Raw genomic sequence first — 72,089 nt, forward strand, 5'->3', positions numbered from 1 at the left:
GTAATGCTACGCTATTTAAACCCATGAACAGATATGTTAATGTCTATAAATAACTTTACAAATATACATGTTAAGGTACAATTTTTAAAACAAAACTGTGAAGATATAAAACAAACAAACAAACAAACAATCTCTTCTTTTGCCCAGATCAGTATATCCTAGATTGCAATGCTCGTATTTTGAGACTCTCTCTCAGTACTGCTTTATGTTGCATTAGTATTATACATTCTTTTTTTTTTAATATATTTATTTATATATATACAGGATATATTTATAGATATATACACAGATTCTCTGGAATAAACCTTTTTGATATAAGTTAAAGGCTCTTGCCTACAGGTACCCGTAACTTCTTTCTCCGAGTCACTGCACGTAGATGGAGCCAAACCGCTGGCGTCGAGGGCTGGACGGAGGAGCTGCTCCCCCGCACTCGCCCTTGGCAAGCAAAACTATGCAAACCCCAAAAAGCGATTTTTTTTTTTCCTTTTCCCCCAAAACGGCTGTTCCCAAAGGTCGGGATGTGGCTTGAGACAGCGTGTGGGCACCCAGGAGCTAGGTCCCCCACCGCTCCCGGGTGGGTGATGCTCTCCTCCCCAGGGACCCCCACGGCCGCTGCCGGGTCTCTGCCCATCCCTGGGGTCTGCTCCCGCCTCGGCACAGCCCCATGGCTCCCAGCCCAGTGCAAGGGCCGGCAGCCGCCGAGCCTGCCCGAAGCGCCGCCATTTCAGATGACTTGACTGTCTCTTTTTATCATTTTTTTTTTTCCTTTCTCCATGACGATTTGCATTTTACTTATTTTTTTCTTCTTCCAAAAAGGATTCCTTCTATGTAGCTGGGTAATACGATCATGAAGCTATAAAAACGACGACAACAAAAATATAGATATTTTTATAAATATATGAATCCCTGCAGGCAACGTGGCTTTTCAGCTCCACCAAAAAGGTTCATGTACAGATTGCATAAGCAAAGAATTTCTACATTCTTTACACTTTTTTTTTTGTTTGTGTTTTTTTTTTTAAAAAAAAAGGAAGATTTTTTTTTCTCTTCTTCGTATTGCAGGCACAGAACGGCTACTCTGGCACTCAAAATGCAAGCATGGAGGCTGGGAGGTCAGCGCCCCCCAGGTTCAACATTCTGCTTAGAAAAAAAAAAAACAAAAAACCCAAACAAAAAACGGAAAATAAACAAAAAAAAAAATCATATATGATAGGTCATCTTGGCAATAGATTAGTTCCTTCAGGCCAAACAGTGCTTCTTGACTTTTTATACAGCAAATGGGAAAAAAAAAAAAAAACAACAAAAAAAGTTTTTCTTTTTTTTTTACCCTGAACAGCTCGACACCACCACAAATTTCCGGGCACCACCACGCAGTTCCACTGGAAGATCCTTCACTACGGTTTCATCCTTGGCGCCCCACCCTCGCGCCTCTGTGGGCATGCTGCCCGCCTGTCCATCCGTCCGTCCGTCCGCCCGGGGTGTCCTCACGTCCGGATGACACCGTTGCAGGAGGGGTGCTTGGGCAAGCAGGGCTCGTCGGGCATCAGGTCATGTGCAAAGACCGAGTCGTCCCCCGAGGAGCAGGTGCTGTGGGTGTCCTGGCCAGCCGGCGAGTACTGCTCGAAGGGCACCGAGAGGTCCAGGTACTCCTGCCAGGGTGACAGACCCATCAATGGTGGGTGCCCCACACTGGGGACCGAGCGACCCTCCCCGCACCCCCCCACACTCACATCAGTGGACGTCACGGTGAGGACCCTGTCCAGGTCTTCCACCAGCTGCTTGAAGGTGGGCCGCTGCGAGGGGACGGCGTGCCAGCACTCCCGCATGATCATGTACCTGTGTGAGATGGGAGAGGGGACTGTCACCCATGGTGGGGCTAAGAGGCACCCATCTGCCTGCCCACCCACCCCCAAATTGCCTGAGGGAACAGCTATGGCCAACACAACCTCAGCCATGGTGGCCTTGGCGCGTGGCCAGCTTGGGGGAGGAGGAGGGTTTTGAGGAGCCACACTCCTCATTATTGATCTCCTCAAGCGTGTCCGTGCTCTTAAAGCAGGAGGAGGAACCGTCCTAAAGATGACACACCAGAGCTGCACCCCCAACCGCCGCCCACCAAATGAGTCATGAGCTGAGCCAAAATGTGTCGGGGTGGGTAAACCTACCCGCTGCCAGCTCCACAATCTCACAGTGGGGATGTCCCACCAGCCTGAACCATGGCCTGGGGTGGCATTTGGCCGCAGAGGGAAGGGGGAGTGGGGCAAGGAGGTCATCACCACACACTCACAAATCATGGGTGCAGTTTGCAGGTTTGTCCATCCGATGGCCTTCCTTCAAGAGTTTGAAGAGTTCCTCAACAGGAATTCCCGGGTATGGAGACCCTCCCAAAGTGAAGATCTCCCATAGTAGCACTCCAAAAGACCAGCTGGAAACCAAAGAAAGATCTTTAAAATTCAATGAGGTTTTTTTCAAGCCCCCTCCTATATCCCCTCCCCCCCGCTCAGCTTTATTTCTGTGCAGCCATGCATAGCTAACAAAGTCATCAATAGCATGACTAATTGCCTAGGCCATTTTTACTAGTTACTTGGAGATCTCTGCTGATCCAACTCAATAGCAAAGAAATCCCAGGCACCAAGTCTGAAATTGAAATGAGCATTTAATCAGATAGGTGACAGCCCATCTATTACCCCCAGCTCTTTGTTAGGTCTTCCACCAGCTCCACTGAATGGAACAAATCAAATTATTCATGCACAGCTTCACTGAATTGCAGGCTTGGAACCACAGGCCACTAATTGTGCAAGCTGATACCAAAACTTGCTTGTTACAACACTCATTTCACTGGCCAAGCTGGGAGAAAAATACCCCAACAAAAATCAGCAGAGCACTAATGTTACACACTCCACTCCTGCAGCTGCGCTCTGGTTAAAAGTCCTCTTTTTGAAAAATATCTTTTGCCTTCTTCATTTTCTTTTTAGAAACAGGGATTATCTGTCTCTGTTTCGCTTCCACGCACGCTCGCTTTCCCGTTCTCTAGCTTTGATTTATCTGTCATGCCTGCTGCAGCATTACCTAAGCATGGAAACTATGATTTAAGATCAATAAAAGCCAAAGTATGTGAAAAAAACAGAAACAGAAACATTCATTTGTTCAATTGCAAGCGGCGAGCCTTGAGGAACAGGCAGGCTGGCTGCTGAATTACTGTAAAAATACCGTTATTGACCAGATATTGAAATAAAAAACCCAGTGTGCATGCTGAGCTACTTCAGTCCTTGCAAAGTTCAGATGTGATACAGATTTACATGTTAAGGCAGGCTCTGCTGTTTGCTTACCGTGCAGAGGCACCAAAAAAGACAAGGCAGGATTAAGATGAATAAACGCAAATACATGAAGCGGCAAAATTAATCCGAGAATATATTTGTTGAATATTCTCTGATCGACTCTACTAACGGCAGACAGAATATTTTAAGCTCATCCCACGTACTCAGCTGAAGTGTAACTGCCTGGGGCAAAGCTGAGGGTAATTTTTTTTACATGGAGGTTTTCTTGCATGGATTTGACTGCAGGATGAATCTCCTTATCTATAAACTGGACAAGAAATACCTGCCTGCCTTCCAATAATTTTTCAGCAGCTCACTAGACATCCTTGGATGAAAGCAACTGGATAATGGTAAAATAAAACCACGTGTGCTAAGCTGCAGCTTGGAATCCATTCATTTGCTTTTGCACCCCCAGGCGCCCCAGCAGTGAACAAGCCCTGCTCGTGCTTAGCAGTATGTTTGTCTTTAAGATACTATAGGTGTCGATTTCCCTGACATTTTATTCTTTTTTAAAAGTGCGAGTATGCTTACACATCGCTCTGGTGAGTATAGACCCGGTCAAACAAGGCTTCTGGAGCCATCCATTTCACAGGCAGCCGACCCTGTAATTAGGAAGACAATGGGAACATCCCATCAGCATATTCCCCCAGCCACAGCGGCACCATCTGAATCTTCTTTTCTAATCCAGTTTGAAACATTTTCATTAACAACCACATCTGCCTTCCCGGTCACTGGGCAAAGCAGTAGTGGCCACATATAAACAGATTAGAGCATTTGATCCCTGGATCTTCGCTGACAATCTTTGCAGTAAATGCTCTCTGTAAGAGGACTGTATTTCACTGCCAAGGCAGGTTTAACATATCAGAGCATCTAAATCTTTGCATGGGAACAGCATCCATTGCTCAGAAATGCAGCAAGCTCTGCAGCAGAGTATGGGACAACACTTTCCGTCTCTTTGGTTGGAAGAAGCGGTTTGACTCCAAGTCCAAACCCTGCTTAGGCTGAACTTGAAGGGAAACTTCCAAGAGTGAAGGCAAGGGCCAGATCCTCTAACAATCATATCCTGATCCCACTGGAGAATAAAGGAGGAGGCCTGATCCCAAGTTTCCAGGGGAACATCCCACGTCGGGGTCATAAACATGGGCTGTCACATGTGAGAAATAAAGACTAGATTAATCATAATTCTTTTGGGCTTTGCTTGGCCCCTGGAGGGAGTCAGAAACGACTGTTTCATGTCTGAGGCATAATTTGACTATGGGAGGGCTTTGTCCTCTTCTGACCCACTGTCTCACTGAGGGAGGCAACTATAGATGGGACATAGGCAGGATGCACAAACGGGATTATTCTCTCAGCTGTCCAACACAGCTCAAACAGGGAAAATCCACTTGATCTACTATTAAAATTCCCAATAATTTTTATTGATTTATGATTAAGAAATCCTGGCAATTAAGATACTGGAAAGGATCTGTATGGGCATGGTGGGCTTCATAGGACTGCCTGGACATTTAGACCCCTTGCAGTGGCAAGACCCTGAGGTTCTGCAATACGCTCAACCTCTTCCACTGCCATCTCTGCACTCCGTTGCAGTTGCGGCTTTTGCTTAGAGCTCAACATCTGCTGCAGGGCTCTGAACCAAGACACAGATCTTCTCTCCAGCCCTTCATTTGTAAATTCATCTCTACAGAAAATCTAAATGACTCTGGGACTCAGCCCTTGTCTGGGACCATCTCCTCACCCTTGGTAGTGGAGCCAAGCTGCTCAGTTGTAGAAAAGAGAGAGAAATGCATGAAAGCCGGTAGCTCCAGGTATACAAAAAATGTCATTCCTCTGTCAAGGGCTCTGGTGGGACAGAAGTTGGCTCCTTGGGACTTTTAGGGACAGTAGTGGAGCAGACTGGAAAGGGCTCCATTTCCCTTTGGTAAAAACCTTGGTTTCTCTTAGGCTAGAGCCTCCTGGTCAGAGCCAAGACCTCTCAACTGGCTGCTAGCACCAGCAGTATCTGTCCGGAAGAAAACGGATGGTGGGTGGACTCCTGGGGCCATCCTATCTACAGCCCCTTGCAGGATGAGGCCACCGGCAGATTTCCTCCTCCTAAGCCTCTCTAGAAAGGGAGATGTGCGACAAGGGCCACTTACTGCAGGGACGGCCGAATTCCCTGCCAGAAGGAGAACTGCACGTGCTTGGCAGCTCTGTACTTACGTTGGTGGTTTTCTTGTAATAGTCGATGTTGTGAACGTCTCTAGCGAGGCCAAAATCAGCTATTTTCATCACATTGTCTTCAGTGACTAACACGTTCCTGGCTGCCAAGTCGCGATGAATGCACTGTGAAAGGTGAGCAAGTCAATAAATAAGGGCTTGTTAGCTGCCTGCGCCTGGAACCAACAGCACCGTCTGGTTTATAAGCTGCCGTTTCATTGACTCCCAAGCTCATAAAGCTGCGGGCACTGCTTAACTCCTCGCTTTCTGTGTCACTGCCCCATCATGCATGCTCGGTGGGAGCCACCTCTTAGCAACACCTAATCGGCAGCCTCAGCGCTGACACAGCCGTGTGTCTTTTCTCTCCGAAGGGGATGCACAGATGAGAAAGCCAACCCTCCTCTTCTGTGGGTGCCTACTGGGACGTGAAGCTGTCTTTCTGCCCTGCTCTTCTGCCCAGAAGAGGAGTGCAGGCTGATGCTTGAAGGAAAAAAAATCCCCAAATTAACATATCCCCAATACATCCAAAATACATAGAATCATAGAATGGTTTGGGTCGGAAGGGACCTTTAAAGGTCATCTAGTCCAACCCCCAACATCATAGCTGTTAGCTGAGAAAGAAGCTAAATTAGCCTGCACTCTGCAGAAAGGGAGTTTAAAGCCACCACGAACCATCCGCCCTGAGCTGCAGTCACAGGACGAACACATCTGACATCTGAAGCTGACCTTGCTCTTGCCGTAGTGCTCCCTGCCTGCAAAAAGAGGTCACGCCGGCTGGTGCACAGCTTCCTGAACCCAAAGCCTGATTCTCCACTTGCTGATGTCAGGGTAAATCAGGACTAATCCCAGGGTATGATGTAAGCAAACGCAGCAGCCGGCTCAACGCCAGCGAAGTGCTCCCCAGGGAGCAGCCTGGGCACAGCCATGCATCGAGCCAAATCCACCGCGAGCTCTGCTCCTCACCGAGCTGGTGACAGCCGCAAACACGTGAGCTACACCCAGGATCTCAGCTTCCTCGTAGGTGCTCTGCATCTTTAGCGATCTCAGAAGGCAGATGAGGGGGACAGGAGTGCATGCAGCTCCTGACTGTTGTCTAAAGTCACGTCTCCCATGGTGGAAGCTCACAACTTGGTGTGACGCTCACCCTGACCACTGCTGCCCGAGCCTCAGGATCGCACATCTGAAAGCCAGCGTTGTGGTTTAACCCCAGTCGACAACTAAATCCAAAAAACAGCGCTATACCAGCTACGAGGAAGAAAATTAACTCTACACCAGACGAAACCAGGAAAGCCAGTTACCTCTCCGAGTAGTAGAGGTTGAATTGCTGAGGAACTGCATCAAGGTCTGGGTTGCTTATGCTTTTGTATGCGTTTTGGGGATGCTAAAGGCCTGCAGGTGACAGCGAGGGCTGTGCAGCTGCGTGGCTCATGGATGCAGCTGGCATATGGCAACTTCTGCATACAGCTGAAGCCTTCTGCAAAAACTCAGTACTTTATACTGAAAAATCTGGTCTGTAAAGGGAGAAGCCTGCAACGCTTTGCCCAAGTTGTCCTATGCACACACAGAGCACTGCATGCCTTTGAACACACAGGTCTGACTGACGCTTCTACCAAATGAGGTTTCTCAACTCACTTTCTGAGATGCCAAGTACTCCATGCCACGGGCCACCTGGTAAGCGCAGGAAACCAGGTCTTTAAATGTCAACTGCTCCTCCGGCAGCTTGCAGGTGTCGAAGGAATAGTCCATGCCAGGTGGGCGACGTGCCCTGAGGTATTCCCGCAAGTTCCCCTTCGACGCATATTCCACCAACACGTAGAGCGGTCCTGCAAGCAAGGGCACATCAGCATCCAGTGGAGGAACAGCTGACCACCGAAATCTCCTCTGGGACATTCTGGGCAGCCAGTGAGTAGTTACACAGAAGGGACAGTCAAACCTGAGCCTCCCACGGCCCTGCAAGCACCGGGCTGCTTTGCTACGTACCATCCTGTGTGCAGGCACCGAGGAGGTTAATAATGTTTTTGTGCTTCCCAATCATTTTCATCATTTCCATCTCAGAGACCAGATCGGAAAGGTCCTTGTCTGTGGCATCATCTGGAGAAAGCAAGAGAGGAAAGCAAAAAAATGTCAGGAAGAAAATAAGTGTTAACAGAACTGCTGCATAGCCATGCGGGGCTTTGATAGGGAAACAGTACTCAAAATATGGCAGTGCTTGTTTTTATTCTACTTTGGAAAGAAGAATCAAAATAAAAACAAACAATACTATCTCAAAAAAAGAGAATATTTGTTCAAGAAGAAAAAACAAATAGACGGAGAGAAATGTCATATGGAAATCAATAAAACCTTTCCTCTTCTGTGTCATCCTGATAAGTATTAAAGAAAAAAAGTCAGTTTTGGTACCTGGCACCATTTTCCATTTCTGATTGTCTCCCTCCCTCATCTCCAGAGGCAAAGAGTTAAGGATGGGAAAAAATCAGAGCTGGGAGAAGGACTAGAAGAAGGAACGAATTTTTTGCAAGGAAAGGTCTAGTTTTTCTACAAAAGTGTAAGTAGAAAGATGGGGGAAAAACTCCCCAAACGAATGCTTTGGTTTGGAAAGATGGAAATGTTCCTGCTTCCAAAAACAACTTCAGAATAGACTGAAGGAAATGTAAATTAAAAGAATCCTTTTCTGATCAAAAGTATTATTTTTTTAAAGATGTCACCCCGTGTAACCTCAAACCCCCGCTGCTCACTGTGGAGCACCCGCCCTGCTTGCTCCAGCTGAACTCCTCAGGGCGATTCTGTCTGTGGTTACTGTGCACGGTGGAAGGATGGGAAACAGAGACTCAGCCGAAGGCACCCAACGACTCCCCCATTTTTGGCCTCTCTTTAACCTCTCAGGAGTTTGGGATCAAGTTTCTTCAATGAAGAAACTCCTCAAGAAGGAGTTTGTCAACCAAATTACTGCAAACTCCACCTGAGCTTGTTGCATAAGCTTTTGCTAGAACAGGCAGCGCTGGTTACAGGAGGAGTAAGGAGCGGGCTGATTCACAGAGCTGGCTGGAAGTGAAGGGGGTTCCCCTTCTTCTCAGGGATGCTATTACTCCTTGGCAGAGAACTGGGTTAATTCCCATTCCCTTTTCCTGATGGGATTTGCACTTTTACTTGCTCTCCAAGGAGACAGCCCTCACCCCCAGGCTATGTGGGTGAAGGGGAAGAAAGGCTGTTCTTGTTTTCTTCTATTGTATCTGTTTGTATAAAAGACTTAAAAGAGAGGGAATGAGAGGAAATCCCAGCGCAATGTGCTGTTCTGCCCTCCGTGGACTCCCCATACCTTTTAACATCTTGACAGCAACTGTGATGGCCTTGTTTGGCTTGTCCTTATCAATCCCAATTGCTTCTGCCATCACCACTTGGCCAAAACACCCCTCGCCAAGTGGCTTTCCCAAGGTCAGGCTGGAGGGAGGAAGAAGCAGGCGCGTTAGTGGGTACCGGGGTGCTGACACTCCCGGGAGGCAAGGGGACCCTGACCCGTGGGTTGACTGACCGAGAGCGTGCCAATTCCCACTTGGGATCAGGAGGCAGTTCCAGCTCAGAGACGTTGGCCAGCATCGGCCCGTCGCTGGAGGAGAGACGTGTGATCCGGACCAGGGGCGTGTTGGAATTCATGGAAGAGTTGGACTCCAACGACACCTGCTTGGGTAGAGCAAATGAAGTGTTATTGCCAACTGTATTCCCAGGGAAGGCAGTGCCTGAGATCGATCACTGAGGGGGTTTGAGCCACCTTTGCTCACTGACACCTTGCTGGTAATTTCTAAATGGGAAATCCCCTCCCTGCTCCACCTCTCCCCCCATCCTTGCAGAAATGCACTGATGTAGGCACCTGTGGTCAGGTTTTTAGCTGGTGGAAAGGCGGGACAGGTCAGCCAGTGCCCTCCAGCAGGCAGGAGGTGTAATCTGTTCAGTTGCTCTGTGTGCATCCCCAGAGCATGTGCAGGCTATAGAGTGACTTCTGTTCTGGCCCTGTAAATGCCCACCACGAGCTTGCAGCCAAAGGAGTGACATCTGTATCCTTCACTATGTGGTTTTACATGGTGCCTTTTGCTCCTGCCCCTCTGCAATTACGCAGCAGAGCATCTCTAACTGCATGGAGAAAGAGGACCCTCTCCCACCTCCATGAGAACTGGTTCAAGTCACCAGTGACCTCTGTGAAAGCAGGACCGAGCACAATTAAACATGCTCTTGCTCCCCAAACCCCCGCTCCACCAGGGAGCCTGGACTAAACTGTTCCCCTGCAAGACGTGCTTTCTGTGGCATCCATGGCTGCACTGCCAGCCCCTCTTGGACAAGGGCGACAGAAATGCGGTGGCTTGGGAGCTGCTCATGAACCAGAGTCAGCTGCCACCAGCTACTGCTCCACTGGAACAGACACAAATGAATAAAAGGGTTAAACTCCTGACTGCAGCCAGCTTATGACCCTCTTGGGTAATGTTTTTCTGGTAGACCTTCTCACCTAGAGAGAAAATTTCAAGGAGGGGGAAAAAAAAAGAGGGATGACCATAGGGGGGAATAGGAATCTTGTATCTACTTTCTGTTACCTGTCTCTTGAGTGGAAATTTGGAGACTTTCTGTACAGTGGGGGTGTTCATGGCTTTTTTGTTTGGCATTTTCATCCTGCAGATAATCACAATGACCAGCACGAGGATGAAGAGAACAAAGCCAGTGCCGTAACTGAGAATGCCAGCGTACACTGACCCCGAATCATCCATTTCCATGAGCTCCTCTGCTGCAGGGTGACAAGAGATGGCAGTCAGGACAGGGTGGGCAGCTGCCTGCATGCAACTACACACATGCAGCACAAGGAATTTGGGGAGGACTTGCTCATCTACATCAGTTTTCTGAGTGACTTCAGTGAGGGGACTCTCCTAGGCCAGTGGTTTTCCATCTGCAGCTGTAGCTGAAACATCAGTTCAGTTTGCCTTTTTTGGGGTAATTTTACTGCCCTTTGATGCAACCCTGGGGTTTCTAAGAGCCTTCAGCCCACAGGTTGAAAACCACTGCTCTAGGCTGAAGGCGTCTTCACATGTCTGTGCTGTCCCTCTGCCCCAGATCTTGCTTTCCCCGCACATCCACACCATGTAGCTGGTTGCCTTGGATGTGCAAAGGCTGCAGGACTGGGGTTTGCTGCACTTTGCTGATTTGGCTTCTCCAGCAAAGATTTCCACTGGACCAGTGCCTGCCCTGAGGGACCAAGGGGCTCGAAGGGCACCCAGGGGTAAGGCATCACACAGGGAAAAAGCCTCACAAGAGCAATCTGCGTAATTATTTAATGAAAATTTAGTTCTGCTGGGAAGAGGCTGGAAGGTCTGGCCCAGAGAGGTGGCTGAGCCAGGAGGGTGATGGCATGAGCCCATCAGCAGTGGCTACCTGCTAGCAAGACTTTTTTGGGACCAGCAAAGCTCAGCTGTGTTTCTCTCCTTGTTCCTTTCAGGACAGGCACATAGACCAGAGGAAGGAGCCACGGTGGGACTGGTTTTCTGTCCCCCAAAGGCATGCTGGCGTCAGAGGAACAGTCAGCAGCGGGAAACTTTATAATGAAGTCATGCTGGTGTGGTTAGCTCGCTAACGGCTTGTTACATCAGTACATCACTGCTGTCCCAAAGCAGTGCCTTCGGCAAGCAGCGGGAGGTTTGTCCCTGGCAGCAGCAGGCTCCGAATCAGGTCTTCAGTGGCTGTGTCTGGTGGGAGACGGAGAAAGGGCTGTTGGTGACACTGGGGGCTGCACCAGCCTGTGTGTCGGCGGTGCAGGGCCTGATCCTGCCAAGCAGCCATCTCCTCCGGCGGGGAAGGGTTACCAGATCTCCCGGGATCAGGCACTAAGGTCGGTGCCGCAGCTCTGCTGCCTTGGCTCACACCGTCTTGCCCTTTGCTCCGTGTCTCTCCTCCCTTAGCGTGGACAGGGGTTTACAAGCAGAGGTTCCCCAGATGGGCTGTATCCTGCACCTTCTCTGTGGGTAGTGCTTCAGGGCCTGCTGCTGCACGGATGGCTGCCCTTCACTGCGCCTGACTTCAATATAAAGTTCCACTTCAGTTTTTTTGGTGGGTTTTCTCCTGTTTATTCTTTGCTTAAATAAGAGGAGTGAATTCATACATTGTAAAAACAGCGTAACAGTTGGATGAGACAGTATCAGGAGATTCTCAAAATAACAGAGACATTAGTCTTCTAACCAAAGGAAATGATTTCTCATCCAGCGGATGGCAGAAGCAGAAACAGGATCAGATGAGCTATTTTAGAGCTGGCAAATAAACAGAGAAAAGACCAGCAGATCCCACCGGCAGCAGGGTTGGGCATGGAGGAAACCCTCTTGAGCCCCAGTAAAAGTGACTACATCGAAATCACCCGCACAGATAAAGTCAGGATTAGAAATGCCAAAGTTTCCAGTTCCTAACATGTCCTGAGATGGATGTGTTGCAAGATGGACCCAAATGGGGTCTATGACTGGGTGAGCCAAAAAGTGGAGCGTATAGGATTTTTGGTACCCTTTCAGTAAGGGTCAACTGAACATACTCCAGGTCTGTTCTTGCACCATCTGCAAGGCACAGCACCTATGAGATACAATATGAATATTGCTGGTGCTTTCCTGGACTGTGCTCATGCCTCCCCAGAGGCAGATTTTGCAGGTGAAGGGACAGCACAGCCTTGTCCCCCTCTTTGGGAGAGCAGACCCCTCTGTTGCATATTCTGTGCTGGCTTCATTGTCAATGAGAGCTTTGCACATGAAAGGACCACAAAATTGAGGTCACTCTGGCCTCGGGTTTCAAGCCCACTGCAGCTTTCATTGATCCCAGCTGGAGCAGGCAGCCTGCAATGCCCCTGGGAGCCAGGGCTCCTGGGCTCTCTCTACAGATGACTCTCCTCGACCTTCTGTTAGAGATCACTATCTTGGCCTGTTCATCCGTGAAGCGGAAATAATGCTACAGGCAGCGAAGGGTGTACTCACACCAACCACTTATGCATCTAATTTTAGGTTAAGATGTGAGGTTAGACAGAAAGGTTCCTTCATAAGATGATCCACAGTCCGTGTCCAATTTAGGTGCCCTGGATCACCTCATGGGGAGGTTTCCTTCTCCCACTAGCAGTGTAAGAAAACAAAGCTCCTAATTTTGACACTTAACATGTTGTCTCCTGTTGGTCTCCTCCTCCTAACAAAGAGGCTGTGAACACCTCCTTGTTATCTAGATCAAAAAAAGATACTGGGCATTTTGCACCATTACTGCAAAAATAATTTAGATCTCGAGATGCAATGCAAAAAGTGTCAGCTGTGAATATGCAACAGAGGTCTTCTGCTGTGCGGATTCACCACCCGCACAGCAAATCCCAGAGGAGAGCCCTCCCTGGATAACGCACCCTCTTCCAAACAAGGGGCGGTCTGCAGGAACTTGGCATTTCTAAAGCAAAACGTCAAGGCACCCTGGAGAGGGAAAGAGAGGCCAGCACAGAAGGAAATACCTGGTAGCACCGTCAGCCAAGCAGAGTGATGTGAGAACCCAATAGAATTCCCTGCGAGACAAGTATATTCCCCAGCATCCTCAAAAGTAACATTTCGCAAGTACAGAATCTCTAGCTCCTTATCCGTTGTGTTAACACCTGCCGTCTACGGGGAAAAAAAACACACACATATAGAAAGAGGGAAAACAGAGAATAAGCCACATTCCCAGCAAGTGTGAGGACACCACAGGCAAATTTCAAAAGCAGATTAAGGTGGGTTGTTTTTTTTTTTTTGCAGTGGCCCATCTTCCACATTTATTTATTCATTCCCCTCTGCAACCTGTAGTCAAAAGCAAAAAAAAGTTCCCTTCACCAGGTTCTTACTCTGTCCCACTAAAGAAGCATGCAAGCAAAAGCATCCAAATGAAAAATTGCCCCCACAATATGACTGACTTTGGGTTAGTAGGGTGAGTACGGGGCAGGGAAAAAAGATGGTAAAAGAGGAGAGGAAAGACAGAAAGAAAGGAGAACGGAGGGCAGATGTAGTGGGGAAAGACTCAAGTGCTGATCAGAGGAACATACAAACATTTTGATTCATTGGTTCATCGAAAAATATAGAATTTTAGAATTTTTTTTCAGAGTGGGCATCTCAAAGCCATATATTCATTACACAGCCCTCGATGCTGTAATATAACTCAGGTCGATTACAAGAAGGTACCTGTAAGGAACTTCCCTGCAGTGGCACTGAGCAACACAGCAGCCAAACCCTCCAGGCTGGAGTCAAACCCCAGAGCCCAGGAGACTGCTGCTGCTCTCTATTTAACTTGTTTGCTTTCATGAGCCAATGTTCGTATTTATTTCTCCATTACCTCTCCAAGGGGCAGAAATCTGTGTACTGATTATATCAGTTTTACGGGTGAAAATCTTGAAACAGCTTGGTTTTCCAGAGCTTTGAACGTCACAGGTCATTAACATGCAATTCTGTTATCAGCACTCAATTGTAAGGAAGGGAAAGGAATAAAAGCATGAAGAGTTGATAGCAAAATTTGACAGTCATTTTATTGTGGGAATTTTTCCATGGCAATTGCTGTATAGGCGTTACATTCTTGTAAAAAAAAAAATTAGCAAGAAAATAAGATAAAGCCATTCAGCGTCAGTTGACAGGGTATAATACAAAATGAATAGTAATTTTAATCACTAGCTTCTTAAAAATGTTATAGCTCATTCTTGCAGTTGCCAGGGCCTTGGGACAGAGTCTGTGGTTTTACCTGGTTTTGGTTTGCGAATGTGGAGCCAAAATGGTTTTTCGGCTATGCCTACGAAATTGTTGGCTCTACACAGATATTCTCCTTCATCTTGTTCTGTCACATTGAACAGATTTAGGTTAGCATCGGCTTCAGCGTTTTTACTGATCCAAGACTGCAGGAATAGACAGAAACCTGAACTTCAGTAAACCAAACAATACCTCCATCGCACCTACATTAGCTAGGATTGACTGGTCACGGCTATTTTCTTTTTGGCTGTGGCAACCTCCCCAGCTCACCCTGCGGTGAGAGACCTAACCCAGGACCTGGGAGAAGAAGAGAAGTTGCATTTGGCCCCCAAACCACGTGCAAGTGATCTCCCTGCCCTTCACTAGCGGCACACATGCGATTTCTTTTTTAAAACAGGCCAATTTCCCACTTCTCCATCTGACGGCAGTCAAAGGCCCTATGGTTTCTTAATAACTCTGCAGACAGGAGCACCAGAGAAAGGGCTTAAGCAGAGATTTGTGTTTGCAACCCGGCTCAGCAAATACTGTTTCAATTATCAGATTCCAAAATAGAATTTGGAAACAAAATATAAGCAGTGGCGGTCTGAAACTCGCTGCTGACTTTGCCTTTCAGAAATTAGCTGTAATTTTTTCCACTGCTTATAGGAGCCTCTTCTTTACTAAATAAAGTGGTGCATATAAATCAAACTTCAGACTCTTAAGCAAGGTTTTATTTCTCTTCTTCCACGCTGCCACAACAGCACATCATTTTTTTCCCTAAACAGTTGTTTTTATTTTGGTTGAAAATGCACAACTGTTTTGGGTGGCCTCAGAAGTAGCCTAGGGAAAGTACTGAAAATATATCAGCTTCAGTTCTGGAAATGAAAATAAAACAATTGGTCTTCTCATTTTTGGTCTTACGCTCTCCAGCTCAGTCTCAGTGCCTTCGATTTCAAGGCCTGATCCTGCTAACATGACTTGCAGCCCATAAAAATCAACAGGGCTGCCAGATCTGATAGGTTATTAGGAACTGAACCCAGAGGTGGCATTGGAGAGGAGCCGCAATGTCCTGTGTCTGATGACAAAACACCACCGGTTTTGACCTGATCTCATCTCTAAGGCTCACATGCTGGCAAGTTTGTCTGTCCTGACTAGTGGGGAAACGTGCCTGCCTGCTGTTGCTGCCTTGTTTATAATTAAACCGGGCCATGTTTCAATGCAGAACATACAATTTAGCCTTCGACAAAGCTTGGGCACAGTGTTGCCAGCCCCCCCTCCGTAACTGGAATGCATTTAGTGCTCTTCTGCAAAGAAAAAGGGGTTTCCTTTGATCACAAATTAGCCTAGGCTTTCAGGAACTGATGCAGGTGATGGCTTGTTTTTGTCAGGCTGTTTAAAAAATGGCTTGAAAGTACGGCATTCAATCTATCCATCTGGACTGGGGTGGGTTTTGACCCCCCCCATTTAGATGTGAGGGGGGAATTTCATGTGCTGGGCACCTCTCCTTTCCCCTCGCTCGGATGGAGACCTGAATACTCCCCATATACAAACTGCCCCATAGCAGCTCCTACACTCCACAAAATCTTCTGAGGGCAGGAGGGAAGGGCAGGCTGATAAAAAAGCCTTATCTCCCTGCAGGCACCACAGCACTGGGCAGGAGAGAGCCCTTTCTAAAGCAGCTGTGGGCAGGGAAGGGCTGTTAACAGCACCCTGCTCCAGCAGCGTGGCCAGGATGCTGGGTCAAAGCAATGGCACCATGTGGCATGAGGGGAATGAGCCCATAAAGCCAACGGACTGGCCCCAAGATGACAGTGAGATCATTTTATCAGATCTTTAGTTTTAAAAAACAAGCACACAACACATTAAAAAAAAAAAAAAATCCCTGCAAAGCTGGGCCTGATACAGCTCCACGGAGGCCCAGTACTGGCACACAAAAGATGCATCCCAAAATGGAAATGCTACGTGCCCCAGCGCTGATGCCGGCATTAATACAATTCAAAGCATTCCTGATTAACCAGAAGTAGTAAATAGACGTGTGCTGGTCCTATTCAGCAAAAAAATAAAACCAAACAAAACTTGTGCTTTCAAACGCCTGCCTGTGCTCCCCTTCGAGGAATGCGGAGCCTTTGCTGTCCACAGAAGAGAAGGTATTTGGCAATTCTAATTACCTAGCCACCCCGGTGCCGCTCCAACTTAATTTTAAAACACTATTTATACAGACTATTTATATGTTCTTTGCCACAGCAAAATGGGAGCTTGTGCTTGTGACACAAGGCACTGTTCGCAGCCGCTCTGCAAACTTCCAAAAGGTAGCACTTTATCCCACGGGGACCACACACGGAGCTCGGAGACTATACTAGATGGCATGTGACACAGCCAGCTATTCAGAGCTTGGTACTGGGCTCTGAAACCAGGGGGAAATTCAAATATGAATAATTCAAACACATTTGGAGACACAGCGAAAAAGTAAAAAGTTTTATCAACTCGCGAGAAGTGTGTGTTGCCAATCCTGAAGAACTGTCTCCAGCCATTTCTTCCAACCAATCTGTTATTTCAATCTGTGTAATTATTTCCAGGGTCTCTGGCTTTTATTATCATGTATCTGGCTGAGTTACAGTTTTGTAGATGCTGTCTGATAAGTGGGGTTTTTTTAAAACTTCATACAAAGAGAAGGGCGTGTGCAGCAGGATGTGCACGGGGAATGCCCATGCACAGGACAACCTCAGCTTGAAACTGCAGGGTCAAAATCTGCTTTCAGCTGTAACTGCAGAGCCAGAAAAACTGCATTTGGCCCTATGTATTTTAATAAATATCAACACAGGATGCCTTTAATTATTAGAAGGAAAAAAAAAAAAAAGTATTTTAAAAGCCCAATGTGCTTTTCACTCTCTATTCTCTACTTTTTATAGTTGCATAAGTTGAGGGGAAACCAGACCCTCTGGCTTTGTTTTGGCTGTAATCTGAAAGTTCCCTTTCAAGAAAGCATTTTACTGAGTCTTAGTAAGTGAGTTTTTGCTCAATAAAAAAAACGCTTTCCTGAGCATGGATAATAGCAATGCTCACAAACGTTAGTGGCTGGAACAAGACTATCTTGGCTCTCAGGTGCTGGTAGTTCAGCATTATTTAGTATGTGCACGCTGCAGTGTGTTTACTTGGAAAAGGAAAGCATGTGTTTTGGTTGGGAGCCTTTTATTTTAATAAGGCCCCAAAAGACCTCAATTGAAGCTGTAAAAAAAGGTTATTTTTACAATTTTAGGTCAAATGCAATCTGACAGCTTCTCTTTTATTATGCTGCATTTCTCAGAGTTGCCTCAGCTCGTACAACTACTTTGCTTATCTGTGCCACTACAGTAGTTGTGTTATCTCTGGCAAACAGAAGAGTCTGAACATTGACTTTAAGACATTTTTGCTGTACCCCCTCCAAAAAGCAGAGTATTCCATTGCATGGGCTTAAAGGAAAGAACAATCCCAACAGCTCTCCTTGGCTTATTCTCATGACTTTTTTCTTATAGACACAAAACAATTACAGAAAATGAGACCTCAAGCTCCCCAAAACCTGATTTAAGTATTGATTACCCTTCTAGAAACTGTGGCATTGAACATATTCTGTTGGGAGTTTCTGGTTCGCGTTGCACTGCTAGTCTAGGGCTTATTTATAAACATGTAAATAAAATTCATGGCTTCCATTGATGGCAAGCACCTTTACTCAATGCTGATCTCTCTTGCCATGAGTATGGCAGTGGGTTTCTTTGAGGAGCATCCCCACAAGGTAACTGCCGTCTCTGTAACATGGAGACCAAGGCAGAGGAAGGACTGTCCTGAGGGTGAGAAGAGGGAGCGTGTACCAACCTTGAGCACTGTGACATAGGGCGTCCCATCAGGTCCATATTTGCTGCCGTTGACTTCCACGTGTTTCAGCCACTGGATGTGAGGCTGGGCATCGCTGTAGACCTTGCAGTGAAACTCCACATTGCTCCCTACCACCACAGTCTGGTTGGCAGGGAGCCCTGCTTGTAGGATTGGTCGGTGGGGTGACCTTTCTGAAAAAAAGAAAAGAGAGGGCAATCCTAATTTACCCGTCCTTCCTCCAGCGTGGATTCTCCTCTGAACCCTTCATCTCCTGGCCTTTCAGCAGAAAGAGTGCAGACTGGGATTTTCCCCCCTAGGTGTTCTGGCCACTGCTTTACCCAGTGCCTCTCAAGCCAAACAGGGAAGAACTACCTGGGAATGCAGGAGGCATGTCAGTCCTACCATTCCTTCTGGCCCCTCTGTAGACCAGCTAAGTCATTTATTGATCACAGATCTGAGGCTGAATTGTGGGCCAAAAGGAAGCTTGTTGTTGGCTTCAGAAGATGCATGATCCAACCCTTAGGGAAAGAAACCAAGCTCCTGCTTCCCATATCCCATCACGCGCCTGTTCAACATCACCACAGCATCAGCTGTTCAGGGAAAACAGTGAAATCTCACCTAATACATCAAGCTGGTACGTGTGCCTAATATTGCCGTATTTGTTCTCCACAACACAGGTGTAATTTCCTCGGTCTGACGGCACAACACTCTCCATCACCAAGCTCCACTGCTGGTGTCGCAACTAGAAGAAGAAATCAAACCATCAAGCCTGTGGTCAAGTGCCATCATCACCAGACCATTCAAACCAGTGAACGATCAGTGAACTTCTACACACTCGGCCAGCATGAACAGACCCCAGAGCAGGCCTGAACATCACAAGGACCCATTTCAAGGGTCATTAAAGGCTTAATGTGAAAGGGAATTAAGGCCAATGCATGAACAGTGCAACACAATGTAATGCTGAGATTGCAACAGGGACTTGTAGATGCTTCCACAATAAAAACAATAATGAAACCAGCTGAATGTGGCACCTCTCATTAGAATAACGACTTCAGAAGGCATCAGCTAAGATAACTCTGATCCACTGGTCCCCTCTGCCAGACCACTCTGGTCCAGAGACTCTGTCAGCTCGAAATACCATACTCTTGTCTGCAGGCCTTTAATAACGGCTACATATAACCCATGAGATGACTAGAAACAATACAAGTCACACTTCTTCCCCCATCTGTAACGTATTTTAAAGATGTGTGCTATGGAGGTAACAGGGCATGGCATCTGTCTGAACAGAAATGGGTGTCTACAACTAAGTTAGTCCCCTAAATTCTCTGTAAAAAACAGGAGAAAACATGCCCAGCCTCAAGTCTGGTCCCTAGAATGCCTGGTCAACCATTCTCTTTTGGCACCAAGTTTTATACTAGTTGGTTTTCTGGATGTGGCTCATATCCACAGTTGTTGGTTTGCTCAGTAGCAGAAGGGAAAGCACAGCCCATGTCTCCACCCTGACCTGCTGCCCTGTGCTCCCAGCTAGAACGTTTGTTTCTAATGAGTATAAAGGAAATAACGGATATGGAAAGTAAATCTTGAATTAATACAGAAGCAACTAACACTAACAAATGACTTCAGGATGCATAGCATATGAAAGCTCTCCAAATCTCTGGATATTAATTTGATGCCTTCTGCCGCCCAGAGCAGAACATTTAACTTTATTAAACATTTTGAAGGTGACTCCAAGGACACAGAAGCAAGAGATTACAATAACGCTGCGCTACAGAATGTCAAGGGCTGATGGAAAAAACAAGGGCATAACTGCTCCTGGAGGTTTCTTGCTGCAGCAGGTGAACTCAAATACTAAGTCATTTAACCTCTTCTGCTACACATAAATTGCATCCACATGCTTTCCTTTAAAGGGCCAAGCTGCAATTAAAGTCAGAATTCTGCAAAGAGGTTTAAAGTCATAGGATTGGCCAGCTTCATTGCAAGATAAGCAAGCAAAAGCCATTTTAATAAAGCCCCTTGCTTTGTAGATCTCTGCGTCCCCGGGAACAGCACTGCTGAGCACCCCACTTTTCAGAGACCGCTGAATACAGAATTTCCTTTCATTTTAGGTAAGAGGAGGCTGTGGCTGAACAGTCTGTACAGAAATCTGGGTTGTTGCAGATGTCTGGTCAGGTCTGGCTGCACCCTCTGCCCACCCAGGACAGCACAGATGGAGCTCAGCGCAGAACCAAGTTTACACCTTTTGTAAAGCAACACCCCACTCAGTGCATCTCTGTCGCAGTGCGGCAATTAGAGGGTAAGAGATGCTCTGGGAACAGAGAGCCTGGACCCTGAGTTCACAGCTAAACGTACCAGACTGTCAAGGAAGTTTCAATGCAAATTTGTGGCTGCTCAGTGGCTCATTTCCGTACTGGCTTGTCTCATAGTTGTGTCTAAAGACTTAATTTAATCCACTTATCAGCATTGCAAAGCATTTGCCTCTGGAACCCCTAGGAGCTACTCCAAGGAAACGGGACTCCAGATACATGGATGACTCCCTAGTCTGACCTGTATTATAAAATCAGGCCCAAATTAGGTATTTTGCTTAGAATATACTTTCAAAGACAGTTTTATGACACTCTCAAAGAACTTCTCTTTGTCAGGTTTGTGATGGGGACTTTGGACTCTGAACAGAGAGAACCTGAGGGGCACAGACTCATGGGCCAGAACTTGTTTGGAAACTCTTGTAGAAGCAACAAGATATTTTTTTTAGGTGGAGACTGGTGTCTAGATTTAAGGGATAATAAAAAGGGATGATCCCAAGTGACGATAGTCGCCGTACCCGATAAAACACTAGAAATATGAAGTGACTTAGTGCAGGCATTAATCAAGTCGGTGAGATACTGGAAATTCCTCTGGTTTATTTGGTGTTGGCATTCTTGGCTCCCTGTGAAACAAACATTTGCAGACACACTTGGAACCTCAGTCCGTGTTTGCCAGACTGGTATGCAAGTCAGTGCAATGGTCTGGGGAAGGGATAATCCTCTATCTCCCCTCCCCCTCCATCTTCCCTTCTAGGGTCATTTAACACACACAGGCTTACGATATTAGAGATTCCAACAAGGATTTAACCATTAATGCTCTTTGGGAAATTTCATATGATAAGTCATATGAATTTCCTTTCTTTACCAGTTAAGGATGAACTGTAACAAAACTACGTTAACCTGGACTTCATGTTTTCAACACTCGCCCTTCTCTCTTGCAGGCTTAACACCAGGCGATCACACGGGATCTAAATGCCATTCGCAAGAGGCAGAAGTGGAAGAGTGGTCAGCTTTCATCTGCTGACCACAGACCTTTCACAATCAACGTTTCAACTCTTCCACATGCTGAAAACAAGTGAGAACATTCCAAGCTTAAGGATTTCTGGGTTAAGACCAGATCTTGAGATGAAGTAAGCCAACCAAACTCTGCCAGATCTGAATCTTGCCCATTCTTTTCAATCTGCCTAATCCTGTTATGAAGCTAAGTTGTAACAGGGAATTTAAATCTTAAATACATGAGATACTGAGAAGGTTTTCAATCTCTTTTTCTGGTTCAAATCTCAGCTGATATCTATCAGTATATTTATATTGGATGAGATTTACATTAGACTACTTATATCTAACCATGGCTCAAGAGCAAACGCAAGCAAATAAGGGAAGGAAAATTACAGAGAGAGAAAGATGTCTTTATATCAAGAAAGGGACAAAGAACTACACCTAGGCAGATAGAGAGCTTAAACCAATCTTGCTGTAATTGGCCTGACATTGCCTTCAATAGCTCTTTAAGCATCAGCTTGTTGCTGGAAGGTGCCCCTAGAGAAACAAAGCACAGCGATGCCAAAGACTCGCTACCATGTCGCAGAGGATGAAACGTGTCAATTTAAACTCAAGCATAGATTAAAACCACTGGGAAGTAGGTAAGGGAATTGCTTTCAGCTTTAGATTTTATTCTGCAAGCATAATTTAGTGCAGCTGACGTCACATAGTTTTGTAAAAAGCTGCTCCAACGGCGCACACAAGCCTGAAAACACTTCATGATGATCCTCACAGCCTGCAGTTAGTAAAAGATGCTTGTGCTTTCTGAATGTTATCTGCCAAAAGGCTGTTTACCCACAGGAGTTGGTTCCCCACTTCTTTTCCCTTCTTAACTTTTCAGAAGATCCAAACCTGAGCGTGTCCCCAGCCTCGTCCAGGCTGGAGCATGGACAGGGCTGCGGAGAGAGCTTCAAAGGCTTCACTGGAGCAATCACAAAAGGCTCTTTCAGGAACGGGTCTGAGCTAACAGGAAAGAAACAGCCCAAAACTGTGTGGAGGGAACTTTTTTCAATCCTTTTTCTGGTTTCTGGAGCCCAGCACGCTTTGCATGCCTAGCCGCCCTTTCAAAATGCTACAGATGTAGTACCATCAGCACACAGCTGTTCAGAGGACTGATGAAGGTGCCTTCCTAAAAATCACCTCTTAGCAGCAGCCCAGGGATATGCTAGGGCTGACAGAGTGCAGGCAAAAATCGCTGCTCAGGAGTCCTGCCTGCTACACTGATTTTATTATAATCAGCTGCTACCAGTTCTATTCTCCCCAAATAAAACCAGAAAGTAGTTTGACTGTGACCTCAAGGGGACAAAGCAATAAGAACAAAATCAGAGAAGAGCTGATTTTCCTGTTAAAATCCTGCCATAATTCGTCATATACGGTAGCACAGAAACTTCTGGCTAATTAAATCAGAGTGCACTGGGTTTCTGTGTCCCTTGGCTCTATCTATAAACACAAGCCAGAGCATTTTCCAGAACACCTCATGGTAGAAAGGAAGGAGGGAGAAGAAAGCAGCTAAAGAGCAGATGCTATTACTCTGGATACAAGGGAATCCAACACTTGACCAAGGGTCAGTGATTTATACCACAAGAATGTTAATGTCCACCAGCATGATGGTCCAGCTCTTTGGTGAGGTCCTTCCTACACCTTCAAAGGATGCAGAGTCGGTTTTCCTTGAAAGCTGTGCGTAGCTGCGGCTCGGTCTAACATGTCTCAATGCACTGGGCTGATCTCCAGAAATTAGAACAGAAGTTTCTGCTCCTGCTTTCTCGTCACTGTCCACAATGCAACCATAAACCCAGCCTCATTTTTACCTAGTCCCTGAATGACCACTATAGACAAACTCAGAGGGAATTAGCCCTCAATCCCAAGGGACAGCAGCCCTTTTCAACACTTTGGTGTTGAGCAATTGCTAGGGCTGCCAGAGACACCCTCATTTCCACACGGCTGAGACTGTGCTCTTACATGTACCAGTGTTAATCTCTGTGAAATACAATTTTCTACAGTCAGTAGAAAACTCCTGATAAAAACAGAGATCCAACCCAAGGCCTTACCTTGATGCCCCCAATCCTATGCTCTCCCTTGAACTCCTTGCCGTTTTTCAGCCAGTAGATGGACGGAGTGGGGTTTCCACCCGCCGGACATCGGAAGCGAACGGTGTTGGCGGCGGGAACTGCCAGCAGCTTCTTCTCCATCTTATCTGGCCGGGTCCAGAAGGGGACACCTGAGAGAGGAAAGACCAAGTTGAACAGGCCCATTTCTGCTGCGGAGGATATCAGCTGGTGAGCAGATGCGTTTGAAGAGGCTTTGGCATGTGCGGAGTGACAGTTAAATTGCTACCTGCTGCAGTTAAGATAAATGACACAGAAATGCTTTCCAGCTAAATGACTCTCATAGACGTAGACAGGGTGTTTGCATTTTAGGTTTGTGATGAAAGGTTCATGACCAGGTTCTTGTCTCAGTAATGCCAGTATAAATCTAGAGTAGCTGCTTTTAAATCAACAGGGAGAGTTATCCCAGATCAGGATGAGAATCTGGCCTCAGCGTGTAAAAAGATACAGATGTACCGTCGGGACAATAGTAGCCAAGAAGCATGAACAGCAGAAAGATGTTGGAACTGTAAAAAAATGTTGACGGGCCAGCAAGGGAGCAGAGAAAAAGTGTTAGCTGAGTGCACTGGAAAATTTTGCTTCTCGGTAAGCACAAATGTAGTGTAGCCTCCTTAAGGGAAGGGAAGAAAAAAAAAGCCAGTGCCAAACTGGTTTATCATGTTTACGTTCTTTAAGTACAAGTGATTTTAGTTTTAAAGATTCATGTTACCTTCGAACACAGATAAGTTTTAAAACACCAGTGTTAGCATGAGATACTTCTTATAATCTGCCTCAAGTACAGCGATGTTTCTTGGCTGTGTTACAAACATTACATATTAACTCCAAATTAAGGCAGCAGCAGCAGCAAACTCATTATACTGGGAAGAAAGAAAGAGAAAGTTTTTAAAAAAAGCCTCCCAAGCTTTCATTTCTGCTTAAGGAAACACTGCAGAGCTGGCACCGGGGGTGTTTCCCCTGCTATGCTGGGGCCACATCCAGCCCCCTAGCTCCTTGCTCCACACCGAGGCCCAAGGGAGATGGGGGCAGACAGTGTTTGGGCTGCAAAATAGCAAAGAGGAGGCCAAGGAGCGTAACTGGCATCTCCTCCAGATGGGAAGGAAGCACCCACAGACACAGAGTACCCAAACCCACTGGTTGCAGAGACCTGTGTGCTTCTGGCCAAGACAAACTGAAGGTGCTGGTCCTTCAAGAACTGCCTTGGAGAACGTGATGGCTACCGAAGCTGTTGGGAAAGCATCGCTGCTGGCCTCTCCCGCAGCGGTGATGATGCTCAGAAACACCACCCAGCACCACAGCCCCACCTCGGTGCTACTCTGAAGCCTCTGCAATCCCCTTCCCCTTAATGACAAGGGTGTACAAAGTTTTCCCTCTTGTTGCATCCCTCTGAGATGCACCAGACCTTCTCCCTTTCTCCAGCACTCCCTGATGTACTTAGCCCCGACGTGTTTGGCTCCATGAGACCCATCCCATTGCAATTCCCAGTAAGTCAGTGATGACCCCACCTTGGTCTAAGTCCCCAGTGTCCCCCACGCAGGCTCCTTGCTGCATTTCAGCTCCAAGGATTTTGCAGGCAAGGTCATATAGCTCAGCCAAGGCAATCCATGCACCCACTGATTTTCAGCACCTGCTAACACATGGTCCCCTCTCCCCATGGCTCCTTGCGAAGCCCACCTGGCCATGAGGAACTGGATGTCAGGAGCTAAATCCAGAAGGCCCTCCATTTGCTGGAGATGGCCCTGCTGGGCCCATTGCTCTCATGTCTCATCTGCTTTCACACCTCTGCAGCCGGCCGGCTGGACGCAGGTGCCTCAGTAATTCTGTCCCAGGCTTGAAATCCAGTACTGAGGGCTTGCATCTGCCCTCAGACTGCCTTGCACAACGTGCCGTGATGCTTATCAGAGTCAGCTCCATGTATCAGAGGGATCTGGTGCTCACCCATGCCGCGTACACTTCATTCTTTAAACAACAAAACTGCTTAAGGCCCTTTTCTTGCCAGGGTGGCACCGGAGCAGGAGTACGGCTGGCACAAACAAAAGCAAAAGGAGGAATCCCTGCAATTCCCGTGCTCCTGCAAAATTCTGGCTACAGCAAACTTTGCTGTGAACAAGCAGCACATCCAGGAGAGGCCTCAAATGCTACACGATAACGTGGGCTAAAGCAGGACACTGTAACCATCTACCTTCCAATATCTAAGCTTAGAAAAACGGTAAAGAATTGCACAAAAAAGGGGAGAATATTCCAAGAAATGTTAGAAGAGTGGGTGCAACTCCTAAAGGAAGAGCAGGTCTTGATGGTAAAGGAAGATGCTGCTATGACATGCATTGTGAATGGCAGAGACCAAGCAAAGGCTGGGCAAAAGCCCAGGCAGCAGCAGGGGGGTGAATCTGGAGGAGGACAGTTGGGGTGGTGTTGGGAAGGCTGAAGAGGAGGGAGCTGCAGAAACCATGTTGGGAGACATCTGGTCCTTGGTTTCCGAAGCACAGGCTATTTTCTGGCCGAATGCTTCCTTTTGGCAATGCACCCTGATTTCCTGGGGACTTTACAGGAGGGTAACGGGACTACGGGGGAGAGTTCAGGAAAAGGCCAGGCATGGGTGGAAAAGTCCCCCTTTGCCACAGCTAAGAAGGGCAGCCGAATAACCTGCTGTTTGTTGTTTGATTAATGTATTTGCCTACAATAAACCCCATTTTATGGCATCAGTGACACTCACCTGGGGAACAGGGGTGTAACTGGATTGCACGGCCGCCCTGCCAGGACTGGGCTCCTCCTTTCACTGTGCTTTTGGGGTGTTTTCCCCCTTCCACACCAGCTGTGTGTACTGCAGGGTGATGTTTCACCACATTTTCTCACTCAAAAGACGAGTCTGAATCTCACAGGAGACGCATCAACCCACTGGCTGCAAATCTTGCCACTGAAGCCAAGGGGGATTTTGCCATTGGACATCAGAGAGGAGCAAGATGGGGCCCAGGAAAGTTTCCAGCTGGGGATATTCTCCATATGGAGCAAAGGCAGGATCCGCTCCTCCCTCCTGCAATTAGACACGGCTTCGTCTCTGAGGGCCTCCCCTCCGTTTGGGTGCTCTTCCATGCGATTTGGGGCTAGCCAGGGCTGGGCACCCCTGGATTAATGTGCCAAGATTCAGACAACCAGAGCGTCGCTCTCAACTCGAACTGGAACTGGAAGAAAGTGTCTACACATTGAAAATGGTGCCTTTGTTCTCACTCACAGGAGCAGCAAACAAAACATCACTGCTTTCGGTTTGCTGTGCCCCCAGAGTCCTTTCATTACTCCTTTTTAAGGGGGTGAAAATGTTGCTAACTCTTCTTTTCAAGGAAAGCTTGCAAAGCTCCAGAGAGCTTCAGGAGCGAGGAAGGAGGAAGGATGAAAGACAGGAAAAATTTCTAGAACCACTCTCTCTAAATTAATTACAAGCAATGATTCTGCATAGGCAGGTGTGGAAAAAAAGGGACCCACAAACATTATCATCAGCCCTTTCCCATCATCAAACACTAAGCCCGACAGTCCGTTTTGTTCGTCAAAGACACCGGCCACCCATCCGACTGGAATGACCAATTAAAAAAAAACGAGAGCGATACTTGGAATAATTAATACAGCCGAGCGCTCATTTAGCAATTAGGAGCTGCCACAAAATTCTGCGGCAGACAGAATCAACCCTAATTGTGTAATTTCCCCAGCTGACGCCTCTGAGTACACAGCCAGATTTAATTGGAGATTATAGGGGCTCTTTGAAGGTGCTGGGGCTACGCAGCGGGGGCTCCAAACAAACAGATACAGAGGGGTAGGGAGCACTGGGGCAGAAGAGCAGTGTGTGAAAAGGGAGTTTTGTTTTTGTTTCAGGGCCAGGAAAAACAGCTGTAGAGAACAGAGGTATTGGAAAGCCTCTTCTTGTAAAGGCGGACCACGGTTTGTGACAAGGCTGCAACAAACAGGCCGATGATTTGAAGCTGCTGAAGTTCCCCTTTCTTCTTTCCTGCCGCCCATCCCAAAGGGATGCCCCGTTTCCATACTGTCCTTTGGAGAGGGTGCTTAAAGGGGGGTGAGCAGAGCAGGACACTCCATGTGGAGGGCCTGTCTCTGTGCTCTTCCAAGGGTTTTTGCACCAAATATTCATTTCTTTTAGGACAGATTTTCTCTTGTTCTCTTGCTTTGGTATTTCCAGCTCCTGTCGTTCAATAATTTTGGGTCAAAACCTCAAAATTAACAAGATTGGCTTCAAACTCATGACGCTATTAGAATCAGCTCTCCAAGCTCTTCTCTGTAAACGGGAGGATAAGAAACTCTCTTGAACAACACAAGTAAGCCAGAAAATTAACTTATCATTGCAAGAGGCCAGGAGACAAGGTTTTTTATTCAGTGATGTGCAACATGGCAACACTCAATGAGCCGGTCCTGGATGGATTACCTCCCCCTGAATATGAATAACTATGGGTTATATTTTTCTTTTGCATGAAAAGTGTGTTTATTGCCTTCACTCCTCTAACTACTGACCATGGCTATGTCTGATGGCCAAGCAGGGGCTCATACACCTCATTAGTAGGGTATCTTTTTGCCACAAGAAATGGAGGACACAGGTCTTTGGGCTGTCCATGGGACATGGCACTGGCTACACCCACGTGTCCACCTGCCCAGGATGGTCCTGCAGCCCCTGTGCCCAGTGGGATGTCCCAGTGGCGGTGGTGCCAGGGTTAACAACATGGCTCCCCAGACTCAAGAGAAGATCTATGAAGGTTAAGTGGAGGGTCTGACGTCAAACAAGGCAACACAAAGCACATCTACCTCATGACGCACCATGAGGTTTCACCATGCTGGCACGTTAAGCTAATCAACTGTTTTTAAAGCAGAAAAGAATCCAACTTTTTATAACGAGACCTTTAAGCAAGGCCAGTCATTACCTTCGGGTCTAAAAAAAGAGACAGCCTTGAAGTCAAGAAGACCCAGAATGCAGGCTATAAATACAAGCGGTGAAATGTGTGTTTTCCTTTTCAGTGAAGAAAAACGTGTCTTTCTGTACCATAAACCAGCTGATGTTTTGTGATATCTGTTGCTAAGAGATGGAGTTTACTACAAACCACATAAAAAAAAAGTACAGAACGATTAATTGTGCTCATCAGAAGCTGCTCTGCAGCAGGAAAAAATCCTGACCAAACCTGACCCTCCCTATGCCTCTGCCATGCTTCAGCAGGCATCAGGAGCTCTGAGCACCTCTGCAAAGGTGCTTGTCACCTTGCAGGATCTGGCCCTTAATTAGAAGCTATCAAAAACCACTAACTGCTGCCGATGGGTCACCCGGCACCGTAACTCACCATTACTGTCCACATACTGCACGACACAGCAGTATGAATTTATTACAGTAGGAGACCTATTTTAAAGAGTCCTGCATGTCCAACGCTATGGGCAGGAGAAATTTTCCAGTCATGTTGAACTTCTGCCAATGTACATAGCTGATTGGGTGTTCAAATGCAAGACATTTATTTATTAAAAACACATACACACAGGCAGCTCGCTTTGCAGAAATATAAAGAACATAATAAAACACAACACTAACGCCTCTGAAGCATGTAATGATCCTGATTAATGCCATTGCACTTAAAGAAACAAGCACTGGGATTGAAAGAGGTTCAGAGTAAAAGCACCGAGAGGCTCCATCCTGGGGCTCCCTTCCCCACATGAGCGAAAGAAAAAGCCAGTAAAGCCAAAGGGGTTGCTCCTGCTTACGGCATTAGTAAATTTGACCCTTGGCTAGCGTAAATTTTATGCTCTGACTCCAGCCAAGATGCTGGTAAGGACCAGAACCAAAACAGCTAAAAATAAAGCAGGCCAAGGTTTGCAATGGTGTAAAACTGGTGTCATGTCAGCGTAGTAAAAAAAAAAAAAAAAAGATAAGTGGGTTTGTTTGGATTTACATGCGAGGAGATTTATAACTCTAGCTCATTAAGTCAGATTCACAGAATCAAGTTCCGCCCCCCCCCCCCCCAAAAAAATTATGCTACTGCTGCTGTAGGATATTATAGCAGTGACACCACTCTGGCAGCTATTTCTAAATTTTTAGATAAACATCATCATGGTACCATTCTAAGGTCACTGATTTCAACACAGAGAAAGAGCTGCTGCCCGACCAGGCGAACACCCAGATGAGCTGCTCTGCTTGGGAGCCACACCTCTTTGAAAGAAAAGGCCTCTGTATCCCAGAAAAACTTATTACCTGTATCTTCTGACTCATCATCATCATCTTCATCATCACCTGACGAAGGGGAATCTAGGAGGAGAAGGAGAAAAAAGTGAAGCAGAAAGAGGATGGCAGGTGGGGACACCGCGTTGGATGAGGCTGTTGGTGCCACGGTGGGCTCCAGTGAGGGAGGACATCCAAGTGATGGGTCACCCTTCCCTGCAGCTCCACCAGCCTGTCCCTCCCACACTGCTGGGGCAGGGACAAGTGGCCAGGAGCTTTCTGAACTGGGAGAGAGGTGTCATGAGTTTGCCAGTGCTCTGCCACAGAGACTGGGGTCCGATGCCAAATACTTCTCCCTGTGTGAAGTGCTCTTCTCCTCATAAATACAAAAGCAATTCCAAAAGGGGAAGTTTCTTTTTGCAGAGCAAGCTCTCCCCTGCTTTTTTTTCCCCTCTAGCATTCACTCTGAAGACTTCTTATTTCACCAAGTCTCAAAATGACCGGTCAGCATTTCTAATTCACTTTCCCTGCATTTTTCTTTTAACTCAATACACCCCTGCCATGTCTCCCCTCATTAACTCCTTGCTCAGCCACTCAGACCAAAGCTTTTAACACTTTCCCTTGCGATCAAACCTCTCTCTCAATTGACATTTTGATGGCTACTCTGTGAACCAATTCCCTTCAGTTATATTCTTCCTACAGAGGCACCTCGAGGCTGTAACTGAATACAGGTCAACAGGTGGGAATTTTCCATCTGTATCTCTCCAAAACATCCTGAACCGTTTTGCTTAATGTGGTCTAACACCTCACCTTCTCCAAGCTGTGCACAACGAAGTCTCAATCCCTCTTCCCCCCACCAAACGACTACTGTAAATGTAAATCCCATTATAAAATAGCAGCTTAGTGTTTGATTTAGTTTACATGATTTAGCGCAATTCAGTGTCTGGAAGATTTAGCATCACTGACTTCATATAATCTCCAGGAACTCCTTTTTTAAATAAAGGCAAAATGCTAACAACCCAGCAGCCTTTATATTCTGAGACAGCGGTAAAAGAACTTGGCCTTAAACACTAGAAAACAGGAAACTTTATGAGTGTTCAACATGTGGCCAGAAATGTAAAGCACTACTTTAGACCAAGCCAGGCAGAACCTCCTTCATTTCAAGATGTGCTTGAGTTTTCTGCCATCATCTGACCAGCTCAGTAGAGGTAAAAATAGGGGAAAAAAAAAAAAGAGGGGGGGGGGAAAAAAAGGAAAAAAAAATAGAAAAAAAAAGAAAGCAAGGAAAAAAAAGGTAGGGGAAAGATAACAACAAATACTACTTCTCTGCAGAATCTGGAAGGACTTTCCAGACATATTCACCATCTACAAGAGCAAGTAACACACTGCTTTAGACTGCAGTGGCACATCGTGGTTTGCACCTTCTCACTGGCAAAGTCTCAAGGAAGACTTCGAACACATATCTAACTGCAAATCCACAGCTGAGGTCCTGCTGGCAGCAGAACCAGGGAAATGCCACGGGGCTTGCTGAAATGAAGGGGATGCTTAGGTGTTTTGGCTGAACCAGCAGGTTTACTCAAGTCCTGGCGAAGGCAGAAACCAAGCCAAATCCCCACCAGCATCGGCAGAGAAACCAGCACGTTCTCAGCCCTGTACTCTCAGATTTGGTTACCCATATATTAACACGTGATTATAGTTTCCTTCTGGTTTCCAATGAATCAATCATGACCAGAGGAGCAGAATCAATTTTTAAACCAATTCAAAAACATTTCCACAAGACTGAGGGAAGAGTCTTTGACCTCGCTTGTGTTTCAGATTAAAGATGTACCTTAGCTTTTAAGACCAAATATCCCACGTTCAGAGCTGCTGTCCTATTCAGGTTACTAAAACATCACCTTTTTCAAAAGGTGACTAAAAATTTGTAAGCTATTTGTTAATCATTTACTACAATAGTAATCCTTTTCAGAAGTTGATGAGTATTGGCAACAGCAAGAACTGCTAGATGCTATTCTCAAAAGGCCTTTAATTATGAACGGAAAGGGGCTTAATATTTTTAGTCACCTCTTTTAAAGAGCTTAGTCTTGGGTATTTTAAAAGCTCTTTTCGCTGGTACCAGCCTGCAGTCCATGCTTGTCACAGGGGTGCTGCTTGGCCACTAAATCCAAAGGCTGTTCTGTGCATGAAATGGTTGCAGAAATGGAGCTTCTGCCAACAGGGCTGGAGATCAGTTTGGGCACGCAGCCTCTATTTGTGATCCTCTTCAAGTACTCAGGTTTTAAGAGGACAGCACATTTCTTTTTGTAAACTGTCAAAACACTCAACCCCATGTCTGAAGGGAGGCATTTTAAAGAGATCAAACCCTGCTATTAATCAACCTGGTTTTCAACCCTGAAATGCCAATGCCAGCTCCAGCATCTCCTTGCTCTACCTTCAGCACCAAGCACCTCCCTGTGTACACTCAGAGTCGCTGCAGAAGAGCCCATTTGTTGCAGACTCAAAACTCATGGCCCCATGTAAGAAAATCCTGATATGCTCCTAGAATTTGGAAGCATCTCTCAAAATGGGACTTAGGTGTGTATCAGCTATTCTGAATTTACCTAGCCTAGTTTTGCTCACTTAAGAATACAGATCAGAGCAATTCCAGTTTGTTAGTACAGATTTAAACCAGTTTAACGCAGAGAACAACTCCAGCCCCGAACATTAGATATCCACATAAACACCTGATCCGATACCCGAGCTAATCGCTGGCATTACCTTTAAGAAGTGGGAACACAAACCACAAATCTCCGATAACAATCTCATCTCTGCAGTGCCACGCTGAGCAATCAATACTAATTATGAAGAAATATCTGAGCATACGAGAGGCGCCACTATTGCCACATAAAGCAGGGCTTCAAAGTTTAAAACAAGCGCTGCTGACAGCTAAAACGGAGACTCCCACATTACCAGCACTTTGGTGGTAATGACAGTGGGCTAATAGAATCAAAGACTCATAATGCTGTCAGAAAGCAGGTTCAGGTTACTCGCTTGTTCTTAAGCTGTTATTAGCTATTATTAGCGAAGAGGAAAAACACAGGGGCTTAAACTTTTTAAAAGCAGAGGATTATCAGCCCTTCCACTATTAAAAACAATTTCTCACTTTACGAACTTTTGGGGCTGGCAGCTATTTCATTTGAGCGTGTAACCAGCTGCCCTCTTCTGCCTCCCTGCTGCCCCTTGAACTCAAAAGCATTTTAATGTCACTTAAAAAAAAACAGAGAGAGTAACGTTTCTAACAACCTGCAGTTCCTTGGATAGTTCCAATAATCGTACCTAGTTAAAGAAAGCCTTTCAAGGGCCAAATACTTCTTTAACCATTTAATTGATATGACCTTGAAGCATTCACAGCAATCTCCAGTAACGTTCAATGAAAAGCAGATGTTGGTGAAGGCTTGCTGAAACGAGCTTTTATTCTCACGATGGTTTGACTTTCTCACACAAAATCCTATTTCTGGCACGAGAAAGCCCTTTATGGAGTGGATGTGACTTACAATCACAAACATCTCTGTGTTTGGTTTTCAGACAGAGCCCCTTACTTTTTGAAGGAACTCAACTTTTGGAGGCAAGGACCTACTGTTTGGGGATGCTTAAAAAACCTCCAACAGCGTAAGGGCAAAGGGAAGTTTTCAAAACCTTAGATCCACAAGGGGTTAATTCTTCTGAAAATTCAGGCTTTTAATCTGTGTGATCAGGAGGCTTTCTATCTGCTCTCAGTGATGACTATCCATCTACCAATGCAGCAGCCTCAAATCACGAAGATGATCTTAGTGTTAGCGGTTAGCTGTCTGGGAACAACAGATTTTTCTGGCGCTCTCTGTTTAGTGATCCAGGCTTGCACAGCTTGTAGCTGTTCTGCCCTACTGTCCTAATCATGGAAAATATGGCCAAGCAAATGACGGCATGTGCTTTGCTAACACAGCACTTGTTTGCAATATATGAATTGCAATAAGTACTTTGATGAAGCACATATTTGAGATATACACAGTTGACAGATAAGCTACTTCCTAAACAAACTAGTAATTTGTGATAACCGGGATGGAGGGAAGAGATTTATCAGCTACAAGAGGGAAACAGTTTTCAGGAACCTCCAGCTTTTACATGCAACTTTGCCACTGATTTGTCACATAAAGTGGAAAAAGTCACTTAACCTCCTTGAGCCACAGTTCACTCACTCACAAAAGACTTCAAAGGCACATGTAGCATTGCACCTATTTGAGTGTTAAGGGGGATTTGCGGTTTAATCTGACTAGCACCGTTTCTAAGTCTCTCTCAGTATTAACATCAAGCTTTAACATTTGGTATGGACACGCAAGCATTCTTCCACTGGTTTGTTTTGTCAGTCTAATCACTGCCAGGAGTTACCAGGGAGGTAGAGACCTACGAAGTACGGACGAACACCGCAAAGCACCAGCTGTGTGGAACATGCGAAGGGGCAAAAATTAAAAAAAAAAAAAAAAAAAAAAAAAAAAATTACTGAGACAGCTGTATTTCTGCACGTACCTGTAACTCTGACTGTAAAGTTTCCCAGGACCTCGTTGGAATGTCTTGGCTTGCAACTGTACAGCCCCGAGTCATCATATGACACATTGATTATCTTCAACAGTTTTTGTCCAATATGAGTTCTGTTGGTAGGTGCAATCCCAATACCATCTTTAAACCAGAAAACAGACACAGAAGAGCCTTGGGTGTTACAGGAAAGTTCAATGGTATCTCCACTTCCAAACACCAACTCTTCCAGAAAGGCGGTCTCGCTCCTCAAGTATTCTGCAAAGGGAAAAAGAAATGGAAATGAGTAAATAAGAGCAGGTGTCAGAGAATGAAAGAGCATTTAAAAAAGAAATGTATCTTATATTTGCCCTACTGATGCTTTCATGTGCCCAGAGCTCCTCCTTGCTAGAGGTAAGCATTGCTGGCACCAGGCAGGTAGTAATGCAGAAAGACAGCTGTGCACACTACAGTCTGGATAATCTACAAGGATGGCTTCAACCCTGTAGCAACCAAAACACGGCCACCCCACCAGGTGCATCACAACAAACAGCACACACCTCTATGTAGGGTCACTGCAACACCCAGTGTCGCATGGGGGGGTGATCTGGCAGAAAGTGTGTGCTGAAAAGTTCACAGTTCGGTCTCTGGATCTCGACGACTTTATTTCTGTGAGTCTGTCCACAACCCCTGCGAGACCCAGCAAGGAGGGGACAGAGGAACAGAGATGGGGATAAACCCAGTTTCTCACGTGACTCTGGGTGGCCCAAAGGCAAACTCTGGGGGCTGAAGGAAACAAGGGGGAAGGCTGGACAGAAGACGCAGGCTGGAATAGCTAAAATAAACGAACCCACCACTAGCTCCCTGATGGAGTTACTCTGTGCAACAAAGAAGTGCAGAACCAAAGACTGAGCATGAAAGCCAAAATCCCTATTTCTTCAGTCTATCTACCAGCTGCAGCAGTTTGTTCCACAAGTGATGACAGTGAACCCCGCCACGGGCTGGAGACTTGTTTTACCATAGGATAATGACAAGGAAAGGTTCAAGCTCAGAAGTCTCCCCACGGAGGAACGTGGGGCATGCTGAAAGTGCGGTTCTTGGGTCTACTGGTCTTCAGGCTCATTTTAGTGACGTATAAAACTCACTTGTGACATTGAATGGTTTATTCATCCTTTACACCAGTTTAATAAAGAAGAATTAGCCCTCTACAGCTGCCCTCAACCCAACTAGATCAACAGCAAGACTGCCATTCTCCCCACCTTGTCTATGCTAACCAACATTTTCATTTGGCACTGCCCTATCTCTGTCTTCTGGCTCACACCAGCTCTGAGACTGTATGCTCCACTAGGCGTAAGTCTTCTTGGTTTTGTACAATATGTATCATGGGGGATCTTATTCCACAACGAAGACACTTTGGTGCTATGATTACATAATTAGCAAGTAAAAAGTAATTCAAAACAGATCGGTCTGAACCTAATCCTATGATCCAAACCCAGGTGGCCTGAGTTGATCCCCAATAGTAATCAGATATGGATAGAGATCCTAATTTTACAGCTTAAGCATATTCATAGACTACAGTTTGACTGTGAAACCAATGCAATTACAGCAGCTCTGAATACCTGAGGATGTGGCATTGGCTTCAAGCTGCTCTTTTGCCATTAAGTCATAGAGTTGGAGCAGGTTATAAGCGAAAAATGTACTGCTTTTCTCTTCTTGTCATGCAAGTTTTTATTCTTGTGGAAATGTAAAAATTAAAAATATAAAAATGTTTCAGTCAATAGCCTTCCAGTGTAGACATAAAGAAAATGTGGTATTTCATGGGAGGTATCGTCTCGCAGGAGGCAAAGCCCACACTCGTTGGGGTTACAAAGAACCTTTCCTCTGATACCCTGGCAGCAATTCCAACTCAAATATTTTAGGTTCTGGCCAGAATTTTGTGGTATTCATACAGCCAAAGGTTTAGGGTGGTTGGTTATTTTTTTTTTCTTTTAATGAAAAGATTTTCCCTGAAAGCGTATACTTTTAGTAAAAAGAAAAAGGAGACAGAGATCCAGCATCTCCTTCCTATCAGACCAGCACTGGTTGCAACATTAAGTGTTCATCCATGGTTTCTTCCCAACTGGGATATATCCTTGGGGAAAATACAGTTGAGAAATATTCTGGTTTAACTGTTCCTTTCAGGTTTTTTCCTTCCTTCTTCTAGACTATAAGGATTTTTTCAACGGTACCAACTTTGGCTTCCAGTTAAAAAGCCCTGTATACAGCTTTGCACTTGCAGGACTGGGTACTGATCTTTGTTTGTTGACTCTGATGGAAGCTCTTGCTAATTTAATCTACTGGAAAACAAACCCCATGCAGCTGCACAATCCCTCCATACAAAATACACAGTTTTATCCAAGCTGTTTGCCAAATGATCAAGACTTGTATATTTTGGCTTTTGTATCATAAACTTACCAAACAGGAACAAGCCCAGACTAAGCACAAGCCAAACTGTACTATTCAGCCATTTAAAAGGAAATCACTCTTTTTTGAAAGCCATAATGAATCTGGATTAATGACAAAGCAACAAACTATTTTTATAAAACATAATAAGGGAATGCTGAAATGTAGAGGAAATTCACTTTGGACTCAGAGCAGAACGACTGGGGTCTGAAGCTTCTTCTGTGGAAAGAAGCATCATTTCTTGTTTCTGACAGCTTTATTTTGGCATCTCTGCCCTCGATCTCCCCAGCCGCTCTCCAGCAGATACTGTGATGCCTGTTAAATGCAAAGTTTAGTCCTAGTGACTGTATTCCTACTGACTGGGAGTAACATCTGGAAAGATGGAGTGGCGAATTAAAAGGAAAATGTTACTAATGGTTTTAATCTCACTTCTTTAAACAGTTTTTCAAATTTCAGTTTATATGCTTATGGCTGAAAAAATAAACAGGACCCAAACTGGAGACCTCCACAAAGTACTTAAACGTGCACTTAAGTGCTTAAGCACTTTGCCCAACTGTGACCTTGGAGAACAAAATTTTACTCTTATTATTCCTCACATAGCTTTCAAATATGATGATAAATCCGAAAGCGGAGAGAGTCTCATTTCTGTGCTGAGAACAGCTGGAGTTTAAAGCTGGGAACCAGAGCTCACGTCTCCCACTGGGTGCCCAGAGCCCAGCACCTCCTTCCCGCCTTCCAGCTGCAAGTGTCTGGTGTTTCCAACACCTTCTCAACAAGAGACACCAACACATGAAGGAGACATGAAGTTGGCCCCTGAGGCCAAGCATCCAGCCATCAGACTGACTTGCAGAAGTCTACATCTCCAACCACGTGGCGTGAACAAGGTGGCAGGAGCTGTGTGTGCAGCCTGTGCTTGGGAGGGGTTTAACACAGATGGGCTGAGCCCTCCTGGGGACCTGGGAGAGGGTTTGGCCACCTTCTTCATCCTGCATCTCCCATTACTAAATCATAAGGAAACCAGTACAGGCGAGCAGGCGCTGAGCTCTCCCAACACGGCTGCGTCTTGCATCTGGACAGGCACCTTTGACTGAGGCAGTCAGAAATCTTCCCACTGCAAAACCGCACTGCGGGGAGGCGGATTTCAGATTTACTGGAGCTACAAACACCCCATCTCCTGGATCTCAGTCCTGAGTGCTAAGAAAATCATCCTTGCTGCTGGCAAACAACTACTCCCACGCATCCTTTAAAACTTTCCTAAAGCGTTTCTATTGCAAGTCAGGTTGCAAAGGTCCCTCCTGGCTCTCCCAAAGAAAACTCCCATTTGGGATCTAACTGACATTAACAGCATCTTTTCAAAACCCACAGCAGACATACGTATAAATTACTGGGGAGTTAACTCGAGTAGGGGTTACAGGAGCCCACTCCACCACTTGCCAGCAGAGCAGGGATTAATGAGTTTGCAGCTTTAATGGGTTCTTAGAGAGGAGGAGGCAATCTAGGTTGTGGGCTCCCAAGATATGACTAAAATTCAACCATTTATTAGTTTAGCCAAAGCAGTAATGAGTCAAGAATCACCAAGAGATGCTTCTGATGGAGATCAGCACTTGCAGCATCATCACTGCTGCTGATAGCAAACATGCTACAGAGAAAGAGGCATGTTTTAAGCTGTTCAGAGGAGCAAAAAGGCAGCAACTAGCTGGGAAGCACCTTCCACAACAAGAAGCAGCTGGCCCAACAATACTAAAATGCTTTTGTATGTATTCACTTATAAGGATAAGATACTTAATCTCCGTAGCTGCTTGGCTCATCCCAGCAATAATTCACTTTCTGTGTGGTTCGCAGCTCCAAGTGCTTAAGTGTGTCAGTATTTCCATCAGATGTCTGCTCCTCTTAGACATCAATACTTGTTTCTGGCTGAGCCTGGAAATATTTCATTTTTGTTTTAACACAGGCAGCTCTCGGGAACTGCACGAAGATTTGCAGTTTTTTATTTTTCAGGCACAAAAGGATGAGGAGGTGGAGGGCGATAGGTTATTCCTGGGCTGCTTATGGCCCCCCAAAAACTTCAAGCCAACCTAGAGCCTGGCTGGTGCCCTCCCTGGTGCCAGGGACTATTTCCAGGTGCTGTGGCAGAAAGCATCGGGGCTGCTGCTGGGTGGCGAAGGCCCATGGGAAGCTCGGTGGGGTGGGGGAGCCCCAGGGCCCCGCACCACCTCGCAGGGTGCTGGGTCCTGGCTCCAGGACGCTCCATGCAGTTATTTCTCTTCATCTGTGTTCTTCCTCCTGGAATAGCATCCCGATTCTGCTTTTCCAAACATCAAAGTGTTTGGGAGCCTCCCAAGGGACTGCTCAGGTCAGGTACATGGCTCCCCCATCATCCTCCTCCTCCTCCTCCAGCGAGCATCCTGCAGCTGGGGCACATCCACCACGCAACCAAAACCCCACTGGGACTCCCACCGCAGAGGGCTCAAGGCACACAACCTTCAGTACCACCAGCAAAATATTCCTCACCCCACCTTGAACCCTGGCAACCCCAGAGAGGCTTTTTGGGATTGCTTCACAGCTCGGTGGTGGAATGGACTAAGCGGCTCATTTATAAGTGGATCATATTTTCCCCTTTTCAAGCTGGACAAGCCGTATTTGGCATGTTAACAAGCAGAAAGATAGCAGCACTCCATGCATTTCTCTCTTCAGGCTAATTCGAAAACGTTTCTTGTTCTCTGTATTTTATTGCACCAAATCCACCGTGACAGGCTATATTATAGGATCACGGAGCAACAACTGTGCCAGAGCTTTCTCCTGTTGAGTTTGATATCCCATTCCCAGGGGGACGATGGTCACAGCCACTGAGGCGGTGGCTAACCGCTGTAGGGATATGGCAACCTCACCTTGCCCCAGCATCGGTGGGATGAACAAGGCCATGATGGCAAAGAGCACATAGACTATCTCCAGGTTCAGACCAGCACCGTGTCCTCTAAATAAGTGTCCCACCTGGGTTAACAGAGGCCACAGTATTATTCGCCCCCCACAACAGTGTTTTTCCCAATACCTGTGTCACTGCTCGTGGGGTGGGGCCGCTTCCCCACCTCACCTTGGGACTTCCGCACCGGGAAGAGCAAACCCCGTTGCCCAGAAGGGAAATAAAACACTTTTCTTGCTGAATGCTGTTCATTTCGTACTTGCCTTAATTTAAAAAGCAGCCAGGAGGGGTGACAAGGGATGACAAATCACCTCCCCACGAGCACCCTGCAATGTCCCTCTTCCCTCTGTCTCCCCAGAGAGGCAGCCGGGCCCCCGGGGAATACTGAAACCCACCAAACCAGCCCCAGGCCCTGCACTGAGCAGCAGCCCCTGTGAGAGGTGGGCACCATAAGATCATGGGATTGCCTGTTTCCCCAGGTACCTGCCTTCTCAGGGCAGATAAGATCAAGGTCACCTGAAGTCACCCCATACCCTCACAGGGCCATGGGGAGCTGATAGGATATTTTTTATATATGTATTTTTGGTGGTGCTTTATGCAAGGCAAAGCTTCCTCTGCTTTCTGCAGCAGCCACGACGGTGCCAGTGACAGAGCATCCCTGCCTGGCCATGGCCATGCCACCCCAAAGGGCACATCGCCAGCCTGGCACAGCAAAATATAATATATAAAACACAAGTTTTATGTGTTTTATATATATATATAAAAAATATATTTTATATATACCTACATATACCTATATACATAATATATAGCATTTTATGTATATGATATTATATATAATATTACATATAAAAAAGTATTATATATGTCTTCTCTCTTCTGCCCCTTTTCTCCCCCCCCAATGTCAAGACGCCTCTCAGAGCACATTTCCCAGTGTCAGGCCGCAGCCATCCCGGGAAGAAGGGGCTCCAGCAATCACAGCAGCTGGAGCTTTGCCAAAGCAACCTCATTTCGCCAAGTGGTGTCCAGCTGGGTTATCTCCCCTGCTCAGTGAGGCTCACACCTCAGCAAAAATGAAAAAATGCGGTTGCTTCTGTAAAAGCCTAAACTGTGATCGAGAAATGTGCCTTTAGGAAACCACTTCCAAAAAGGGTTTGACTCCATCATTTGAAGGTGCCACTTTATCTTTCACCTATTGCGCGTGTTTGCGTGGGAAGGGGGTAGTTCTCCTGGAAAAGCTTAAAATAGCTTTCCTAATAATAATGCAAGGTAAACTGTTTATACTGTATTACCACCACAGTGGCCTATGCAATTGTTACCAGACAAGGTTTCTTCCAAAGATGTTAACAAGTGTGCTGCACTGTATTACCACCCAGTGAGGTTTTTTTTAGATCCGTGTTAGAAGAAAAGCAAACTTTTTTCTTACAGAATGAGCAAAACAATAACCAGGTTTAGTTCTGTCATATGCAGCTTTCTTCATAAGCAAGAGATTATGGAAAGAAAAAAAAATCTCTAGTGTTTAGCTTGGCTGTCCCCGACAGAGACTTTGGAAGAGCTTCTCGAATGGAAAAGCAGATGTTGCAAATCTGCCTTATCTACGGAGCAACTGTTGACTCTGTTGTGCAAATCCTAATTTACATCTGCATGAAAGGTTTCAGAGATTAAATGGCATTCAAGGAGGAATATTAGCTTTTCTCCCTCCCTCCAGCCCTCCTTTGAATGGATTTACTACTGGCAATTAGCTTTCTGTTCCACCGGCCAAGTAGAAAACAGGATTCATCAGGACTCTACAGTATCCTCCTTTTAATGGACTGTTTTCTTAAATCACCCAATTCAGATGCTGAGAGTTAGAAGAAGAAATAAATCATCACAAAGCTAAAATAGTTACAAAAACACTTTGGCCAGGAGGATTTCCCTGTGGCACTTGGAAAGCCCTGGGGAGGAAACAAACAAACAAAAAAACCCGAGAACAAATCAAAGGGCTCTCCTGGCTACACCTAACAAAAATGGGAATGCAAAACCCAAGAGACACAAAGCTTTGGTTGCTGCTGAGAGCCCAGAGCCTGTCCCAAGGACAGCCTTCAGCTGGGGCTTTGCTGGCTTAAAGGAACAGGCAATAATGGGGTTTTCCTCAAAATCTGGCCAGACTGTGCAACCAAAGACTTTCCTTGGTTCCCCACTCAAAAGACGAAAGAGCGAAGCAACCACCACCCGTATCTATCTATCTCACAGTTCTGCACTCCATTTTTTTTTTAGCAGAAATAAAAGAACTGATACAAAATGTCCTCCACTTCTTCATCAATGCTCCCTAAAGACAGGGAGCAGTGGAGCAGGGAGGCTCGGCAGCGTGGGGATGCTGAGGTCCTCAGGCTGTGCTGCTCCATGTGTCCTACAAGAGCTCCTGGCTTGTGCTGAAGCACCTCAAGGATGCCCACGCAGATGGTTCCTGCTCTCCCAGGTGCCGAAGCCTTTGTGCTTTACTCAAGAGAAGGGCAGCAATGAGCTGTATCAGATCTCAGCAGCCCACGCTCATGGCGGGGATGACGCCAGTCCCAGCTGGGCACGCGGGTGAGTGCATCCTTGCAGCTGGTTTGCCCACACATCACACAGCCCACCTCACCCAACCGCGGTGGCCAAAATGTGGTCAACCCAGACCGCTCCCTACTCAAGGCAGAGTGATGGGACACCCGTTAGGGCTGATCCTAGGTGAAGCACAAAGAGACTGTGCTGATCTGTCATCATCCTTTTGGTGTCTGCCTCTCGTTGCCTCTGAAGAACAGTGGCCAATTTGGCCCCAGCTTTTGCACAGCACAGCAGGCGCATCCTGGCTTGATCTCAACAGACAGATCCCACAAAATGGCTGATGTTTTTACATTCCTGCTTCTCATGCCTGAGGAAGTCCAAAAAAACCTCATCGTTGCAGCAAGAAAGCAACCCCACAAACCCTTTCCAAAGCCAGTGGAGGCAGCTATGGAAACTGAGGCACAGATTGAGGCTTCCCAGCGTCCCAACGGACTGAGCAAAGCTTGTCCCCAGCCTCCATCAGAGCAGGATTGGGTCCTACCGAAATGTGAAGGCCCTGAGCAAACCTATGTTCTTCAGCATGAGTGCTCCATGCCATCCTTCCTACTTTGCTGGACCAGGCTACCTGGTGGGGTTTTGTAGGTGACACACACTAAGCAATTAGCAAAGTTTGCAACAAGAACTACAGATTACACAAATGAGCGCTCCACAAAGCATAATGAAAGGCGAGAAACTCAGTCTTTGGAAATACTTTTAAACTGTCTTATTAAGTCATTAAAAGAATAAGCATGCGTTGCTGAATAAGTCTTTTGAGTTATTTCTTCTGGGCTCCTCCTCTACACCCTCGTTTCCTTCCTAAAATCCTTCAAAACTTCATTACTTTTGGAGTTGTGACCTCCAGGGTGGGTTTTCAGCTATTTAGTGAATTCTAGCAAAACGTTCACCACCTCTTAAGTGCTCTTGCAGATGAATTTTTAAGCAATACATAAGTTCACCAGGCCCAAAAGTTTAGGTTTACCTCAGAGGAACTTTTTAGGGATGCAAAGACTCATGGTCCCTTTACAATTCCCAGGCAGGCCTGGCCCTGGCAGTTACTTGTGATGCTTTTCTGAAGTGGCCTTTGAGATCACATGGCATCAGAAAAAATTTGCCATAAAGCCCCAACCTTTCCCCTTCGGTTCACAGCTATGCAGCTCCCAAATCCCAGCTCCTCTGCATTTCCCTTGCACTTTTAATGCGTGCTCCTCTAATCTTCATTTAATGCAGGCAGCTGGCTGCAAATACCCCTGAACAATGACTTTAATCCTAAGTATCCTGACCCCCCCCCCCTTTCCTCCCCGCACCAAAACTGAATTAAAAATAAAAAGAACAGCCTCATGATAGCAAGATGGAGAAATCCAAGCCATCCACTGGGCCAAAGGAGCAGAAAGACACAATGAGCTAAATTTTGCCTGGTTTGCTAATTAAAAACGGAAGCTACCCCACTCCGGAGCTAAGGCGGGGAGCGGGGGGGAGTTTTCATGCTATTCAAAAAATCGGCTTCCAACTGGGACCATATTCACTCCACATTAATTGTCATTCCAACTACGAGTGTCCTAGTTTCAAAATGAAAACTACTCTCCAGTGTAGCTAGTGAAAACTAACACCAGTTTCGAGGCATTAAACAAAATTTATTGATCGCATTTTCCCACCCACTAAAACTTTAATAAGCATTAAACCTCAAACTCCTGGCCCTGTTTCCTCCCTCTCCCCTCTCTCTCCATAAAAAGGGTCAGGCTCCTCTATATGGAGATTAGGACTTAATGTTTGGTATTTGTTTATGAGCCTATCAATTGCCTCTATTTGAGGCGGGGGGGGAAAGCACATCTAAAAAAAACCCTCTTGTACACGGATTAAGAGAGGGCAAAGGTTTAGGGTAGTTTGGGTGGGTTTTTTTCCAACTGATTGTGGGTTTTAGATATATGACGGATCATGTTCACGTGAATGAAAATAAGTCAATATTCCCCTTCTTGCAAGTTTCCCTTGAGTTACATAAAATGGTATTTTTCAAAGATCCCTGTTTCTCCGTAATAAGATGCAGAACTTCAAGTCTTCTCTGCTAGCTCTTTTCAGCTGTGTAAAAGGAAAAATAAAAATTTGGGGGCCGCACTGTCTGCATACTTAGTAAAGAAAACAAAGGCCAAACATTTGAAATGCAAAGGTCAGTGATTAAGCCCAGAAATCCATATCTAGGCATCAAAATGAATAGCCAGATTCTAAGAGTGCTTAAGTGATTTAAATGCAGAGCCTGACCTGGCTCAGCATCTTTCAAAACCAAGCCTGTGATTTCAGTGCCTCAAGCGAGATTTAGGTGCCAGGTACCCAAATTGGAGAAGTTTAACAGTAATCTCCTTTTGGGAAGTCTGATCCACTTTAATCTAAAGTCGCGAATGACAAATGAAGATTTCGTTATTTAGAAAGCACATCTAACTGAAGCTGCAACACTTTGTCCTTGTGCTAAACTCAACTCTTACCCTTCAGCATTAGTAGTTGGGAGAGATGGCAAAAAAAAAGTGGATGTCAAAAATTCTTTTATTTCTCCTCTTTAAAGAAGGCTGCTAAAGGGATTAGACAGCTTTGAGTTCATTGCTCTGTTAAATCAACCTTACAATATTTTTTCAGCTTGTTTGACTTGCTGTTTCTGTATACATTTGTGTTTTCACCTTTCTGCATTCAAATCCCACGCTTAGCGTTTGTTCTGCGCTTCTTACAGGAAACTCGGTCCATTCTTTATTTGTACTAAGTCTACAGAGTTATAGAAAACAGACTTGGAAAACAATCCCTAAATTAGCAGGACTTACCGGCTTCCATGCATACGCGCGCACACACAGGGCATCGCATACCATCCGACCCAAACGCGGTTTATCATTTCCAGCAGCAACAGCAGGGCATCAGGTTCACCAGAACGGACCTTTAATGGTCTCCTGCAACCGTATCTATTACAGCGGGTTTCGGACTGCACGTAATAAATTAAGAGAGAGTTCAAGGAAGTCATGCGTGTCTCGGTTCCCACTCCCTTCAAGCAGTTTTAGTGCTCCCAACCAACCATCTTCTACGAGCTGTACTACGTTAGGCTCCAGTAGCGCCAGAAGCAGGCGAGACACCTCTATACACAGCTATTTTCATGCCTCTGCAAGGAGATGCACTCTCTGCAGAGGATCGTTTCCAGTGTCCTGCAGCAGGACATGGCAGGACTTTCCACAGGCACTTTCAGACACCTGCCCTGTCCTCCACGGTCTGATTTTCCCAGCTTTTCCCTTTCTTCCCTCATCAGCAACACTTCTAAAACCTCTTTCTCTCTGCGAATGAGCACCCAAGCATCCGAGTGAGAACGCAGCAGGAACAGTCATTGCAACAGGCAAGCAAAGGGAGAAAGAAAATAGCCATTTCTCTTCTGCAGACAGAAAACATGGATGATAAAAACTGAGCCCAGCAGCCACCCGAGGGCTGGATTTGTCTGAAAGTCAGGCACCAAAGCTGAGCTTCAGCCATGCTCCCTTGGGTGGGATGGGTGGATGAAACACCACCTTGTAGCACTAGTGAAGACATGAAGTTGGACAACCTCCCCACATATTTATACCTATTTATCCATGTTGATGTATACACCCATAAGTGGAGCAAGAGCTGTCCACAGCAGCCTGGCCCCTCCACTCTCTTTCCAAGGGCGGGTGGCTAATTCAGAGTCATCTCCTCTTCCTCCCACGTGTTGCTCCTCCAACCGCTCCTTCTCATCCCCAAAACAGCCAGGCTCAAGCACCACCTGAAGTTATTACTGCAAAGACTGCACTGCTTGTCCACACCTCATTTGCTATGCACTGGGAGAAGGGGGGGCAGAGAGGGAGAAAACCTCCACTTCAAACATTTACACGTATTTTGAAAGCACCTGAGGAGGTTTCAGGCCCTTTTTGCCAGGACTAACACATTCCACCCACAAGATGACCTTGTTCAGAGCGCACAGATGGCTCCTCCCAGGAAGGATTTACATTGCGTGGGGTCAACAGATCCAGCACAGGCGGGCAGCGACCCACCGCTGAAACCGGAGCAGCGGGTACAAACCTGCCCCTTTTTGCCGCTGCACCGAGGGAGACGGGGCAAAGGAGAACTGCTGCTGTCCCCCCCCCCACCTCTGTGGTGCCCATCCCACCACAAAGACTTTCCCGATGGAGAAGCCCACTGCCTTCTCAAATCCCAAGGTGCCAGCATGCTTACACATAAAAATGATGCAGAAATCTCATTCCTTCACTAAATAATAGACAGGCTGGAGTCCCAGTACAACTCAATGAACACTTTCTAGGAGTTATTTGCCTTTTTGCCTGGGCAGATCTCACAGCATTTCTGCGGCAGGAGGCTTCAGGTTTGGGTTTCCTTTGCCTCCTTGTCCAAATAATGGCAATACTAATTGAACCACTGGCCAAAAGAGAATTAAGTGTGACTCTCTCGTCCGTACTCTGAGGGTTCCCATTTGCTCCCGCAGCTCTCTCTGCTCTACCTAAAACAAGGGCAAGAGAAGTTGCTGCTGTCAAGGTGCCTCCCTCCGAGATACCCAAGACTGAAAGAAAGCTGGAGCATCTGTAACACAGTTCCTACACTGTGTTTATTTGAACTCCACAGTATTTACTGTATTTATATTGTATCGCAGCTAGGATGGGAGCTGGGGGTGCAGGAGGGTGGCTTTATCCAGTATCTTCAAGACTAGTATCAGCACCCCCCCAATAGCTCCTTATACCCTTGTTCCCAAGCCAGTGAAATCAGGAGCCTGGAAAGCCTGGAACTTATTTTTACACTTAATTACAGATTTCCAGTGCCTGACACCAGGCCCTCACTCATTACGCTTTTGACACTGATGCCTTTGGGCCAAGCTGGAACAAACGCTTTGCGCTCGCTCATCACTCACTGGGTTCACGAGTGTTTAACTCAGAAGAAGGTGGGTGATGGATTTGTAGCAACTTTGGGCAGGGATGTAGAGAGGACACCATCTGCCATTTCTTAGTTCTTTTTTTCCTTCCTTTCTGTAATTAATCAGTTCGCGGACTGGGAGGCAGAGTTTCCTTGCAGTCTCCTCTTCGGATCACCCCTGCGAAGCAAAGGCTAAGGACACGTCAGGGCGGCCGCAAGGTCTAAGCGCTGCCCGTGGAGCGTGAAGCAGCATTAGGGCCGGTCAGTGGGAGTGCTGGGCTCCCAGCCCTGCGGCTCGTCCCACCCAGGGGCCTCCCGGGGCCCAACCCACCGCACGCTGCAAGAAAGAGGCTTTCTGAGTTTTCCCTGGAAAAAAAAAATAATGCTTTCACAGAAAGCTGCAAAATCATGCATAACACACCGGCTGTAAAAATGAATATAGTTTTTATTTTTTTTTCCCAACTGCATTCACTCACAGCTCATCTCTTACGCAGTAAATACCAGCTAATTTATGCACCTCCATTTACCAGCCCCCCCACTTCTGCATGAATCCCCAGCCTATTAACATAACTATTTAAACTGGACATGTTTTCTTAAACACTCTTCTTCTTTCATAAACTGCCAAGTGACAGTTGTTTACTGTCAACAAGCCTGGGTACTCTAAGACAGGGAGGAATATGCCCTTTCAAAAGGCAGACATATCGGCTACCAAAGGAAGATTAAAATCTGGTGTTTTTCTCTTCTCCCTCCCCAAAAATGCTTTATTCATACAGATACACATGATACAGATCAGGAGAGATGGTACTATGCCTAATTCCAATCATTCTTTTTAACTAAAGACAGGCTGATGGAGGATTTATCTTTGGTTGCAGATGCTAGTTGTCAGGGCACACTCTTAACTCCCTAATCTTCCCACTGCAACTGGTTTTTCCTCTTCACTTTTAGCTCCGATACCCCCATCTCCCAAAGCACATCTCGGGGAATCAGCATGCTCATCTTGCACAGATCCTGCTATCGGCTAGAAACAAAATGCTTGCCTGGGGGAATCCATATAGAGAAGTTAAAAAATTTTAAACAAAAGTCAAATCACCGGTTAGTTCAAGACCTACAGTCTCCAAACAAGCTGCTGAAATATTTTGCTGGGAGGGAATTTCTTGTGCTTGAGTCTTGCACATGAAAGGGGGGGATATGGAAAAAAAACCCCAAAACCAACCCTCTAGGAAAACTCTTTTTCCCTTGCTCTGCCTGCCCATGAAGTGCCAGGAAAGCTCCTCCGCCAGCTCCTGTCCCCGTGCAAGTGGCCCTGGCAGCCCCATCCTGCCCACGGGCAGGGCCGGCTCGGTCCCGGCTCGCTGCAGACCCCCGCGGGGGATTATTAACACTTTCCCCGGCGCATTGTGCGGCTAGCAGATCACGGCGCTGGGGGCTAATGCCGGCCGACACTGATATGATGGCAAGGAGGATGGGGCATGAGGAGATGGCGGCCGGCGCTGCGGCTCGGCTCCACGCGGGACTCGTGCCAGAGTCACAGGGGGCCCAGGCGGTGGCCATCACCGTTGCCTTTGGTGCTTGTGTTTGGGCTGCGATGCTGCCGCTGGCTAGCATCAAAGCTGGAGTTATAAAAAGCGGGATGAGAAGCAAAGGTCTGTGTTACAGCAGGTTGAGAGTAACGGGAGGTCACGGAGAGCCGGCACCAGGGATGGCCCCCATGAAGCAGTGCCGGGCATCTCCCCACCCCCAAACCGGGGAGCCCTTTTACCCACCGAGTTTCCTCTGCTTGTTAAAATGTTTGGGTCATTAGAAAACTTTCCAAACAATCCCTGCTTATGCTAAATAGCTGCTCCCACCACGATCTGTGAAGGGCTTCAGCCTGCTCCCTTGGAAATCAATGGGGGCTTTTTTGCTTAGGATTCAATAGGCGCAAGATCAGGACCTTGAGACCTCATTATTATTTTTACAGGACTATGAGCAGCAGAGAATGGCAAAACCCCCAAACAAAGCAACAACCCTCCGAACCGGGAGCCAAACTCGCCCTAAAGGGTCTTTACAAGCTCTGCCAAGCATCGAAGTAAAATTAAAAATCCAATTCTTGGGAGCTTTTCAGTTTTTTGACAGGGAAAGGGTAAGGTTGGTAAAGGCTGGTCTAATCACCTGAATCCAGGAACACCTCCCATAGCTCCCTGCCCCCAAAAGAAAAGCCTCCACAGATGCGTTTTGTGCGTTCCCGAGGGGGAGTGAGTAAGGGGGGATGAGTTGTCAGTCTGGAGTAATGCACATTGCCCTGTGGTACCCCCTGGAGCCCAGAGCAGAAACACCCTCAGGGCTTCCCGTGCTGCTCTCTGCCCCATGCCACAGCGAAACCCCCCAGTAAGTCCCTCTGCAGATCAATCACCAGCAACACGGGACCAGATGGCTCCTGGAACACGGGTCCTGCTACTGGGATCATGTCTGCACCCCATCTCTGCAGGGGCCAGGTGCTGCCCGCATCTTGTGAGAGGAGCCTCAGAGATGCTCTCATCCTCAGCACCCTCCTCGGAGCTCTACAACAGTCAAGTTCTCCACTTCTTTCCTGTTATTTTGCATTGCTCCTCTCTCCTGGCATCAGTCAGGACTCACGTACGCACCACATAACCACCACAAGGTTTGGCCCCTAAGCAATACCCAGCTATTTTGCTGACTCCCATATACCCAACTCGCCCCAGGCCAACTCCAAAATGCTTCAACTCCATTACTTCTGGGTACTAGCCCATTTCTTATAACCTAGCAGTGATCTCGTCTCCAAAGCTTTACCGATTTAACTATGTCAGCTGAAATACTTCCGTGAGATTCCTTGTGAACAGCACAAGGTAGTTCGGTGCAATAAAGGCACAACTGTAAACTGCTCCACTTTCCAGGGAAAAAGCATTAAATGAAGATAAGCCGACAAATACTTTCATCAGTTATCAAACAGCAGGAGCTGGGAAGCGACCCTCACGGGTCTCTGGCATGCCATGGTGCGCCATGATCGCCTGTTACTCCCTTTCCCTAAAAACCTTATACTCAAACTAAGGGATGCAGTGATGGCTTGGCTCCTTGGGTGAAAAGGAAAAGACAGAAAAAAAACCCAAACCAACATGCTGCCATGTGTCAGCTTGACATTTTCAGGTTGTTCAACAGCTCACTGTACAACCTCTGGGTGCCAACACCAACGCTGGGGTCCTCATGCTGCGGCGTTCCCAGGGAAGAGTGCCTTCGGCACACACCGCAGCCCGCGGAGCTTTGCTGGCTCGCAGAGAGCAATCCTAGACTGCGTCCTTTCCTCACCCGAAAACTTGGAACCCTTCTCGCTTCTGAGTCATTAATACTTTTAACCCCTCACAACCTGCAGAAATGGCACAGCCCCAGAATCTCACAGATGCTAAACGTGTAAGCACATGGTAATTGTTTTGCATACAGTTCTCTGTGATAAAGAAATCTCCTTCCAAGTTTTAATATAACCTTTTTATTTAACCAACTCTTTATCTTCCCCTGCTTTCTGGATTTGAGAAAGCAAGGCCAGCACACAAGACCTACCTCCCCCTCCGCAATAAATATCACATCTTTTTTAGATGAATACGTCTGAAACTGAAGCAGTTACTGGAAAAGTGTTTTCTTACTTGGCTGTGCTGCTATTCTTCAAAACAAAGCTCTGCTATATTGTGTAACCTGAGTGTCACAGCAAAAAAAAAACAAAAACAAAAAAATTTAACTACCTGGATAGTCCCTATCCACCTGAATGCGACAACACCCCAGATAGCCTATTAGAGTAACAGGGCAGGTTTACATCTGATTACCTTTCACATTTTAACTATGAAGTTTACCCAAGGTTTTACTCAGCTCCTATCTCACAGTTCTTGTTTGCTTTTGATATTACAGAAACTTCCTGGTCATTCAAGCCAAGGAGCAGATACTCTAGGGGTAAGCACACCAGGAATACCGCGTTCACCGCAGGAATAAAAGCCCTTCTTCACACATCCAAGGATTTAAATCATATCTACGGCACTTGGCAACTTGAGCTGTGAGCATATCGGAAAGGGGGCACCTGGACTGTCAGCTTGACTTCAGAGAAAAAGTACCTTTTTTTTTTTTTTTTTTACAAGATCACCAGATAAACAGCCAAAAGAGGGGCAAACAGTAAACTGATAAGCTATGCAGGAGGCCAAGCAAAAAAAAGTCAGAGTGTAACAAGGTATTTTGACATGCTTTCGGCATCGTACTTGTCTTCAGACGTGGTTTTAGCCCCGCGTTTGCATAGGGGGTGCTGTCGGATTTACTCCTCCTAGCAGCCCAGACAGCCCGCTTTCACATACATACCAGGAACAGCTTTGCTGAACCGCAGTCCCATTTGCTGCAAAAAATGGAGGTATGGTGAATTTTTACCAAGGCACCATCCTCTCTGGCATCCAGCCTCATACGTGGAGTAGAATAAATTTTATTAACTAGGCGGTATTAAAAGAGATGAAACAGCAAACACTGAAACAGCTCCATCAAACCACACTACCGAATGGCTTGGAGGGTGCTGAGCTAGCAGGTAATTCCAAGATGCCTTTTTTTTTTTTTTAAGGGTCAGAAAAAAGGCGAAACAGGTATGCAGAGCCAGACAAACCCCCAGGACATCAGAAAAGTTACAAGCACGGAGCACACTAGGAAAAGGAGAAAAGTCTATTCAAACAGGGAAACAGAATAAAAATAAAGTCAGTTTAATAGACTGACTGTGTATCAGGTCCAGCCTAGCTGGGAAAAAGTCGCCCGACTGGCAAGGTAATTTCACCTGTATTTTTAGTAGAAACATCTGAATTTGTAACATTCCTGCTGGTTCTACTCCACATACATATACTAAAAATTGCCAAAAGCTAAACTATCAGAACACGGCCACTTCTCCACCTATTCTGAAGCCTCAGGGCTCACACCCAGCCTCCTGCACTGGATGCTACACACTTCAATGACCAGCCAGAAAAACCTACCAGCAGGTCATGCCTTAACCTTAGCTGAAATTAAAGTTCAGCTAATGCTTTCAGTCATAGCCCTGTGTGCCAGCGGACAGATCACAGTCAGAAACATCTTGGCCAAATGCTTTTGTAAACTGGAAATTTTATTAACTGCTCAGAAACTGGGGTGATTCCCTGTCTTTTAGGGTCTTTAACTGAAATAGCAGACGTACGCAGCAAATTTTCAGGGAGGACAGTTTTCTAAGCATATAGTTGCATATCAAAGGTCACTTTTATTGACGATACTTTAAGAGGAAAAAATTCTTCCAGCCTTATTGAGGGGAAAAAAGTCCTCCCCTAGCTTCACATGAAATTTCAGCCTTGTCCAGGCAGCAGATTGGGTCCCACTGGATGGAAATGGTCCAGATACAGCAGGGATGCAGCAATCAAAACTTCTTTCTTGTTCACCTAACTTCAAAAATCACGCTCAGGCAGGCTTCAGGACAGGTATGCTTTCCCAACCAGTGCTGAAGATTCATTGGAGTGAGTCGTAAAAGTTAACATGCTGGTCAGAGTGGCTTACTTTAATTACATGATTTAATTAGCAGATCAACACTTCGCTACACAATTTTCAGATTCACTTTCATCATATTCCCTACTCAGTGGTTGTTAATAAAGTCTTAATTAAAAGAAAAAAACCCTCAGATTTAATTGGAGTGACCCTTGTCAATATGCATAGAAGACGTGATGCTATACAGCTAGTATCGAACGCATTAATGAGTCAGTCTCTGCACCGGAACAGACTTTCTAGTTTGCTATTTGCTAGGTAGAAATAGATTTAAAAAAAAAAAAAAAAAAAAAACAAGCCATATTTCATCATCCTCTATTTTATTGCTCAGTAAAATATGCTAGTTTCAACATTAAAGACTTAATTAGCTTTTTCAGCTGCTGCTGTTAATGAGAACAAATGGACCAACTTTTAATCTCCAAACTGTATCGCTCAGAACTGCCCACTGAATCTGAAGGGTTTCTGGTCTCAGGCACGAAGTAGGAAGCACCGTCAATATATAAGAGAATCTTTTTAGAGGGTTTGAACGCGTAAACCCCAAGGCCGGCTGCAGGAATGGTCAGTGCCATTTGGCGCTCCCTTCAATACCCTTACAATTTCAGGGTGAACTTTGAAACGCTCAGACACACAAAGCAAAGCGACGTGGATCGCCATACCCTAGCCCTTGGACCCACCGCTGGACGCACGCTGGAGGGCTACAGGACCCCAGGTTGCCATCAGCTGCATGAAGAAAAACATTGCAACCAGTGCATCACCAGTTCTTTCCAAGCAGAAAAGTCACAGGAACTGGTACGTGCCCCACCATTCAACTTAAAATCCCGAAACGGCACCTTTTCTGCTCTTTTGGCTTGAAAACTGCCTGTGCAGTAACTCTGGGTGACAATTTGACTCCAGCGCTGCACAAGGAAACTTCGGTTCTTGCTCCTGGCAGATTGGGAGAGCTCTCCCCTTCCCGCACAAACCTGCTGAAACGTCAGCAGCTCTCTATAAAACTCTCTCAATGCACACAGACAGCCTTAGCAGCTAACTAGTGCAATACAAATCCCAAGAAGCCCAGAAATGCCCTTTTTCACGTATACTGTATGCAGACGGACACATACAAACCAGCTACGGGAGACAGGCTGGTTATCAGAAGTTTTTAAAAGCAAAACGCTGCCATTTCAGTTGGTCTGCTCTCTAAGAGCAGCCAGCATTACTTGACATTCACAAATCGTACTAAGTAATATCTTTATCTGAATACTAATGCAAATTGGACGGGCTTTTTTATATTGATGTCTATTCTGTGGCTGCTGAATAGAGTGACCGCATGCTCAAGGCTGCAAAGGAGTTCACTGACCTCCCTAATCATCTCTGTCATAGCCCCTGAATGACAAACACATTCAATCCTGCCTTGCCTCTCTACTTTCATTCATAAAAAAAAAAAAAAGAAAAAAAAAAAGGAGAGGGGGGGAAATTTGACATTGTTCTTCCTGCAGCAGCCCCGAGAAAGGGAGAGAAGAGAAACTCAGCCCAGATGAGGCCCCTGGTGTTTTTAGTTTAGCTTCTATTCAGCAACAGCCCCGCCATCTGCCTCCTTCCTGCCAACAGCCGAACACCTCCCTGCGGAGATGTTAAAACCTGCACCCCCTCCACCTCCGCTAATAGCGAGTATTCATATTAGCAAACATACACATACCTCGAGAATGCCTCCCTTCAATGTGTGTTTTATGTAGCTGAGTATAGGCACAAAGCAGTAGCTGTTATAGCCTTCACAGCCCCGTGTGGAGAATTAGATCACTGGGGAAAAATCCTTCCAAGCCCCTTTATGGAAAATAAGGCCTTAGACTGTAAATGCAAAGCCCAACGAACAACAACCCTCAGTAATGAGCCAATACCCCATGGCCCATTTGACTAGGAGAAAGAATTTGCTTTTTACTATTCAATTCAAAAAGACTGAAAAAGTAAAATGTGTTTTTACTTGGCTCTGAAGGTTTATATTCTTTACAGTTTCTTTTGCACAACCTTTTCCCCCCCAGGTCGGACGGGCGGCGGGTGCCCCCGTGCTTCGGCGCGGAGCTGGGCGAGCAGCGCCGGCTTCACGCTTCCCCGCGCACGTGGTCGGTGGTGCGAGAGCCACCGGCATCGCAAGGCTCCCCCTGCCCTCGCAGCCCCCCACCCATGGGACCTCCAGCAGCTCATAGTGATGGGGCAACCCTCGGAGACATCGCTGGGCGTTGGGGTTAATGGGAGCCCTCCGCTCAGGGCCAAATACCGCTCCCAGGGAAACACAGGGGGGGTTGACAGCAACACTTTTACTTTGGAGAAAGTTGACAGAGCAGTAAGAGAGCCTGTCCTGAGGACTTCCACCGGTGCCCCTGGAAATCCCAACCCATCACTCAGTTTAAAGACATCACCAGAGGGACACTTCCCTCAGCGCGAACCCCGGGTATGCCACTTGTTACAACACAAACAGCATCCTAAAGCCTTAACGTCCAAAGGTGTCTTAGAGCACGGGAAGGGTTTAGCACCACTTAAACACATCATCAACCCGAAGATGCAGGTGGAAACCCAGGAGACCGCCAAAGCAGCCACTGAGGTTGCTCCCCACCTCCGTGGGTTCAACTGTGCCCGAAGTGACAGTGCCAATACGTATTTCAGCCTGAAATGGAGAGAGCTGGGGACACGTTGGTTCTGCCGCTTCCCACCCCTATGACCAGCCCAGGCTCCTCGCTTCCTCCCGCGCACCGACCTCATCTGCTCTGACCAAGTCGCTGAGATGTTGCCCCATAAATCAATTCTTTTGGCTGTGAAAAATGAGCCAAACGAGTTACACTAAGAATCTGGTGTTTTATTAGGACTTTCTTGAAAACAAAACCAACCCCCGGTGTGATTTATAGCTTTAACCAAAAGGGGTATGAAAGTAATGCCCCCACCCCCCAGCCTCCACGAAGCCCATTTATTCCCCTGTCACTTTTTTGGCAAACAGGCTTCAAACCCTTTCCTGAACAATGGAAACTTTCTGCCGGGTACACGCAATCCCGAAGACGGGGGGCTGCGAGGGGGCTCCTTTCCATTAAAGAGCTTTGAAAAATAAACAGGGACTCAGGTAGCAGCTGAGGCGTATCAGAGAGACACGACATTTCAAAAAAAAAAAAAAAAAAATCAGCTTTTGTCCGACGTGTTAACTTTTTTTCTCTTGCAACTGCAGTGCTGCCACTCGAGGGGAGATCTTTACTGGCTTCCCCGAAACGCTGTTCCCTTCTCAGCACAGCCGCACTTCTTAAGCTGCGATCCAGCGTGTGCGCACCCGGAGCTGTCGCAGCTCCAGTTTTGCTCCCACGATGTGGATATAAATGACCGTTCCTTACTTTTCCCACCCGAACACCCACAGCCGGCGCATTTCTGATGTGCGCTGAAGATGCGCTACAGACCTACGGAGGCATCTTCCCTTCCCCAACGCAGAGAGGGGTCAACCCCCGGGTGTTGCATGGACTGCCACCGCTGGGAGAGGCCTCCTGGGCGACACGGATCGTTTTAAAAGCAGCTTTTCCCCTCCCGGGCACCTCTGCGGCTTGCCCGAGCGGCGGTGAGAGCAGGATCACCCCGGCCCGGCTGCCACCTCCCCGGCCCGGCGCGGTGCCGCGTTTGCAACTCCCGCTCCGAAGCCGGCCCCGGCGGGCTCCGTCCGTCCCCCTTCGAGAGGGGGGGGGGGACCCGTAGCGCTAAACCCGACCCCCGTGGCTGCCGACCCCCCCCCCCCACCTCCCCTCCCGCTCCGCAGCGCGGAGCACATGTGCGCGGCCGCGCAGCCTTACCTGCCGGCTGCCCGCCGCTCCTCTCCGCCGCCGCGCCGCCGCCCCGCCGCCCCGCCGGCATCCCGCCGACGGCCGCCGCCAGGCACAGGCACCAGACGGAGCCCCAGGCCGCCCGCATGCCTCCGGCCCGGCGCCGGGGCAGCGCGGCCGCCGCCGCACCGCCCGCCTCAGACATCCCCCGGCCGCATGCTGCCGCCGCTCACCGCTCCGCTCCGCCGCCGCGCTGCCGGGAGAGGGAGAGAGGCGCTCAGGGGGAGGAGGAACCCCCCCGCCCCTGGTGCCGACACGGGGGAGAAAAAGGACGAAAAACAATAATAAAAAGGGAGAAGAGTACTAAAAAGGGGGAAAAAAGTGGCGGGGGCAGGAAAAAAGCGCAAGGGGACGCGCGCGGCCCGGGCGCGGAGCGGCGGCGGGGCGCCTACCTGCGCAAGCCCCGCGGCCGGCCGCGCACCGCGCATGGAGGGCGGGAGGGAGCGAGCGCGCCCGCGGAGCCGCCGCCGCCGCCCGCCGCCGCGGCGCTCCTGCGTCTGCCGGGCCCGGAGCGGGCGCGGAGCGGGGCGGCCGCGATGTCCCCGCCCGCCGGGCCGGGCCGCCCGCCCCGCCGCCCCGCCCCGCCCCGCCCCGCCCCGCCGCCGCGGGGGGCCGCGCCCGCCGCCCGCTCCGCTCCGCGCCCGGCCCCCGGGGCTGGGCAGGGCGGGGGGGGGGCGGCCGGGAGCCGCTGGGGGCAGGCGGCGGCCCCCGCCGAGTCCCGGGGTGAAGCAGGCGGCCTTTTCCCGTACCGATGGGATCAAAGCTAGCCCCGAACCCCGCGGCGGTGCGCCCGTGCGGCTCCGGAGCGGCACCCTCTGCCGCCAGCGCACCCGTGCATTCCCTTTTTCTGGCCCATTTTCTGAAAAGAGGCGGTGGGAGCGGGCTGAAGGGGGATCCCTGGGGCGGGTGGGACAGAAACTGCACGCAAAGCGTTGGCTCAGCCTGAGGGCTTGCACAGCAAATGGGCAACGCACCTGCTCCCCCGGTACCCCAAAGCCACCAGCATGTAACCTGCTTCGAGCACCCTGACTTCACCCACCAAACACCCAGAATCGCTGTGTTTTATTGATGGGAGTAATCACAGCCTCCACAGGCTCTGCATGTTTGCTGCCGCTGACTGGACTAGCTACTTTAATAAAATCTGATTAAATGTCGCTTGTATCTAGTAACGATTACGATGATCTAGTCACTATCGTAGTTATGGTTTGGGATATTGTGGTCATCTCAGAGACACCCGACACGGCCGAGTTGCCTAAGGGACGCGCATCAGTTATTGCTGACAAGCGATCCGAGCTGCTTCATACAGAGAAGTCACAGCTCTGCTTTAATCCCCGTTGACGTAGCGACTCATTCACCGAAAATAGATGCACATATTATCAGAGCTGAAAATGTTGTGCATAAGGGGCCTAAAAATCCCAACCTGTGGAACAGTCAAGCCGAGGTTGTTTGGGCCAGAGAAAAAGCCGGGGCAGTGCGGAGGTTTGGCTTCCAGCGAGGGCGTACGGCGGGGATGGCTCGCGGCCGCTGCGGAGGGCTCGGACTTCGTGCTGTTGTCGCTGCGACCGGGATCCGTCTTGACACCTTTATCAGGCACAGAGACTCTGACATCTCAATACTGTCGCATTGTGTGGGGAAGCATTGAGACGGGGCTGCGGCGAGGAAATCCTACATGTCAGCGGAGACCCTCGCCAGTGACACCATCGGTTTCAATGAAAACAATGGGGGGAAAAGCAGACATATAAATAAAATGTGGTTATTTCACCGTCACTGAGATGGCTTGGCAGCCTGTCAAACTGCACGATGTTTGCTCTCGCAACTGCTGTGCTGGAGGTGCCAGAAAATCGATGAAAATAAAACCAACAACAGCAGCATAATTATAACACTGCATGGGGAGCTGTTGCCGTCGTCATTTTGAAGCTGACTTTTTGCAAAAGCAGGGCCAAATTCTGATGTCATGTAAAGTCAGCGGGGTAAGAGCAGCACCCGTTATTGTTACTGTTATGATCCCCATTTTCCAAGGGGAGAGCAGCAAAGGAGGACCAGGAGCTTTCCTAAGCCCACAGCTAAAATAGAAACGTAGGTGAGAATTCAGGGCAGTTTCTCACGCCGTGACTGCGTTTCCGAAGTGCCACAGTGGCTGTTCCTCCGTGTCAGGGGAAGGCAGATGCTTTCGTGATGCTCCTGGAGCGGGGTAATAGGATGGAAACGGCCGATCCGAACCCGGGGACATTTAAGGCTGCTGGGAGATGTAAAGGTCTGCATCTCAGATCAAGTCAGCTCAGCTCTTTAATGGTTTTGAACTGTTTTTCATTTGGAGGAAAACTAAAAGCTTATAACATTTGGAAGCCCTTTACAACAGGAAATCAAAGGGGTATTGAGATAGTCCTGTAAGAAGGACTTCAAGGTTCGCAGTTTTCCCTAGAGTGGGATATTTTTAGGTTTCCCGTTTATTAACCTCTGGTGCAGCACACTCACGTGGGGCCAGGGAGCACAGATCCGATTAAGCGCAGATTTTCTGATCCTGCTTCGTCACTGCGGTGGCCACCGTAACAGAGCCCGAGATGTAGTGCTGTGCAGCAAAAACTACGGCTCTGGACTGTGTCTCAGCCACTTTCTTACTATAAAAAATTCCATGTACATAGACTAGTAAAGCCTGCACAACACAATTGCATTTATTTTAGTACTAATATGCCATAAGCCACATATTAGCCCCAAAGTTTTCCTTCCCCCTCAAGCTAGGAGCGTGCACTCCCCTTCATGCAGGGATACTCTTGCTGCCAATGTGTTTGTTCTCCTTTTACCCTTTATAAACATTCCCTTCCCAGAACTTTGCATTTGTTTATCCTCTTAATATCCAGAGCTGTCAGTGATGAAAATCAAACCCCTTTCGGCAGCTCAGGGATGGTGAGTGGCTGCCCTTTTCCGAGCAAGCAGCTGAAATACAACATGGTCAGCGGTGCTGTCAGCGTCCAAGCCTGTCACTGTCACACTCCCATGGCACCTCCATCTGCCCGGACCCCGCCGGGGGCTCGGCCACCGAGACCAGCTGTGCTGGGAAGAGATCTGGGGGGGCCTTGCAGGCCCTGGGGGCATTGGCGCGGCTAAAACCCCTCTCTCCCTTCACACCTCTCCAAAGCCCTGCCTGGAAGGGAGGCTGCTAAACTCTGTCTCTGAAAGTGCAACCTGTTGATAGTCTTAAAATAAGTTAAATGCAGGCTGCTGTCAGCAAAATCGGCTCCACGCGTGAATGCTTTGAGCAGACCCTTCTGCCTCTCCATCCAGCAGATGGGGATGGGACAGGCTGTGAGATGCCTGTCCGAAAGCCCTTGAGGCCGAGGTTCCTTGTGAGTCACCCTTGGTGACATTGCTAGAGTGCGATGAGATGGGGTACGGTGGCACGAGCCGCTTCCCTTCCCCCTGCAATCTCTCCCGTGCGCTGTTGCAAGCCACTCGCCTGCACATCTGAGCTGTCGCATTTAGCAAATGCTGAGCTGACGCAGTGCTGGGCTCAATAAGGATCTTGCAAGCACGGTACTGGGGACTGGTACCCCCGTACATCCCCGTCAGTGGATCCTCGCAGAACTTGCTTCCTTAGCGGGCAGAAAGTGATTCCTGAATCAATACTGAGTTGGAGCAAAGCGATGAAGTAGGAGAAACTTTGGTGCAAGTTTTAATATGCTCACTAAGTTTGATCAGAGATGCGGTCACATGAGTCTCTGAATAGTATCGGGTTAGGGACACACAATAAATATTGCCAAATATTTCTTATCAGAACTGGGGCTTGTTAGCTGACTTGTGAGCCAGACTGAGTGTGGCAGCCCCACAGTGCTGTAACGAGCTGTTCCCGCAGCCCGATGGGATGTTACGAGCTGACGTGAGGCTGAATTGAAATATTGGTTGAGAGATCAGTGTCAGTGTGCGTGAGTAGAAGCCCAAGCTGCCCACCCTTTTGCATCCAGGGGTTAAATAGCGTCAGTGGATGCAGACACTGGGGTACGTTTTCCAGAGCTCATGTCACTATCCATTTATATCAATAAGGTGCATTGGAATGGCTAAACCGTTTTTTATTAGCTAGCCAGCCCAAAGGACTGCGATTCCAGGCAGGTTTATTGAATTTCAAGCCGATAGTCGTTGTTGCTAAGATTAAAGACCCTGATTGTCAGGGTAAACACTGCGAGAGGTTAAGCCACCCTGTGAAGGCGCGCTCTGTGCCTGCACCCTCTGCGAGCTGGTTGCAACACAACCTTGTTCTGTGGGATTTGTTTCCCACCGAACAGCGTGGATGGATGAGGAATAGAGGGCTCTGCAACGGGCGAGTTTTTTTGGTTTGAAGTGAAATAAGAAGGAACGAGTGAGCTGGAGAGACACACCGAGTCTCTTCTGCAAGAGCTGCATACGGGGAGGTGCTGGCAGAGGTAAAATAATTTGGCAGCCTGGAGAGCAAAGCAGAGGATTGGAGGATGTGGAGGGGAAAAAAAAGAAAAACCTTGGAGAGAGCCTGTGGAGGGTGTGAGAAGCAAAGATTTAAAATCAGACCTTGAAATAATGCTGACTCAGCACAGCTGCTGCGTGTTCAGCCAGGGGACTGCGCCGGGGTCATGAGCGGCTCTTGGAGGTGCCATTGACCGCCAGCGCAGGCTGGGTGTTCCCTGTCCTTGGAGTAAACCAAAACAGCGCTCTGGAGCCTGGAGAGGAAAAGACAGAGATCACTTCTGCCTGCCAGACCTACTCGTGCCATCACCACGCAGGACATTTCAAGCAAATGGGCTGGAGCGTTGCACTTGCGGGTGTAGCAGGATGCCTTACTTTGGGGGGTGTTTGAAACAAAGCCACACCCTGTTTAATTCCCCACCCGCCTGTGCAGACTGATGCCTGTGAGGAGAAACCACACGCTGCCAAGATGAGCTTCTGGGAGCCCAATGGCCATACTTAAAGTCTTCTCTCCTGGATGGCAGCACCAAAGGGCACCGGCTGCCTGCCGCTGCCCGTCCACCCCAGCTGCCCACCCGCAGCAGGGGGGTACAGAAACACCCCTCGTCTCCAGCCCTTCAGAGATGTCACGTGTCCGGCTCTTCCCCAAGTCCTGGCCCCGCTGTATGCCCTGGTGGCCACATCCCTACCCTCCTTTCTCCAGCGGCTTTTACCCTGCACTGTCCTACTCCGAGGCAGGGAGAGGGATGAGAAGTGAGCAGCATGGGAGCTTGCAGAATAAACAGCCACATCCTAAAATAAATACAAGCTGAGGGCTTTCATCTATTAGGGACGGCAGAATTTTAGTCAATATTAGGGCATTGTTACTACGACTTTCAGGCAAGCTCTTTCTCAGTGGCACGTTGTCTTACTTCAGGGGAAGGCTTGAACATGGGGACAAATCAGCCATTCTTAATTCTGCTCTAATACAGCCTGTGTGCTCCCGCAAGACAGTGCTGACACAGTGCTGCGTCTGACTCCAGCCCAGCCACATCTAGAGCCTGATTTGTATGCCTATCTCCTCACAATTCCTGTAGTAGTTTTATTTTTCCAAAGAGCATGGTGCAAGCTCTGCTCTGGGTATATTCCGCTGCAGAGATAGGGTGGGTGGATCAGATACATGGCAGTGTATTAAATATACAGGACATATTACAAATTGGATGGCTCTATAGGTTTTACTGGCCTTTGAAATAAGAAGCAACATGCACACGCATTCCAGATCTGATGTGCACGTCCAGCAGCTTTGCAGTGGAAAAGCAGTTGAGGGTCTCAGGATACTTTACAAACAGAGATAACTCTGTAGGGGATAGTTAAGTGTTATTATCCCCATGGTATGATCAGTCACTCCAAAGCCCAGGAAGGTGAACTGCCTTCCCAAATACCAACTCCTGGTTTGCCACTTGTCTTGTGGGACCGCGTCCAGCTCTGTCATGATAAAGTGATAACTACCTCAGGGATCTTGTACTTTTGCAGAAATGTGATTCCCCTCACGCAGCGTGCTGGATGTCCAGATCAAACATCATGAAGAATGCAACCTGTGGTCAGGGAGGTTTGGCCTCCGTCAGCCCTGAAAGGCCTCTGCGTAGTAATTGTGGCATAAATCATTTCATTCATCATTACGAGGAAAACATTTGTGGTGTGGAAAGCAGCAGTTACATAAGAAATTGGATAGGAGGCAGGTAGATATTGACTTTAAGACGTTGCGTGGAGCCAATGCCTTTAATCAACAAGGGAAATGTCTGAATGTTAATAGAACTAACAATGAAACCGGAGTCGTGTTTTGACAAGTATTTCCAAACATTCCAGGAACACTGTGATGCTCTAGCAGCCGCTTTCCTAGGGAGGGAATTGATTGCTCAAGTTATAGTGCAGTTTGCAATGTTGCAAACAGCCTTGCCAGTGCCTGCCGAGCTGGGATGCTGCGGTGGGCAGGGGCAGGCGGTGGTCCATGGTGGCACCGGGGCAGATGGGCAAATGAATGTTTTGAATAAATGAGAGTGCTTTCTTCCTAAACTGGATAAACATCCTGCTGGCTTCTTAGAAGAGAAGTGAAACCAATGCTGGGAGCTCTTCCTAGGACAGAAATTATCTTTTTTATTGTCCTTTTATATGAAGAAATTGCTCATGATGCATTTTTCCAGAACTTGGTGACATTCCCCCTCCTCTGCTGCATTTTGCCCCAGTTTTTTTGCGTGTACTTTTAACACAGGTCACCTCTATCTGTTCTGGAAGAAAACCCCGAGTCATTTAAAATGTGACCGGAAAGGTGCTGGGGGACAGCCGTATTGTTGAGAATCAGCCCTGCAAGGCCTGCATGGCTTTGCCATGCTTTTCACAGCTAATTTTGCTTTAGGTCAATAGATCAGATGAATCATTAATAAGCATTTGGAAACACTGGATGCCAGGTACTGCTGATCTTGAGTACCTTGTAAAAGATTCACTGACCGGTCAAAGGTTTTTATTTATAGAGAAGACCCAAGGTTTACCCCCAGATTTGCCATTAACTGTGTGACTCTGGAAACTCCCCACCCTATTTGAGCATCTCCTGCCTCTGCAACGCTTCGTCACCCATGTCTACTTAGGTTGAAAAACCCACATAACTTCAAGTGAAGTTAGCAAAGCACCTGAACTGGGAACCTGATGAACCTGGGCTGTCCTGATGGTCAATGGAGAGCGCTAGATGCCTCCAAAATATGACTTTTTGAACTTAAACTGCTTCTGATGGTGCCTGTCATTCTACACTGATAATGGAGGGACCCTGGATGCTCAGCTGCTGAAGGGGGGGGAGTTTTCACCCCATTTTAGCAGCCTGAAGTGTTGCTTTCTGTGGGTGGAGGGGGGCTTCAAGGCTTCGCTGTGGGGCTGTAAAGAGAAACAGCATCCCCCTTGGCCCACGGGCACTGGCTGGAAGTGCTGGAGGTGGTCCAAGGTGGGAGACCTATGATCACTGGAGGCTTCATTTCTCCAAACCACCATCTGGCTTGAGGGCAGGGCCTGCACCCTCCGTTTCACACACAGCGGTATTTCACATTTGTGCATCACCTTTAAATCCGAAAGATCACAATTTCTTTGCAAATTCTATTCAAATATGTCTTCAGTACTAGTGAGAGGTAAACAGATACTTCTGAAGGCGTTTTTTACAGCGTAATTCCAGTCTTCCTTAAAAAAATGCAGCCAGAATAGCCAGTGGTTTTCAGTCAGTCGTTTTCAATCATCTTCTTCATTTGCAGACATCCACATTTTTTCCAGCAGATCTTCAGCCCCTTGTATAGTTAAATTGAAGCCTACTGACAATGGGCTTATTTTTCTTGTTAAGTTTTGTAGACCATTCAGAAGTCAGTGTACCCCGGAGACCCACAGACTACAGTGAAACCGACTGGAAACTACTATATACTTATTCTTCTGTAACTAAACATGATTTTTTTTTGCCATATATTTATACAGACTGTCTACTTCAGTCTCTATAGTGTCTGGAATCTGTGGACCTGCTAGTTAGAGGTTTGGTCCAGGCTGAATCTAAATATTATTTAGGTATTTTCTATTACTTAGTGATATCCCTATGTGGAGTGTAACTACAACAACAACTGGGAACTAACATTAATGGACAAAATCAAGTTACTCCTCTTAATCATTAGTTTCTGAACTTGAGGCAATGAGGGGAGAAAAGAGTTTAAATGAATCAGGAAAATAGCAATAATTGCCAAAAGGCTTAATATAGTTTACCCAGAAATTGCTTCTTAATTGCTTCTTAATTGCTCATGGTGGGCTCACGGGAGGCAGCGTGCAAACAGTGCAGATCTTATGAACCTCCCTAGCCTGGCGCTGGAGAGCAAACCTCATGTTCTGGGAGGAAAGGCGTACAAAGCTGGGCGCTTCAGAAACAGCAGCAAGCAGGCGGCTGCAGTATCCACTCTGGTTCATACAAGCCACTTGATTGTAACAGCTAATTTGTGTCCTTGTGACAGCAAATCTGTGTCCTTCTCTAAAATTCAGGCATAGTATTAATCATACGCCATGGTAAGACAAAAGGGTTGCGTATTGCCAGGAATATATTAGCTCCTCTTTCAATTGAGAACACAAGTAGGAACTTGGTTGAAAAGGGCATATTTTCTCTGTGGCTGTTGATGCCTCAAACCATACAAATATGAAAATATTTGTAATAGTTTGTATCTTACTACACAGTGGAAGGGGGATAATCCACTGTCAGGCTGATTACTCTGCAGACAGCTGTGCAGCTAGACAGCAAGGAATCTCTGTACATGTAAAAAGTATACCAAAATCAAACGATCTGAACTTTGAAAATATATTCCTTTCTGCAGCTGACAATGCTAAAGTTGACCTGGGAGCCAGACAGCACTCTGTCTGCAAACCAACAGAAAATTAAAACCACTATTTGCTTCCAGCCAACTGACTGGCTCATAGGGTAATAAGAAAGACAACGACATTACAGAAAAGTTATCATTTTTTCTTGAAGGCTGTGTGACAAATTTCCAGTCACTTCTTTGCCAAAATAGTTTCATAAATACTGGAGACACTTGATTTTATCCACCCTGAATTCATAGAAATGTTGAAGCATGTTCTCACAGGTAGCCACAGTTAATCTGTGTAATCTTGAAATGGCTTCCAGCTTTTAGAAGTTTACATTAAGTGAAGATTATCCAATTATAGTTTTCTTTAAAGATAAGAAAGATAAGGTTGATGGAGAAACATGCTAGGTGACTAAAGCATGCTACTTATATTTCATAAAGTTTTTTCACGATATGCCGTGAGGCGGTTCTAAAATTAAAACACTGATTTTGACTACGCAGAAGTGTATGACATAACACAGTAATTGAGGCATAAACACAACAAATGATGGCAATCGTTGGTCATAAATATTACTGCTATCTAAAGCACATCGTGGCACTATGGATTTCATCCAGCGTTATATACATCAGCTTTCGAAATGCCTCACTTCATAATTTGATTTCAGCCAATAAATTACCCGTGTCCTGACTCAGCCACATGAAAATACATGTTGACTTTTGAGGAAATTGTAAGCATTACTGGAAGGTCTGAAGTCTGACAAATGGCTGGTTATGGATCATTTTGCAGGAGGAATATTGTGTTCAGAGAAATGAGGAGAGCATTCGTGAGCTTGGTGTTAGGAAATGGACTCGTGCTAAGTTTAAATTCTAGTCCTCTTAGTCTCTTACAATGTGTGAAATATATTTGCTTCTACCTCACTGCAGCTTTGAAAAATATTCCTTTTGTAAGCAGGCTTGAACAGATTTAAGAAACCTGGTGAATATTGGTCCTGATAAGGCCAAGCATTAAGTTAATACCCATTTCAATTGTATCAGTAAAACGTTTCATGGAATGATTTGAAAAATAAATTTTAGTGTAATGTGTCAAACTGGTAATAAACACAACTTCAAATAAGATGTTGTGGCTTATGGTAATGAACCACCTAGCTAAAAGCAAAAGAAAAGTCTACCTGGAAGTGAAACCACAGGATATACCTAAAGGAAATGGTGTTTCACTTGGGGATACTTAAACACTGGAACATCATTTCCATCCACGGAGGGCTGTCCCTGCAGCTGGGTGTACCTGCTCTGCCACGTCCCGGAGGAAAGCTGCCTGGATGCTGCCCTGAGCCCACCCTGCTCTGGGAACTGTATGGGCAACTGCTGTAAATACATGAATTACACTAAGCAAACAACATGGCCACATCACCAATAGCTCAACTAGTTGTAAATGGCAGTTGAAGGCCATAATTTCAGTCCAACATTGGTCTAAAAGGCAACAAATAATAATTTGCCATCTGGATTCCTTGCTCTTGCCTCTCCTTTTCTTCCAGGTTTGTGGCTTCCCTTTCCAATCAACGTCAAATTGAGGAGACTGTTTCAATTAGCGACCTCGTGCTGGTGTCAGACTGTGTGCTTTGCAGGCGGTTGAAGAGTCTTTGTGTTCTTTGAGAAACGGCTACCTTGTTGTTTGCATCCAGGGAGCCTCAGCGATGGCCGGTGCCCGTTGAGCAGAGCCAGGGCAATCCCACCTCCAGCCAGTCCCCGGCTGCCGGCGGGCACCGAAATGCTAACCATATGCTCGGGCCTGCGAGTGAGTAAGGAAAATTCCCCAAATCAAACAGTCTCTTGCAGCGCTTTTAACATTGTGAGTGTTTATTTTTTTGCTTGATGATGTTGGAAAACTTTAAAAGATCTGTGAATTTAACTGAATGGGGTCAGTGAAATTTTAGGGGCGAAATTCATTCTGCCAAACGACTGTGACACTTATTTGGGAAAAAAGGAGCGAGGTTTGGACTCTAACTGTTTCCCTCTGGAGAAAGACTGAAAAATGTAATTTTTCCTTTGGTTATTGTGTGCAATAATCACTTGTCCTTATTCCAGCTCCTTTTATTCTGTTGCACTCAGTCTTTTTCTCAGCCTGTATTTGAAATGCCTCAACTTCACCTGGTGTTTGCAATGACCCACGTGAAAGGCAATAAAAAGCTTGTGCCATTGTCACGCCTGCAGACTTATCTTTATTTAAATAAAGCCTCTGTGTTTTGGGAGCTGGCTGTGCTCTGCCACCATGGGTCACCACAGGCAAATCCAAGTTAGAAGACATGATGTTGGTTGGGGAAAAACAATGCTGCTGGGCATTCCCTGCCCCATGGCAGCAGGGAGCGCAGGGACATCTCGAGGACTGTTATGAGAGAGGATCTGGGGTAAGAGGTGTGGGACATCCATGCTGAGGTCTGCAGGAGAAGCAGGTGGCCTCTAAAAAGGGGAGGTCTTGCCTTGCCAAAATCATCTGGTGTTACTTTTTGGGTACTGGCTTTGGTACTTGCTGTTTTCTGTGTTTCCCATCTTGGTCTGTATTATAATTTTTACTTCCTGAGCATGCTAAAACCTTAAAGGGAAAGCCTGAGCACTGCAGCTCTGTGAATAAGCGATGAAAGCTAACCCTCCTCGTCCTCAAAGCTGCACGTATGGCCCTTTCACTCGGGCAGAAAATACCGGTGGGCTCCAGGCAATTTGGACCAGAATTGGTGGAAAGTTAGTTTTCACTTCTCACCTCTTCATATTCACAATGAGTTTAGAAATTCCCTGCACCAACTCTATTTTTAATTCCAGATGAAAGAAGTTGCAGACGGAGGAACTGAGCCGAGGGTGAGTTTCTCAGAAATGAGAGAAGGTGCAAGAAAACAGGGGTAAGCTGAGTGGGCAGATGGAGTGAGGGTCTCTGCTTACATATGCCTTACAGGGATCATTTCCACCCACCAACGCAATGCTGTACCTCGACGGTGCAATGTGCCGAGGGAGTACCAGAGCTTAGCAGAAAGGCAAGGATTGTGTGCAGAGTCAGTGCAAACGTCAGGAGAAAACAGTGCAGGCATCAAACTGCTATGGTGCAACACCTCCATCCTGGGCTGGAGCCAGCACGCGTGTTTGATGCTTCGAGGTCTTGCAAAGCAGCCAGCAGTCGCCTCTGCATCAGGTGCCCTTTGCCCACAGATCTTCTTTGTGAAGAGAAGAGGAGGGTTCAAACACTGTCAGTCTCTGCCTCGCTGCTATGACTTCCTCGGGATGCTGTGAATCTTCTAAGCGAGGAGAGGGTTTGGTCTTATTTGTTTGCGGTTATTTTTCTCCGCAGCCATTCTTCAGGATTTTGTTAGCATTGCAAATTCCCATTTCACAATCAGCATTCTTCCAGCAAGATGGACAAAGGCATGTGAAACTAGCTGCGTTTATCACTGATGCTGGAGCTGGATGAAAGACAGGGCTGGATCGTCTGCAGGGTGGTTACACCATAACTCCATCGACCCTGGGGAAGCCGTGCTGATTTACCACAGCTGAGGATCTGCCCGGTGGAGTTTAATCTGGCGAGGCTTTGGTGATGCTCTGATCAAAGGCAGCCTCTGCAGAGGCCAAATTCAAAAGGCTGAAGGACAGAAACACCACGCTCTTGGGGCACGCTCTGCTCTTCCTTAGGAGATGGCTGGAGAGTCCCAGCCCAGCCTGTTGCACAGCAATGCTGTTGCAGATAACAACCATCTGCATGTTTGGCAGTCTCTCTCCAGTTGCATGTCCACCCCTGAGGCAATCACTGTCCCTTGGATGGCCTGTTAGACCAGGTTTAAGCAGTACTGATAAAATTAAAGAGGTGAAAGAAAAGATACAGCATTTGCCCTTGAAAGTGCATTTGCTCAAGGGCCATCACTCAGAGCAGTGCTGGGGAGGCCCTTTGCTCCCAGTGCTGACCGCTGACAGTGTTCACCTCGAGGGGTACGGTGAGCAGGACTAGGCAGGTTGCTTGAGCGGCTGGGACCGTGGCTGCATCCATGCAGACATGTCCTTGGGGGTCCAGCAGGTTTTAAACTCTCACAGCGTTGGCTCAGGTATCAAACTAGCTGCAAATGAGCAGCTAGCGGTGATATTTTCAAAAAGCACACTGGTTTTTGGTTTGGTTTGTGTTTACCCAGCTGAGCTTCAGTCACCTAGATTTAGCTCTGAAGGCACTGAAGGAGAGTAGTGGAAACAAGCTGAAAAATGAATTATTTCCTTTTGTCTTCAATGCTTCTGCTTACCCACTTACAAGACTTTGAAGAGTCTGAATTTAGATGCTTCCCTCACCATCAGGCACTTTAGGCAACTTCTTGGTCATCCCTATCTAGCTTGAGCTGCTCTTTGCATGTCTTTTGAGTTGCTTAAACCCCATAAATGTTCCATCCCAACTTTCTTTGATGAGTGGCTTGCAGCCATCCCCATCTGTGTTTTCTTCCAGTTGTCTGGTGGCAGGATGGCCTCTGCAGATGCTCTGCTTTCATTTTTAGCACATATCTGCTGTGTGCCTCTCCCTTACTGGGTGATGCCGGAGACTGAGCTCTGATGAACTCTCCAACTCCACTCTGCCGTCGCTGTTGTGGCCGTAACGCAGAGCAGATTGATCCAAACCATATCCTTTTAGCAGCAGGTGCAGGTACAAAATAGTGGCAAAACCCACCCAAGGAACAGGGTAAGTACAGGGGTAGTTACTCCATGGTGCTGCTGGGTTAGACTGCTGTTGATGCAATGTTTAAAGCTGCTTGAAGGTATGTCTGCAGGTTATCTCCGCTGTAGAGGAGCCTTTGATCAAGTTCTGCACTTTCTGCAATAAATTCATTTAATAAGATATATCATTCTTCCCAAGGGGTTTGCATCCAGAGTAATTTGGCTGGCTGTCTGGACCTTCAGAGAGTTTTTCTGGTTTTCTACCCATTTGTTAACATAGGGATAACATATGAACTGGAGCCTGAGTGATGGAACTTTAAGCTGTAGATTTTTGAGGCTCAAATCTTGGTTAACACTGCTGTGCTGACTGCGGATGTGATTTCCTTCCAGACATTCCTACTGAGCTGCACATTGCTGCCAAGATATGTAAATTGCCTCACTTAGATTCCTTTGCTTTCTAATATCACACCAAGTTAGGCATTACCTGGCTTCTCGTTAGGTTTGCTTTTTTATAGCTAATTATTTAACCTCCTTTTTTGCTGATCTGGACAACATTTTGAGCTCTGCTTATATGTCAGTACATCTTTCATCTAAAAAACTGCACTTCTAGTAAAATCTAAGTGTTGTAGGGTACTGCTGCTGAGCCACATAAGGCCTGTGTTACATCTATGTATGCTTTTTCTCCTGCTGAAGTCCTGGTCAATGCCAAGGAGGAGAGGTGAAGGAAAACATCCTCGTGTGACGTCAGTGCCTGCTGGAAGGTATTTAACTACGCACTCTGCACCTTGATATAAAACATTAATGATGCTCGTTCGTTTTGCTGGCATAGAGAAGCAGGGTGAATCACCACATTGACATTAGCTGAGACAAATAAAATGTGTTTAACAAGGCCTTCAAAGCCAGTGACCTCTGTAGATACTCCAGCCAGTACTGCTGGTCATATTTTACTATCATCATTCATAGAGAGAAGCGTCTCTTTCCTTAAAAAGATCAGCTGACTTTAGGGAAAGAGGCTGGAAGAGTAAAGCCCAGGTAACAGTTTGAGGGTGAAGCTCTCTCACATGGAAACAGCCGAGTGAAGCACCTCAAAGCCTCAGATGGGAATCAGTTCAAGCAATCTAAATCTGACCTTGAGAGATTGTTCTCCAAACTCTGTGTTGCAAATGTGTTAGCTTTTCTTAGCAAAAGGAAGGTGGATATTTGATTACAAAGCTTTTTCTCAGTTGTTGAATTAAGACAATTAATGATTAGCTTCATCAGCAGTTTCTATTTTCTTTGTTGGTGGCCTGTGGCTGAAGGACAGCAAAGCTCCTGCTGGCTCATAGCATCTCAGTGCTGGGAACCACCGTAGTTTATTGTGCATTTAGCTTTTGTCAGCATTTCCAATAATTGAACCAATTTCTGATAGGAATTACTCACTCTCCCTCTTCCCCCAGCAATCAATATTTGCAGCAGCCTGTTTCCTTTGGGTATGCGGGTGCTTTCTAGTTCATTTGGGTGCCCATGGACTACATCTGGGCCACCGTGGCTTGCTTCTTCAGAAGAAAATAAAAATGCAAGTCCCAGGATGCACAGATCCTTTAAAGGCTTTTGGGACTCTCCAGTCTTCAGAGGCCATGGATCTGCTTGGAAGATTTGTCCATCTGCCATTTTTTCTTGCTTATGGAAGTTGTGTCCTTAACTTCTGGGCTTCCAGAAAGATATCGGCGTAAGAAATGGTGCCAAAATCTCTGTTTTACTTCAAGTTCACTATCATGTCCAGCTTTGAGCACTTTGGAAACTCCTCACTAATAAAAACTGAAGGTAAAACATTTCTGTAGGATAAGGTACTCAGGAACACAACATCCATCAGCACACGGCTCTGTCAAATCCCCTATCGAAGCTCTGTCTGTAGCAATGTCTAAAGCCATACCCCATCACGGCTGCAGGTTTGTTTTCATCAGGGAGTATGAATGAGTATGTCTCTAAGTATATAAACTACAGTCTTGTATCAAAAAATGCATTTGAAGGGTGGGATGTATCTGACTCAGTTTTGAGTGACTGCAAGTTTGTCTTCAAGTAGTCACTTTATAGGGGTGGGCATCCCCTCCAAAGGGAGCAGGACGGGTGTCCCTGACAGGGTGAGTTGCAGAGCTCCTGCAACCTGATGAAGGGGATTTTCAGACTCCTTGGATACATCCAGGAAATGTCCTTGACTGAAACATTACTGGCTTTAGGTCAAAAAGTTGATTCAGTAGAAGTCTCAACTTCTATCCT

The 72,089-nt window shown here is 47.0% G+C and overlaps 1 protein-coding gene across 1 annotated transcript; it reads right to left on the minus strand.

Moving 5' to 3' along the window:
* Window positions 1–1,481: 1,481 nt before the first annotated feature.
* Window positions 1,482–56,533, minus strand: FGFR3 (fibroblast growth factor receptor 3; the record flags this gene model as incomplete). Its single annotated transcript, XM_082316367.1, has 17 exons — window positions 1,482–1,646; window positions 1,728–1,833; window positions 2,282–2,419; window positions 3,843–3,913; window positions 5,511–5,633; window positions 7,140–7,330; window positions 7,488–7,598; window positions 8,821–8,942; window positions 9,034–9,182; window positions 10,085–10,272; window positions 12,997–13,141; window positions 18,077–18,267; window positions 18,695–18,818; window positions 23,460–23,629; window positions 29,740–29,793; window positions 34,246–34,509; window positions 56,359–56,533. The coding sequence occupies 17 exons, from the start codon at window positions 56,531–56,533 to the stop codon at window positions 1,482–1,484; spliced, it is 2,487 nt and encodes an 828-aa protein (XP_082172493.1).
* Between the last annotated feature and the right edge of the window lie 15,556 nt (window positions 56,534–72,089).

This window comes from Platalea leucorodia (genome assembly GCF_965183815.1).
Source record: "Platalea leucorodia genome assembly, chromosome: 6".
NCBI lineage: Eukaryota > Metazoa > Chordata > Aves > Pelecaniformes > Threskiornithidae > Platalea > Platalea leucorodia.